Source organism: Musa acuminata, chromosome BXJ1-6 (genome assembly GCF_036884655.1).
Source record: "Musa acuminata AAA Group cultivar baxijiao chromosome BXJ1-6, Cavendish_Baxijiao_AAA, whole genome shotgun sequence".
NCBI classification, from domain to species: Eukaryota; Viridiplantae; Streptophyta; class Magnoliopsida; order Zingiberales; family Musaceae; genus Musa; species Musa acuminata.
Genome location: NC_088332.1, coordinates 21,767,577 through 21,839,665, shown reverse-complemented (window position 1 = coordinate 21,839,665; position 72,089 = coordinate 21,767,577).

Here is a 72,089-nt window from a genome sequence, read left to right as displayed (position 1 = left end):
CAAAATCATTTTTAGAGATGAATTCCTTAATATATCAATCTTAAATGGAAGCCAAGATGATCTATGAAGTGTATAAGAAATTTTATTCAAAAAAGATTGCAAATAGATGGGTTAAGGCAATAATATGCCGCTGAAATTTTCTGCAGCACAGATTTTTAAGTATAACAGATTGGACGTAAAAGATCAGTGGTTTATATTGAGAATTTTTCAATAAAACCAAAGGGAAATATACTATTAGGAAGTGTCAAAGCTATCATAAAAATTTCGTAGAGATTTGGGTAGAAACAATATAGTATCAAGATCAAACAAATAGTGCTATGCGGCTGAAATTTTACAGCGCAGATTTTCAAGTATAGCAGATTAGACGTAAAAGATCAATAGTTTATATTGAGAATTTTTTAAAAAAACCAAAGGAAAATCTGCTGTTAGGAAGTGTCAAAGATGTCATAAAAATTTCATAGAAATTTGGATAGAAAAAGCACAGTAGCAAGATCAAATAGATGGTGCTATGTGGCTGGAATTCTGCAATGTATCTTTCGTCATAGGGATGAAAACTTTGTGACGAAAGGTTTATGCAGCAATATAGGAACAATTTTTTTTTTTTTTTTGATTTTCGAATAAGGATAACTAAATTACAACAGCAGTAAGGTAGGAAACCAGAACCTGTTGCAATTCACGGGGAGATCAAAGGATGATCCGCGGTGGTAGAGATGATGGCGGAATTTGGTGACGATCTTTTAAACAATTGTGGGAATTGCTTTGGATGGTTGTCGAGGGTTGATGGATGGCTGTGGAAGGGCAGCGAGACGCCAAGAACGCTGCTCTAATACCAGGTGTTAGAACCCTTGCAGATTCTAAACTTGGGGTTGATCTCCTTAGGGGATCGGCCTCCTTGGAACTCTATAGGGGTTCCTCCCTCCAAGTTGCTGCTCAAAGGCTGCAGAAAAGATTCATCTATTGCTTGTGAAAAGAGAAGGAATACATGGCTATTTATAGGGCTTCTAAACCCTAACTCCTAATAGGACTCCTACTTAAGACTCTTACTTCTAACCAACTCCTAATAGGACTCCTACTCAAGACTCCTATTCCCTTACAACTCCTAATTCTTCTATAAGAAAAAACCTCCTACATGAATGCCCCTCTCAATTAGGACTCTCCTAGTCCTAACAGAATGTCCCTCTCAATTAGGACTCTCCTAGCTAGAGTCCTAACAGTTTTACATGAATGTCCCTCTCAATTAGGACTCTTCAAGCTAGAGTCCTAACAGTAGCAGCCATGGAGATGATGTTGAGTCCTCGAGGCTATAGCTACAAAGATTTCGGATGATGATACACCTCCTTACTTGAAAGAGTCGGAAGATTTTGGGCAAGGCATGAAGTTCAAGATGAGTGGAAAAACAAATACAACCTAAGACTACTACGATCGTAAAAGCACTAAGAGAGGGGAGGGATTTATTAGTGTTTTCAAAAAATTACGATTTGAAAACTTTCATTTGATGAAACCCATATTGGAGATACGTTTAAATTAGAATGTGAGTAAAAAGTAGTAAGCAACTAAATCAATTAGTAACAAGTGTTAGGATCGAGTCAGCACTAAGAGGGGGGGTGAATTAGTGTAGCGGAAAAAAAACATCGGTTTAAAAATCTTCGTACATTAAAATACTGATCTCGGAAGATAGCTTGAAAGCATGTTTGTTCGTAAGGGTAGTGAAAGCCAAGTAACGAGGAAGTGAAGCAATTACAAAGTAAGTAAATGACAATAATAGAAATGTAAATAAGAATTTATAGTGGTTCGATCGTTGTGACTTATATCCACTTCTGATTTCTCCTCCATCGAGGTCACTGACGTCCATTAATGGTCTTCCTTCAATAGGCAAATATCAACCACCTCTTTACAGCACTTTCTCCTTTTCACAGGTTTAGGAGATAATTTTTATAAGCCTCACATCTCTCTTGAATAATCACAACACTAGAAAGGGAGAAGGAGGACTCTTTGCACTTTTACAATACTTTTAACACCCTAAGATTTCAAGATATTATTCACACTTTCGTTTCCTTTCATGTAGAAAAGGGTGGGGTATTTATAGGCCCCAATGGCTTCAAAATTAAAGCTAAAAAATGTCACATCCCCGGATTTTGGGGTACTAGTGGTACTACCGTCATTATTGGGTGGCACTACCGCCTACAGATTGACACTAGGTGGTACCACCGCTCAGTTTGGGTGGTACCACTGCTTGATAGAGCTTTAGAGATCAAGCTCTAGCGGTAACACTACCTAACAGGTTGGTACCACTGCCTAGAGCACCTAGGAGACTGAGTCCTAGGCGGTGCCACTACTGGCCATGACTTTAGGTGCTGAATGTGCCGTTCAACCGGCCCAATTCAACCATGTTAAGGGCCCAGTTGACCCTTAATTGAGTTAGTGGGATTACCTCCCAATCCTAACTCGACTTAAGGTTTAACTACAATAATTTAAGATATTAACTAAGTAATCTTGGTATGGTATGTCAATTGTTCTTTCGGCGATCTTCCGGCAATCTTCTAGCGAACTTCCGACGATCTTTCGGCAATGTTCCAGCGAACTCCCGGTAAGCTCCCGGACTTTACGATGATCTTTTTGGCGAGTTCCGATAAGCTTCTTTGGCAAGCTCCTGGATCAATTCCAACAGAACTTCCAACGAACTGTCACGGACAAACTTCTAAACAGGATGTTTGATGTAATGCTTATGTATGTCCGTGTCTTTTGGCATGTTCATGCCTTGTACAGCATATAGAGGGGCGGCCGAAGGCTTAATAGTCCCATTTTAGTTGGGTTGATGGCCTCTTTAGGCTTGTAAATAAAGGTTGTGTCATGTGGACACGTGTGAGAGATTTTCGATCTATAATAGATCATTTTACCTTTTGTTGTGCAACTGTTCAGAGCTTGTAAAGCCTATTTGTAATTTGCATTGTCTATGAAGTGTTTTTCGGAGATGTTTGCTTGTGGATCCCGATTGAGGCGTTCTCTCTAACCCGTTCTCTCTTTTGTTGGTCCTAAGGGATAATGAGAGGCTTCGGGGAGGCTGACCTTTGCGGACGGACACGCAAGGGTGCCGCACGACTTAGGCAAAACTAGCTAAGTTCGTGACAGATGGTATCAGAGCGGGACAAGCACTCATAGAAACACTTAGCATGCAAACGTGGGGGACCTAGCGGGGCTGTGTTGAGGGCAGTCAGCACACGCGCGATCATTGGGGGGGAAACGGGCATGGAGATGTAGGGAAAAGGAGTCGCTCGGAGGAGCGAGCATCTGACATTGACATTCAGAGGAATGGCCAACCCTTCGCGCAAGAGGCACCACGAGAACAGGCAAGCTTGGAAGAATGCGGAGCGCACAAATGTTGGAATGGTTGAGTTTGAGCTACGGTTCAACGTTGACAACTATACTTGATGGTGCTCAAGGCAAGCGAGGCGCTTGGTAAAGGATGAGACCATGTAAGGTGGAATGAGTTGCTCAACGACTAAAAGAGTTATGCAAAGCTCATAGAGGTGAGGGGAATTGCTAACTCGAAGAATTTGGTACTCATGCATGGGCTTGTATGCGGACGATGGAATGTTTATGGCCATCCCAAGACGACCGAAACTCGGCGCCATGGAGCATTGAAACTTTCTCTTCGGCATGTGAAGGATACGTCCGTAGGAGGCTGAAGTATGCAACGAGTTCAGCATGTTGCTAGGCCTTAAGTGGTGTAGCGGAGGATATATTGACGTGGAGTCGCAATCTAGCAAGTGCGTTTGCAGGAGGTAGAACAATGCACAATTTGTTCAACAGATCGGAGTAGTCCAAGGGGATGGTTGTTGAATCTCGGATTTTGATGATGAAGTCAATTGTCATTTGTTATCTAATCTATATGTTGAGATAAGTGTGTAGGATTAACTACGATGAAAATAAGATATGCAGCAGGAGTTACGTCGGAGTCAAGACAATGATCACGTTGGGAGTTCGAGAGTTTGACGGAAGTTTGGACAGTCGTCGGAGGTTCTGCGGGAACAAATCCGAGAAGTCCATGAGCTTGCCAAAGAAGCTTGTCGGAACTCGCCAAGTGGATCGTCGCAAGTCCAAGAGTTTGCCGGAAGTCCGTAGGAGCATCACCGAGGGTTCATCGGATGATCGACGGAAGTTCGCCGGAAGCTCGCCGGAAGAAGCGATTGACACACCGGAGCAAGTTGCAGTAAATGTCTTAGGAAATATCGTAGTTAGCACAATGATTAAGTTGGAAATGGGAGGTGATCCCATTAACTTAATCTTGGGGCAATTGGGCCCTTGAAAAACCCAAATTGGGCCGAATGGATCAACCCATTCGGACCCTGATTTCTGCTAGGCGGTTGAACCGCCCAAGCCAGGTGGTGGCACCGCCTGGGCTCAGTCTCCGAGTGAGACTGGGCGGTGCAACCGCCCTTGACAGGAGGTGGCACCGCTTGGGCTCGGTCTCCGAGCTCTGGTTGAGCGGTGCAACCGCCTCAGTCAAGCGGTGGCACCGCCTGATCTCGGTCTTCGAGCTCTGGCAGGAGGTGCAACCGCCCCTGACAGGAGGTGGCATCGCCTAGAGGCTCAGTCTTCAAGCTCTGCCAGGCGGTGCAACCGCCAGATCCTGGAATTCCGGGAATTGACAGTTTTGAGCTCCGAATTCAAATTGGGTTGGAGCCTATAAATACCCCACCCTTTCAGCACTGAAAGGGCACCCAAAAGCTACCGAAATTCTGATTTTACTTTATGATTTTTAGAGCTCAAAAGTGTTGTATGAGTTGAAAGTTCTTCTTTCTCTTTTCTTCCAAGTCATAATCTGTTAAGAGAAGAAAGGAAATTCTGTAAAGGTTGTCTCCTAAGCCCGTCAAAAGGAGTGAAACTGTAAAAGGGTGGTTGGCCTACGCCTATTGAAGGAAGGCCTTTAGTTGACATCGGTGACCTCGTCGGTGGAGGAAGCCAAAAGTGGAGTAGGTCAAGATTGACCGAACCACTCTAAATCTCGGTTTGCATTTACTTTGAGCATCTTATCTTTACTGCAAACCTCCTCAAAAGCTTACTGCTTTCTGCACATATACGATTGGGTTTCAAGCTTTGCACTTTCCGAATCGGCGTTTAGACGTAAATCAGTTTTATCGTACGATCATCATATTTCAGTTTGCGTTTACATTTTGATTTCTATCATAACTGCAAACTACCTTTATATCCTTGCTTTAACTGCATCTCGCTTAATCAAGTGATTTACGAATAAGCATTTAGACGTAAATCAGTTTTTCCGTACGAATATCATATTTCAGTTTGCGCCTATTATCTGATTTGAACCATTACTGCAAACCGCATTTATACTTTTGCTGCATCTCGCTTAATCAAAAGTTAAAGTGATTTACGAATTGGCTTTTTACTGAAATCACTTTTATCGAACGAACGCAGTTTATTTTAATCGTAGAAAGTTTTCCGCTGCACTAATTCAACCCCCCCCCCCCCCCCCTCTTAGTGCTCTTGATCCTAACAATGGTGGTCTCCGACACGAAGAGAGATGTTGCTCCAACGGGACAGTTATCCAGGAGGGATAAGTCCTGACTCTCCAGAGGGAGAATCATGTGAAACGGATCTCACATGTTGAGGAGGAGTACCTCAACAAATAACAACTCCACGAAGCTCAATGGACTGAGCAGGCGGTGAGGAGTCGTTGCATGATCTCGCTCGAGAGAATGCATTGGTGGATGCATTGCGAGATCAAGTGGGGGAGCGACCCAAAACAACTTAAATGAAGGCACACTTGGAGTCGATGTGGAGATCGGACTCAAGGGAGGGCTGACTCGTGGAATGGTGGGCGCAAGGGCCACCATCGACTCAATACAAAAATGAGGAGCAAAGCAACTTGGGTGTAACTTGGCGAAGTACCCAAGCCGCATGAAGGGAGCCAGCATAGATGTTGGAACATGGAGCAGGGGCACAGTGCTTTCCTTAGACAGAGGTCAAGGACATGAACTCTTGCAGAGGCAAGAGTAGGATCATGTTGTTCCATGGGTCCTTCATTCTGACGGAGCGGACTCATCTTGCATGGTGCCGAAGACGAAGGGAGCCTCTGGGCACATGCACCTTATCTCGGAAAAGCATTTGATGGAGGAACTAAGGCGACTCAATTTGCGGAGACGAAGTTGGGTTCAGAAAGCCTTAGCAAGGGGCAAGAGGATGCAAAGGTGGGTACTCTTGAAGAATATGCCATAGTGTTGTCATTCAAGTTGCTATAAAGGAAGTGGTGCGCAATGGAGATTGTGCTGGTAGGGGCAGAGGCCCAGGATCCAGACAATAGTGCATAAATTACAGTGAAGTCGGTGGACTTCGGGGGCTACTAGGCGACGGACTATCCTAGAGCGGTGCTTCATCTAGGTGTGACCCAAGAGTGGGTGGATGAAGGTCGATTGCCAAAGGAGCGAACAAAATCGAAGGTGGAAGAGACCCTACGATGTATTAGTAGAGGCCACACATGGAGGGTTCACAATTCGAGTTTATTCTATAAGGATCAGAATGCAATGGAGATGTCACCAGGAGGCGACATGGTGCAGCGGATTGTGGTGGAACAGTTCGTGGCAATGCGATACACACGACATAGTCCCGTGAGGGATTAGATCATATATGGAGGTATGAACGGGAGCTACTAGAAGCTCCACTTCGGTGAACAACACGACGACAAGAAGGGCTATGGATTCAAGGAGTGAAGGCCATAGTACCGCAAAGGCGGGTCTTCCGTGTGTACATCAAATTTTGCATCGGATGAAAACCTTGGTCATCAGCATATGGGGGCTGGGTTCCACTAAGGGAAAAGTTCGAATGCAAGTACCAGTGAGTTCCATGGGAGGGACTTGATCATGCAGAGGTATGATCAAAGCGGTTGGAGAGTTGGACTGCTCCAGAGCTCATATTCACTTAGGGGAGCCCGGTAAGTCAGAGGACAAGGTCGAGTAAGCGAATGTTGCTACCAAGGAAGCTAAGGAGAACAGAATCGATGCAAACCCTACAACGCGATGGCAGAGGCCATGCATGGGAGTTGCAGTCTGTCTTTCCATCGACCAAACAGACTGCTTGGAGAACACAGAGGTGTTGAATCAGGGGGTCGAAAGGGGCGAGGAAGTAATGACGAGTCCAGAGGGACTTAGCTACCCAAAATCAAGCATCAGTTAGAATGTAGGTGGACTCGGAGGAGTGCCACAGAGGCATATCTACTGATTGCGAAGAAAAGGGATGCAGATACGAGGCGACGGATAGTAGTGCCAAGGGCATGGCAGCGCCATGGTACCGCAGAGGTGGGACTTCCGTGAAAGTCATTGATCCCTTGCTCTCATGGAGGGAGAGCGCTTGGTCGTGAAAGGGGCCGAGGAGGTGGAGCATGCAGAGGCAATCTCCAAGTACCGAGACAAGGCTGAAAGGGCAAAGGCCGAGGAACTTCGTAAGACCGATGTCAATGAGCTTCTCATCAAGATAGCCGAAAGTGAAGGACTTCGGGTCATGCAAGAGTGCATAACCAAGGAACGAAGCAGGCAATACATGGTGCTGTACCTTTGCTACTCAGTGGAGTAGGCGACAGGGTTGATGGAGAAGACGGTACAATCCCAGAGGTGACCAAACCTATGAGAGAACAACTCAAAGTTGGGGTGAAAACTTCCTGCATTCCAGAAGTTCGATGGCACTGAGAAGGTGAATCATAGTTGTTAGGATCAAGAGCACTAAGGGGGGGGGGGGTGAATTAGTCTAGCGGAAAACCTTCTACAAAAAAAAAAATCTGCGTTCGTTCGTTAAAAGTGATTTTGGTAAGAAAGCCGATTCATAAATCACTTTAACTTTTGTTTAAGTGAGATACAGCAGAGATATAAATGCAGTTTGCAGTTATGATTCTAATCAGATAGTAGGTGCAAACTAAAGTATGATATTTGTACGAAAAAACTGCTTTACGTCTAAATGCTAATTCATAAATTACTTGATTAAGCGATATGCAGTTTAAGCAAGGATATAAAGGCAGTTTGCAGTTGTGATAGAAATCAAAATGTAAACGCAAATAGAAATATGATGATCGTACGATGAAACTGTTTTACGTCTAAACGCCGATTCAGAAAATGCAAAGCTTGAAACCTGATCGTATATGTGCAGAAAGCAGTAAGCTTTAGAGGAGGTTTGCAGTAAAGATAATATGCTCAAAGTAAATGCAAACCGAGATTTAGAGTGGTTCGGTCAATCTTGACCTACTCCACTTTTGGCTTCCTCCACCGACGAGGTCACCGACGTCAACTAGAGGCCTTCCTTCAATAGGCGAAGGCCAACCACCCTTTTACAGTTTCATTCCTTTTGACGGGCTTAGCAGACAACCCTTATAGAATTTTCTCTCCTCTCTTTAAAGCTCAGAACTTGGAAGAAAAGAGGGAGAAGAACTTTTGGCCTTTACAACAATTTTGAACTTTAAAAATCACAGAACAAGATCAGGATTTCAGTGTATATTTTGTGCCCTTTCAGTGCTGAATGGGTGAGGTATTTATGGGCCCCAACCTAGTTTGAATTTGGAGCTCAAAACTGTCAATTCCCGAAATTTCGGGATCTAGCGGTAGCACCTCCTGACTGGAGCGGTTGCACCGCCTGGCAGAGCTCGAAGACTGAGCCTCTGGGCGGTGCCACCTCCTCTCAGGGGCGGTTGCACCTCCTGCCAGAGCTCGAAGACCAAGCTTAGGCGGTGCCACCTCCTGATTGAGGTGGTTGCATCGCTCAGCCAGGGCTCGGAGACCGAGCCCAAGCGGTGCCACCTCTGTTAGGGGAGGTTGCACCGCCCAGTCTCACTCGGAGACTGAGCCCAGGCGTTGTCACCTCCTGGCTGGGGTGGTTGCACCACCCAATCTCGCTCGGAGACTTAGCCCAGGCGGTGCCACCTCCTGGCTTGGGCGGTTCAACCGCTTGGCAGAAATCAGGGTCCGAATGGTTGATCCATTTGGCCCAATTTGGGTTTTTCAAGGGCCCAATTTTCCCAAGATTAAGTTAATGGGGTCACCTCCCATTTCCAACTTAATCATTGTGCTAACTATGATTTTTCCTAAGATATTTACTGCAACTTGCTCCGTTGCGTCAATCGCTTCTTTCGACGAGCTTCCGGCGAACTTCCGTCGATCATCCGATGAACCCTCGGTGATGCTCCTGCGAACTTCCGGAAAACTCCTGGACTTGCGACGATCCACTTGGTGAGTTCCGACGAGCTTCTTTGGCAAGCTCATGGACTTCTCGGATTTGTTCCCGCAGAACCTCCGACGATTGTCCGAACTTCCGTCGAACTCTCGAACTCCCAACGTGATCATTGTCTTGACTCCGGCGCAACTCCTGCTGCATATCTTACTTTCATCATAGTTAATCCGGCACACTTATCTTAACATATAGATTAGATAACAAATGACAATTGACTTCATCATCAAAATCCGTGATTCAACAATCTCCCCCTTTTTGATGATGACAATCAATTGATAATGGAGTTAACCTTAACTCCCCCTGTCTATATGCCATACTTGAGATAAGTCATTCTTGAATTCAAAACCTTTGAATTCAAGAGACATATTGATAAGTTAAAATCAGTTAAACTTATCAATACTCCCATCATGATTCCCACCATGATTCCCATCATGATGTTTCTCTCTGAAGATGATGTCAAGGCTTGACATTCATTTTCAAATTTTACATAACAGGTTTGAATGATGGTAATAGTAGCAATTCATCAGATTGTAAGATATCAACATGTAAAACTCCGAAGTAAGATTTTGATATCATTAAATGATACAAACAAGGCATAATGCAAATTATAGCAATCATAGCATCAATTCATATATCTCTTGATGATGCAAGCATGGCATTAATACTCATATATTTCTCGGTGATGCAAGCATGGCATTAATACTCATATATTTCTCTCCCTTTGTCATCAACAAAAAGCATGGTAATTGTGATAGCAGGAGAACAATAAGCGAATTTTGAGCATAAGCATGATAGTTGTTCATGCCTTTACATGTTATTTTCCAAGCATATAAAGGAAAGCATGATACATAGATTGCTTTAAATACTTCTTCCTTTTTATTTGTTATAATCTTTTTGCATGAAGGAGGAAGGCTATTTGTGATACCAACTATTTGTGAGTTTACTTTGAGTGAAGTTAAAATCGATGAGAGATTAAATCATGCTTCATTTTTACAATGATCAAGATATGTATGTGAAACAAGTCTTTGCAAGTAAAAACACTATCATCCATATTTCAAGATGGAAATTATAAGCAGAAATCATTTCATCAAATCCATTTCAGAAAAATATTTTTCATATAATAAGTGTATGAGAAAATCTAATTTTTAGGATACCAATTGTTAAGCGAATTCGAAAATGAAATTAACACTTTTATGCATTCAGATAAGACTATGCTATTGATCATGAAGACAAAACATGCACATAATTTCCAATATGTTATTTAGGCATGTAATGGCAATCAAGTGATTTGATCATTCAATAAAGTCCGAAAGATCATTTTAACTAGTTTATGTATTCGGACACATCAATATTCCCAATTCTCTTCTTATGAAATCAAATTGTTCTTCATTTAGAGGTTTTGTAAAAATATCAGCTAGTTGATGTTTAGTATCAATGAACTCTATGATTATATTATGATTAGTAACATGATCTCGTATAAAGTGATATCTAATATCAATATGTTTTGTTCTTGAGTGTTGTATAGGATTCTTCGTTAAGCATATTGCACTTGTGTTATCACATTTAATGGGAATATTTTTAAGATGAATTTTATAATCTTCTAAGGTGTTTTTCATCCATACAACTTGTGCACAACATGCACTTGCTGCAATATATTCAGCTTCGGTTGTTGATAGTGCAACCGAGTTTTGTTTTTTAGATGACCAGGAAATAAGGGCATGTCCTAAAAATTGACATGTTCCTGATGTGCTTTTTCTATCTAGTTTACAGCCAGCAAAGTCCGCATCAGCATAAGCAATTAACTCAAGATTCTTTGATTTTGGGTACCATAATCCTAGATTTGTGGTACTATTAAGATATCTAAGTATTCTTTTAACTGCTTTGAGATGAGATATCTTAGGGTTTGATTGAAATCTAGCACAAAGTCCTACACTGAACATGATATCTGGTCTAGTTGCAGTGAGGTAAATTAAACTTCCTATCATGCCCCTATAAGTTTTTTGATCGAAGCTTTCTCCACTTTCATCGATTTCTAACTTAGTGGAGGTGCTCATAGGAGTGTTAATAGCTTTTGAGTTATTCATATTAAACTTTTTTAGTAAATTAATAGCATATTTAGTTTGACTAATAAAGATGTCATTGCTTAGTTGTTTGATTTGTAAGCCTAAGAAGAATGTTAATTCTCCCATTAAACTCATTTCGAATTCAAGACTCATATATTTAGCAAAAGATTCACAAAGAGATTCATTCGTAGAACCAAAGATAATATCATCAACATAAATCTGAACAATGAGAAAATCATTTTCAAAATTCTTGATAAACAATGTAGTATCAACCTTGCCTTTTGTGAAATTATTTTCGATAAGAAAAGAACTAAGTCTCTCATACCAAGCCCTCGGAGCTTGTTTTAAACCATAGAGAGCTTTAGTTAATCTAAACACATGATTAGGGAGGTTATTATTTTCAAATCCAGGAGGTTGTTCAACATAGACTTCTTCGGAAATAAAGCCATTAAGAAAGGCGCTTTTAACATCCATTTGAAACAACTTAAAATTATTACTACTAGCATAGACAAGGAGCATCCTTATGGCTTCTAATCGAGCCACAGGAGCGAAGGTTTCTTCGTAATCGATACCTTCTTCTTGGTTGAAACCTTTGACTACTAATCTGGCCTTATTTCTAACCACGATACCATATTCATCTTGCTTGTTTCTAAAAACCTATTTAGTACCAATAACTAAATGGTCATTTGGCCTAGGAACAAGCTTCCACACCTCATTTCTCTCAAATTGATTTAATTCATCTTGCATTGCGATAATCCATGAATCATCTTTCATGGCTTTGTCAACACATTTGGGTTCAATTTGGGAGAGAAAAGCGGCATTGGAACAAAAATTTTTAAGAGAAGAACGTGTTTGAACCCCCTTTGATGTGTCTCCTAAGATTAGATCCTTAGGATGAGCATCTACATATTTCCAATCCTTGGGTAAGGATGTTTCGGAAGTGGATACATCCAAGTTGCTAGTTGGAGACGGGGTTTCATTTAAATTCAAGGAATCAAAATTAACATCATTATCAAAATCGTTTTTCCTGATTTCGGAAATCTCATTGAAAACAACATGAATGGATTCTTCAATAATTAAAGTTCTTTTATTGAAGATACGAAAGACTTTAGAAACCGAAGAATAACCAAGAAAGATTCCTTCATCGGATTTAGCATCAAATTTTCCTAAGTTATCCTTTTCATTCAAGATAAAACACTTACACCCAAAGACTTTAAAATATGAAACATTGGGTTTTATGTTGTTCCATAACTCATAGGGAGTTTTTGTGAGTAAGGGTTTTAAGTTATGTTTTTTATGCAATTCCTTGTATTCATGAAATGTTTATCTCATCGCATAATAATTCTTCTTGATATTCCTTATGTGATGAGAAGAATACATGAAATATTCATTAATTTGTTTTGATGTATACAAATAAGAAGTTTCGATTATGTATGGTAGGATGTAATTTGACAAATTTGGTACCATCATGTTGCAAAATAAATGATGATTAGGAATCATGCATTAATGATGATTGTATATTTTATGATTTGGCAAGATGCATGCAATGATGAAATATTCATGAATTTGAAATGATGCATGCAATACTTATGACAATGATGTACATGATGTATTGCATATGATATGTATCATGAATGCTTTAAATGATGAATGTTTGGTATCATGATCAACATGTTGATAAATGCTTAAAAATTTTAATGTTTGAGTATCATGTATGATATACCCATTAATGATAATTGATTTATTTTTCGGTATCGTGCATGAAAAATAAGGCTTTTGAAATTGTGTATGTTTTAATTTGAATATATAATGATGCACAAATAAAATTGATACTTACCTTTGTCATAATCTGAAAATTGAAAAAAGGGTCTTCCCTTCTTTTTGACAATGACAAAGGGGGAGCAAGAATTTCTAGTGTGGACATCATGAAAAGAGGCAAACTAGCTAGCTTACACAATTCAAGATGAAAGCAAAAATTACACTCCTCTAAAGAGAAGATGCAAATGTAACACTTGCCAAATTGTTTGCTTGCCTCATGTAAAACATTATCTCTTGCTAGTTTGGCATTTTGCTAGCTTGCACTTTGCAAAGAAAGCAAAAATGACACTTCTCAAAAGAGAAGAAAGAGCTTGTTATCTTGAACATCACAAGCTTGCCAAATAAAAATTGTAAAAGTACTATCTTGCCTATCTCAAGAAGCAAAACTTGCATATCGTAAAAATTTGCTAGCTTGCAACTTGCATATTTCAAGAAGCAAGTGTTGCCATCTTGAACATCTCTAAATTGCTAGCTTGCAAGTTCTAAAATGTTGTACGAAAATCTTTTAGCGGGGTGAATTAGTGCAGCGAAAATCTTTCATTGGTTAAAAAGACTTTTGTACGAAAATCATTTTGGAAAGAACTTTAACTTGAGAGCAAACATAAGTATAGATAATGTAAAGCATCGGAGGTAGTTTGCAGTTAAGATAAAGAGCATAATGTAAATGCAAACCAAGATTTAGAGTGGTTCGGTCAATCTTGACATATATCCACTTTTGGCTTCCTCCTCCGACGAGGTTACCGACGTCCACTAGAGGCCTTCCTTTAATAGGCGAAGACCAACCACCCTTTTACAACTTTACTATTTTTGACGAGCTTAGGAGACAACCCTTACAGATTTTCACTCCTCTCTTGAATGATCAAAACTTAGAAGGAAAGAGGGAGAAGAACTTCTAGCCTTTTACAACACTTTTAAGCTCTCAAATTCTCAGAATAAATGCAAGCTTTCGGTGCTCTTTCATTCAGGAAAGGGTGGGGTTTATATAGGCCCCAACTGGTTTGAATTTGGAGCTCAAAAGTGTCATCTACCGGATTTCCGGGGTCCTGGCAGTACCACCGCCATAACTGGGCGGTACTACCGCCTAACACTGCTCGGAGACCGAGCTAAGGTGTACCACCGCTTGACAGGGGCGGTACCACTACCTGACTTCACTCAAAGACCAAGCTCAAGTGGTACCACCACTTGACAGGGGCGGTACCATCGCCTGACTTCGCTTAGAGACTGAGCTTCTAGGCGGTGCCATCGCCGGCCAGGAAATCTGGGTCCGAATAGGCTGATCCATTCGGCCCAATTTGAGTATGTCAATGGCCCAATTGGTACCAGATTAAGTTAATGAGATCACCTCCCATTATGTTCATAATTTAATCTTCATGCTAACTACGACATTTAAGATATTAATACTGCAACTCGTGTTCCGGTGCGTCAATCGCTTCTTCCGGCGAGCTTTTGGCGAACTTCCAGCGAACATCCGACGAACCCTCAGTGATACTCTGGCGGACTTCCAGCAAACTCTTGGACTTGCGACGATCCTCTTGGTGAGTTCTGATGAGCTTCTTTGGCAAGCTCATGGACTTCTCGGATTTGTTCCCGTAGAACCTCCAACGACCGTCCGGACTTCCGTCGAACTCTTAAACTCCCAATGTGATCTTGATCTTGACTCTGGCACAACACCTATTGCATGTCTTACTGCCATCATATTTAATCCTGCACATGTAAAACAAACTTTAATTTAGACAATTAATACTAAGCATTAATCAAGTTGTCCGTCATGTCATTGGTCCCTTGACGTTTCGTCCGATTCTTCGACGCATCGTCCTCTCCTGTGGCCTATTGCCCAATCGGCTAGTTGACTCCACAACTCTGATATCCTTGGCACAATACTTGCTCTTCTTGTTCTGATGCCGGAATCCATGGCCCGAAGTCTTCTATCGATATGTCGACCGATCTACCAGCCCGACGTTCAATCTTCCGACATGTTCCTCCGACCCAACATGATTTTTCCTGCTTTAATTGTCTCATCTTGATCGAAGCATCCTACATCACTTAAAATTTAGATTAAAATATAAACATAATTATCAATTAGTTTCATCATCAAAATATGAGATTCACTACAAATTCTTTCCGAAACGGATTGAATCGAAACCATTCTCGTCGGAATCGATTTTAATCGAAATAAGTTTTTTGAAATAATGAAAGTTTTCCACTGCACTAATTCACCCTCCCTCTTAGTGCTGCTCTTGATACAAACAATTGGTATCAGAGCAAGGTTCACTCTCGCTTAGTTTAAAACTCAAGAGAGATGGCATTTATAGGCAATCTAGAGGGCCATTCAATTATACGTTCGCCCATATTCAATGGGACAGATTATACATATTGGAAGACTAGAATAAGAATTTTCCTAATTTCAATGGATTTTGAACTTTGGAACATTATCAAAAATGGCTTTCAAAAGTCTTCTCTTCCAATAAACGATTGGAATGAGTTGGAGAAGAAGACTTTTACTTTAAATGCCAAGGCTATGAATGTCTGGTTTTGTGCATTAGATAAAAATAAGTTTAATCGAGTATCGATTTGTGAAATGACTTTTGACATTTGGCATGCACTCAAAGTGACTCATGAAAGCACTAGTCGAGTGAAGGAGTCAAAAATTAATCTTTTAATGTATTCTTATGAGTTGTTTCGAATGAAACTGAGTGAAACTGTTGGAAACATATATATCCGATTTACAGATGTTATCAATGGTCTAAAAGGACTTGGTAACGGTTTCTTGGATTTTGAATTCGTTAATAAAGTTTTAAGATCCCTTCCAAAGAGTTGGGACCCTAAAGTCATGACCATTCAAGAGGCCAAAGATTTAAATAACTTTCCTCTTGAAGAACTAATTGGGTCACTAGTGACCTACGAAATGACATGCAAAGCTTATGAAGAGCTTGAGGACACCCATCCAAAGAACAGGAAGGATATAGCACTGAGAACACAAGAAGACAACTTGAAAGAAAACTTAAGTGATGAGGACTTTGATGAAGACTTGGCACTCTTAACAAGAAAGTTCAAAAAATTCATAAGAAGGAATAAATTTAAAAATGACACTAAAAATAAATTTGAACCTAAGAAAGATCAAGCAATATGCAATGAATACAAGAAGCCAGGACACTATAAGAGCGAATATCCCCAAGCCAAGAAGAGGACACCAAAGAAGGCTCTCAAAACAACATGGGATGACTCAAGTGAATCCGAAGAAGAGGAGCCAACCAACACCGAGCAAGTTGCTCACTATTCACTAATGGCCATTGGAGATGAGGTAACAAGTTCAATTGATGCAAATTTATCATTTGATGAACTATTAAATGCTTTTCATGATTTATTTGATAAATACAAATCAATTAGTAAAAAATATAAATTATTAAAATAGGAGTATGATTCTCTTGTTAGTGATTACAATAGATTAAAAGTTGAGCATAATGATAGTTTAGCTCCATGTATGAAATGCCATGAAGTAAAAACACTTAGAAAGGAAAACTTGCTACTCAAATAAACCATAGAGAAATTTGAGGTTGGTAGCAAGTCCTTGAACTGTTAGGATCAAGAGCACTAAGAGGGGGGGGGGGTGAATTAGTACAACGGAAAACCTTCTGCAATTAAAATCGAGAACTGCTTTCGTTCGATAGAAGTGATTTTGGTAAGATAGCCGAATCGTAAATCACTTCAACTTTTGACTAGGAGAAATGCAGCAAAGATATGAACACAATTTGCAGTTTATGGAAATCAGAATATAAGCGCAAACTGAAATACGACGTTCGTACGATAAAAGCGATTTCGGTATAAAAGCTGATTCGTAAACCACTTTAACTTGAGATAAGGCGAGATGCAGTTAAAGCAAAGATATAAAGGTACTTTGCAGTTATAATGGAAATCAGAACAGAAGCGCAAACTGAAATACGACGTTCGTACGATAAAACTGATTTGCGTTTTTAAATCCCGATTCGGAAAGCACTGAACTCTAAAACACGTTCGTAAAAACACAGAAGAGAGTAAGCTATTGAGGAGGTTTGCAGTAAAGATAAGATGCTTAAAGTAAATGCAAACCGAGATTTAGAGTGGTTCGGTCAATCTTAACCTACTCCACTTTTGGCTTCCTCCACCGACGAGGTCACCGACGTCAACTAGAGGCCTTCCTTCAATAGGCGAAGGCCAACCACCCTTTTACAGTTTCACTCCTTTTGACGGGCTTAGGAGACAACCCTTACAGAATTTTCTCTCCTCTCTTTACAACTCAGAACTTGGAAGAACAGAGGGAGAAGAACTTTTGGCCTTTACAACAATTTTGAGCTCTAAGAATCACAGAAAAGGATCAAGATTTCAGTGTAAGTTCATACCCTTTCAGTGCTGAATGGGTGGGGTATTTATAGGCCCCAACCCAGTTCAAATTTGGAGCTCAAAACTGTCAATTCCCGAAATTTCGGGATCAGGCGGTTGCACCTCCTGACTGGAGCGGTTGCACCGCTTGGCAGAGCTCGAAGACTGAACCTCTGGGCGGTGCTACCTCCTGTCAGGAGCGGTTGCACCTCCTGACAGAGCTCGAAGACCAAGCTCAGGCGGTTGCACCTCTTGACTGAGGCGGTTGCACCGCTTGGCAAAGCTCGAAGACTGAGCTCAGGCGGTGCCACCTCTTGTCTGGGGAGGTTGCACCGCCTAGTCTCGCTCGGAGACTGAGCCCCAGGCAGTGCCACCGCCTGGTTGGAGCGGTTGTACCTCCCAGTCTCGCTCAGAGACTGAGCCCAAGCGGTGCAACCTACTGCCTTGGGCGGTTCAACCGCCTGGCAGAAATCAGGGTCCGAATGGGTTCATCCATTCGGCCTAATTTAGGTTTTTCAGGGGTCTAATTGCCCCAAGATTAAGTTAATGGGATCACCTCCCATTTCCAACTTAATCAATGTGCTAACTACGATTTTTCCTAAGACATTTACTGCAACTTGCTCCGGTGCGTCAATCGCTTCTTTCGGCGAGCTTCCGGCGAACTTCCGTCGATCATCCGATGAACCCTCGGTGATGCTCCTACGGACTTCCGACAAACTCCTGGACTTGTGATGATTCACTTGACGAGTTCCGACGAGCTTCTTTGGCAAGCTTATGGACTTCTCGGATTTGTTCCCGTAGAACCTCCGACGATTGTCTGAACTTCCGTCGAACTCTCGAACTCCCAACGTGATCATTGTCTTGACTCCGGCGTAACTCCTGCTGCATGTCTCACTTTCATCGTAGTTAATCCTGCACACTTATCTGAACATATAGATTAGATAACAAATGACAATTGACTTCATCATCAAAATCCGAGATTCAACAATCTGCCCCTTTTTGATGATGACAATCAATTGATAATGGAGTTAACCTTAACTCCCCCTGTCTATATGCCATACTTGAGATAAGTCATTCTTGAATTCAAGACCTAAGTTAAAATCATTTGAACTTATCAATACTCCCATCATGATTCCCATCATGATGTATCTCTCTGAAGATGATGTCAAGGCTTGACATTCATTTTCAAATATAACAAGTTTGAATGATGGTAATAGTAGCAATTCATCATATCAACATGTAAAGCTGTGAAGTAAGATTTTGATATCATTACATGATGTACACATTTTAAATATTTTAGCAAGTATTGCATTTCTTCACGTGGTAAGATATCAACTCAAGGCATAATGCAAATTAATGCATGGCATCCGTTCATATATCTCTTGGTGATGCAAGCATGGCATAATCATAGCATAGTATTTATAGCATCAATTCATATATTTCTCCCCCTTTGTCATCAATAAAAAGCATGGTAGTTGGGATACCAGCAAATTATCAAGCATATAAAGGAAGGCATGATACGTAGATTGCGTTGAATACTTCTTCCTCTTTTTTTTGTTATAATCCTTTTTGCATTAAGGAGGAAAGCCATTTGTGATACCAGCTATTTGTGAGTTTACTTTGAGTCAAGATATGCGTGTGAAATAGTTTTTCGCAAGTAAAAATACTATCATCCATATTTCAAGATGGAATTCATAAGCAGGAATCATTTCCTCAAATCCATTTCAGAAAATTCAATTTTTAGCATTCCAATTATTAAGCGAATCCGAAAAATGAAATGAACTCTTTCATGCATTCGGACAAGACTATGCTACAGATTTTCAAATACAATCATGAAGACAAAACATTTTTGTATTCAACACATAATTTCCAACATGTTATTTAGGCATGTAATGGCAATCAAGTGATTTGAGCATTTAATAAAGTTCGAAAAATAATTTTAACTAGTTTATGTATTCGGACACATCAACATTCCTAATTCTCTTCTTATGAAATCAAATTGCTCTTCACTCAGAGGTTTTGTAAAAATATCAGCTAGTTGATGTTTAGTATCAATGAACTCTATGGTTACGTCATGATTAGTAACATGATCTCGTATAAAGTGATGTCTAATATCAATATGTTTTGTTCTTGAGTGTTGTATAGGATTCTTGGTTAAGCATATAGCACTTGTGTTATCACATTTAATGGGAATATTTTTAAGATGAACTTTGTAATCTTCTAAGGTGTTTTTCATCCATACAACTTGTGCACAGCATGCACTTGCTGCAATATATTCAGCTTCGGTTGTTGATAGTGCAACCGAGTTTTGTTTCTTAGATGACCAGGAAACAAGGGCATGTCCTAAAAATTGACATGATCCTGATGTGCTTTTTCTATCTAGTCTACAGCCAGAAAAGTCCGCATCAGCATAAGCAATTAACTCAAGATTCTCTGATTTTGGGTACCATAATCCTAGATTTGTGGTACCATTAAGATATCTAAATATTCTTTTAACTGCTTTGAGATGAGATATCTTAGGGTTTGATTGAAATCTAGCACAAAGTCCTACACTGAACATGATGTCTGGTCTGGTTGTAGTGAGGTAAAGTAAACTTCCTATCATACCCCTATAAGTTTTTTGATCGAAGCTTTCTCCACTTTCATCAATTTCTAACTTAGTGGAGGTACTCATAGGAGTGTCAATAGCCTTTTAGTTATTCATATTAAACTTTTTTAATAAATTCATAGCATATTTAGTTTGACTAATAAAGATGTCATTGCTTAGTTGTTTGATTTCTAAGCCTAAGAAGAATGTTAATTCTCCCATTAAACTCATTTCGAATTCAAGACTCATAGTTTTAGCAAACGATTCACAAAGAGATTCATTCGTGAAACCAAAGATAATATCATCAACATAAATCTGAACAATAAGAAAATTATTTTCAAAATTCTTGATGAATAATGTAGTATCAACCTTGCCTTTTGTGAAATTATTTTCAATAAAAAAAGAACTAAGTCTCTCATACCAAGCCCTTGGGGCTTGTTTTAAACCATAGAGAGCTTTAGTTAATCTAAACACATGATTAGGGAGGCTATTATTTTCAAATCCAGGAGGTTGTTCAACATAAACTTCTTCGGAAATAAAGCCATTAAGAAAAGTGCTTTTAACATCCATTTAAAACAACTTAAAATTATTACTACTAGCGTAGGCAAGGAGCATCCTTATGGCTTCCAATCGAGCCACAGGAGCGAAGGTTTCTTCGTAATCGATACCTTCTTCTTGGTTGAAACCTTTGGCCACTAATCTAGCCTTGTTTCTAACCACGATACCATTTTCATCTTGCTTGTTTCTAAAGACCCATTTAGTACCAATAACTAAATGGTCATTTGGCCTAGGAACAAGCTTCCACACCTCATTTCTCTCAAATTGATTCAATTCATCTTGCATTGTGATAGTCCATGAATTATCTTTCATGGCTTCGTCAACACATTTGGGTTCAATTTGGGAGAGAAAAGCGGCGTTCGCACAAAAATTTTTAAGAGAAGATCGTGTTTGAACCCCCTTTGATGTGTCTCCAAAGATTAGCTCCTTAGGATGAGCATCTACATACTTCCAATCCTTGGGTAAGGATGTTTCGGAAGTGGATGCATCCAAGTTGCTAGTTGGAGATGGGGTTTCATTTAAATTTAAGGAATCAAAATTAACATCATCATCAAAATCGTTTTTCCTGATTTCGGAAATCTCATTGAAAACAACATGAATGGATTCTTCAATAATTAAGGTTCTTTTATTGAAGATACGAAAAGCTTTAGAAACCGAAGAATAACCAAGAAAGATTCCTTCATCGGATTTAGCATCAAATTTTCCTAAGTTATCCTTTTCATTCAAGATAAAACACTTACACCCAAAGACTTTGAAATATGAAACATTGGGTTTTTTGTTGTTCCATAACTCATAAGGAGTTTTGGTGAGTAAGGGTCTTACCAGAACTCTATTCAAAATATAGCATGCGGTGTTTACGGCTTCGGCACAAAAATATTTGGGTAGGCTATGTTCATTTAACATGGTTCTTGCCATTTCTTGTAAATTTCGATTTTTTCTTTCTACTACTCCATTTTGTTGAGGATTTCTAGGAGTAGAGAAATTATGGTTGTATCCATTGAGTTCACAAAATTCTTGGAAATCATGTTTTTGAAATTCACCACCGTGATCACTTCTAATTGACGAAATCATAGAACCCTTCTCATTCTGAACAAGTTTACAAAACTTAGTAAAATATCTAAAGCATTCACTTTTCTGTTTTAAGAAGTAAGTCCATGTGTATCTGCTATAGTCATCCACAATGACGAAGGCGTATTTGCTACCTCCTAGGCTTGATGTAGAGATTGGTCCGAACAAGTCCATATGGATCAATTGTAAGGGCCTAGAGGTGCTTATTTGATTCTTAGATTTGAAACTGCCCTTAATATGTTTACCTAATTGGCAAGCATCACATACATTATCTTTGATGAACTTGATATGAGGAATTGCTCTTACAAGTTCTTTAGATGATATTTGAGTGATTAGTTTCATGCTAGCATGACCTAATCTTCTATGCCATAGCCAAGCATCCTCATTCAAAACCGAAAAATATATTTCATTACACAAATCATTGAAATCAATAGTGTATACGTTATTTTGTTTTAATGCAATCATAGACGTGTTTTTGTGTGGTTTTTCAATGATGCAAGCATTAGATTCGAATATGACAATATATCCTTTATCACATAATTGACTAATGCTCAAGAGGTTATGTTTTAAACCATCAACTAACAAAACATCTTCAATAAAGAAGTTGGATTTGTTACCTATGGTTCCTTTACCAATGATTTTACCCTTGTTGTTGTCTCCGAAGGTGACATAGCCTTCGTCTATGCTAGTGAGCTTAGAGAATTGAGATGGATCTCCAGTCATATGCCTTGTGTTGAATCTCATATTTTGATGATGAAACCAATTGATAATTATGTTTATATTTAACTGCATTTTGAGTGATGCAGGTCTACTCGATCAGGATTAGACAATTAAGGCAGGAGGAATTGACGTTGCGCTGGAGGAGATCACGTTAGGATATTGGATGGCAGAAGGCTTCGGACGTTGGACATCGGGCCAAGAGCGGAATTGCGCCAAGGATATCGGCATTGCGGAGGTCAACCACCGATTGGGCAACAAGCCGCAAGAGAGGACGATGCGCCGAAGAATCGGACGAAGCGCCAACCAATGACGTGCCGAGCAACAGAATGTCAATTCGCTTTATAATAATTGTCTAGATTGGAGTAGAGTTTTTGCTTGTGTGTGCAGGATTAACTACGATAACGACAAAGACATAAAGCAAAACAAAGTGTCGGAGTCAAGCGCGAAGGATTCGTTGGGAGTTCGAGAGTTCGACAGAAGTCCGAAGGTTCGTCGGGAATGTTGCCAGAACTAGCCGAGAATGAGTAGGGAGCTTGCCGAAGGGTTTTTTGGAAGCTCGCTGGAAGGTTCGTTGGAAGTTCGCGGAGCTCACCGAGAAAGATCGGAGCTTGCCGAAGAAGCTCGTTGGAACTCGCCAAGATCAAATCGTGAAGTCTATGAGCTTGCCGGGAGTCCGCAGAATGGTTTTCGAGAGTTTATCGGAAGTTCGCCGGAAGCTCACCGGAAGAAGTCTTGACTTACGGACTTTGTAATAGCTTAGAAAATATCTTTAAATTCGTAGTTAGCATGTTAATTAGGGTTAGGATTAGGTGTTAATCCTATAACCCAAGTAGGGGCCAATTGGGCCTGAGTTCGGACTGGTTTGGGCCAAGTTTGGAGCCCAACCAGTGAGCTGATTTGGCCTAGGCGGTGGCACCGCCCAGCACCCGAGAGCTGGGCGGTGACACCTCCTGGGCTGGGCGGTTGCACCGTCCAGCACCCGAGCGCTGGGCGGTGGCACCGCTTGGCTAGGCGGTGGCGCCGCCAGCATCGGGAACATAAGAGAATTCAAATTTTTGGAGCCCAAATTTGAATCCTCTTGAGGCCTATAAATACCCCTCAAGTCTCAGTTGAGAAAACAACTCTTTGAGCAGCAAGTGATTGAGAGAAAAGTCTTAGAAGAGTCTTTGCCTTTCTTATTTTCAATTTGCTAGAGAGTTCTCCTCCTTCTTTCTTGCTGAAAATTTGTAAGAGGTTGAACTGCTTATAAAAGGTTGTAAGAGGGGTATTTGTCCTTCCATTTCAAGAGATTTGCTAGTGGAAGGTGGGAGCCTCATCGAAGAGGGGCCTCGCAAGTGGATGTAGGTCATTTGACCGAACCACTCTAAAATCGGCGTGATCTCTGGTTTGCATTTCATTATTGCTATTTACATTACTGCAAACCTTCTTACATGCTTTAGTTCCTTATTACCTTTGTTGCGCAACTTTAAGAATACGCTTTCAAGTTAAGCTTTTCAAGTTCCGTTCTTATCGTACGAAAGATTTGTCGAAACCAACGTTTTAATCCGCTGCACTAATTCACCCCCCCCTCTTAGTGCCGCTCCGATCCTAACACCTTGAGCATCCACTATCAAGGTACCATCTCTTGCTCCTAGCTTGCGATGGTATAGGTTTCTACAAGAAAGGATGATCTTTAGGTACCAATTTACTTTTGGGTGCCTCAAAAATAGATCTACATTGTTTATCATGTTTCATAGAATTTATCATGGTTCCTTTAGGAACCCAAATTAATTTGTTTGGACTAATTTTCTTGAATGGACAATAATGCATTTTGTGTCCAAGTTTGCAACAAAAGTTGCATTTGTCTTGGTGTCGAACATATAAGATGGGGCCTTTTATGAAGGTGGTTGGATTTTGGTGAGGACTTCTCACAAATCCGATTCCACTTCTTTTGGGAACGTGACCCTTGTTTGCAAGGATCATGTTCAAGGACTTGCTACCAACCTTGAATTTCTTCAAGGTGTCCTTAAGTAGCAAGTTTTCCTTCTGGAAAGTTTCTAGATCATGGCATTTTATGCATTAACCTAAACTATCATGATATTCAGCTTTTAACCTATCGAAATTACAAGTAAGACTATCATGCTCCTTTTTTAGCAATTTGTATTTTCTACTAATAATCTTGCATTCATCAAATAAATCATGTAAGGCATTTAATAATTCATCAAATGATAAATCTGCATCTATTAAATTCGTTACCTCCTCTCCGATGGCCATTAAGGCGTAATGAGCAACTTGCTCGGTGTTGGACTCCTCTTCTTCGGACGCACTCGAGTCATCCCATGTTGCTTTGAGCGCCTTCTTCTTTGATGTTCTCTTTTTGACTTGGGGACAATCACTCTTGTAGTGTCCTGGCTTTTTGCACTCATAGCAAATAACTTGGTCCTTCTTGGGTTCAAGTTTATTTTTTGTGTCATTCTTAAACTTATTTCTTTTAATGAATTTTTTAAATTTTCTTGTTAGAAGTGCCAAGTCATCGTCACAGTCCTCATCACTTGAGTTTTCTCTCAAGTGGTCTTCTGAAGTTCTAAGTGTCATATCCTTCCTATTCTTTGGAAGGATGTCTTCTTGCTCTTTATGAGCTTTGCAAGTGTCATCTTTCTTTCACGATAAGACTTTAGGGTCTTATCATTTGGTATCAGAGCCTACAATAAGACTTTAGGGTCTTATCAGTTGGCTAAAGTCTTATCGTAGGCTCTAATACCAAATGATAAGACCCTAAAGTCTTATCGTAGAAGAAATGGGAGAAAAGAGAATGATAATGATCACTTCGAGGGAATCGGCCTCCTTGATCGCTTCGAGGGGATCGGCCCTCCTTGATCTCTTCGAGGGGATCGGCCCTCCTTGATCACTTCGAGGGGATCGACCTCCTAGGGTTTGTCCAAAGACAATAGTATTTTTCATAGATTACCGAAAAGAAGTAGTTACATCCCTATTTATAGAGTTCCACCCAAAGTCCATCAAGACTTGAACTCTAATAATAAATAAATATTAAATAAACCTCTACTTGACTCTAATTGAACCAAATCAACTCAATAAACAACTAGACTAACCAGACTCAATAAACATTATTCAAAAGCTTATAAAAAGGGTCCTAATAGTTCCTCCCTCTTCAAATCAGTCTTGTCCTCAAGGCTGAGCAGCATCAATCTCGGGGAGCTTCTCTTTCAGCACTAGCCATAGACTATCTGCAACGCATCACAACCCGTTGATCAAGTAAGTATGATCTCCACTTTTTGACAGTGTAAGTAATAGGTCGATCTTTCAGTGTAGTAATCGTTGTAAGAAATTCCTGGCCTTTGCTATCATAAGTTAAGATCCGTCCATCAGCTTCGAATATATCACAACCTTCAATGTGGTGGGCTAATTGGGCTACAACTTTCCTGTCCATAAAATTATTAGTGCTATCTGTATCAATCAAAATAGTGACAGGTTGATGCTTCAAAGTTCCTCCGATTTTTGTAGTTTGTGGGTTAGCATAGCCAGCCAATGCATGCACTGTATGTGTGATGGCTTCAATATCTTCATCAGTTTCCATACCTTCATAATCGGAGTCCAACTCTTCTGCTTTCGGTTCCTCTCTAATTGGCTCAATCATCAGATGTTGCCCTTGTTTACATTGGTGCTCCATACTCCATTTTTCATCATAGTACAAACCCCTTACTGATCTTTCCTTGCTAATTTTTTTCTCATGTAGATTTGCAAATGAGATCACAGCTATCATAGTACGGGGTTGACGAGCCTTAACTTCACACCGGATCTCTGGAATAAGCCCTTCAATAAATGTATCCAAAAGTTGTCGGTCTGACCAATCTCTAGTTTGATTTGATAATCTTTCAAACCTACTTTAATATTCTAACACTGTAGAAGTCTGACGAATTTTGGCGAGCTGGCAATCAACATTCTCATATTCAGATGGGCCAAAGCGAACAAGAAGCCCTCTTTTGAACTGCTCCCACGAAGGAACTCCGTGGAAAGTTTCATACCAATCGTACCACTGGAGTGCATCTCCCTCGAGTTGGATTGAGGCCACTTCTACCTTGGATTCTTCTGGGGTTCTGTAAAGATGAAAAAACTTTTCTGCCTTAGAGATCTAATTGGTCAGATCTCCATCTTTCCATCTCGGAAATTCCATCTTCATGTGTGAGTAATTTGTGTCATAATCTTGGGGCCCTTTTCCTGTATTTTCAGATCTGTGCAACATAGTACTTGAGCTCCCACCTTGTTGAAATTTACTGAGGCTCCCCAGTAAGTCCTTTTTGAAATCATTAAGTACTTCTTGTAACCGGTTCTCAATTCTAATTTCCAATGCTTCCATTTGTGCTTTCACTGAGTTATCGGTGGCCATTGCGTAAGACTGCAAATCTGTAATCTCAACTCCTGCTTTTGGTGTCGGACAAGGGCATCAACACTGTAGATGCGAAGTTACCGAGGAGGTGGACGCCAAGGGCAGTGCTGCGGTTGCTGTGTTGGAGGAAGAGTAGCTGCCCTGTTTCTATCACTGCGTGGGGTGAGAGCGCCGAGTTGGAAGGCAACTGCGTTGATGTGGCTGCAGCTGGGGTTGAGGCAAGGCAACGTACTTGTTTTTGTGGCACCATCGAAGGAGTTGGCCGGAAGGATCACGTGCGGTTGAGGAGAAGTGAGGAGAAGGCTGCGGTGGCTGGCAGCAGCGGTGGTCGCTGGCCGGAGCGCAGCGTTGGCGGTGGAGAAAAAGGCAGCGAGCGTCGTCACTGGCCGGGAAGTTGCGATGCTGGAGATGGGAAACAGGGTGCTCTGTTTCTATCGCACCACAGCCGGAGCCGCTGGCGATGCTGGCAACGGCGGTGCGGCGGTGATCGTGCGGTAGAGAAGCAGCGGCAGCGGTGGAGAAGGAGGAGTCGGCGGTGTCACGGTTGGGAATAAGGGCAACCGGTGAGTTGCCCTGTTTCTAGCACTAAGGACGCAGAGCAAGGAGGATCGGCTGCTGGGAGGCGTGCGGAGGTCGTCGCACGGTGGCCCGCAGCGGTGATGAGTCGGCTGGGCGGCGACGGCGCTGGAGGGAAAGAGGAGTGCTGGAGGCGGCGCGGCTGGTGGAGGCACGGCTACGATCGACGAGGGGCTGCGGCAACAGAGGAACTCTGTTTCTGCAACCGTTGCAACGAGGGGCTGCGACCCAAGGGGGGGCACGGCTAGGGTTGTGGCTGGGAGGCGGCGGTGGTGGCGCGGGTGGGAGCAGCGTCACCAACGATCGCCGAGGAGGAGAGGTCGAGCGGCTGCGCTGCGACGCAAGGGGAGGCGGGCGGCGGCAGTAGGGCTGGGATGGACGCTGGTAACGTCGTCTCCTGGCCGGGGAACAGCGGCGGCGGTGGTCGCCGGCCGGGAAGCGGGGCGATGGTGGGCGCTGGCCGGAGAACAGCAGCGGCGGGTGGACTGGCCGGAAGCAGGGAACGGGGTGGCTGCGGCTTCTTCTTCCTCTCGTGTTTTTCTTTTCTTCTTTTTTTTTTTTTTTTTTTTTGAACGCGATGACGAACTACAGCGAGAACGCCGAGGATCGTTGCTCTGATACCAAATGATAAGACCCTAAAGTCTTATCGTAGGCTCTGATACCAAATGATAAGATCCTAGGTCTTATCATTTGGTATCAGAGCCTACGATAAGACTTTAGGGTCTTATCATTTGGTATCAGAGCCTACGATAAGACATTAGGGTCTTATCATTTGGTATCAGAGCAGCGATCCTCGGCGTTCTCGCTGTAGTTCGTCATCGCGTTCAAAAAAAAAAAAAAAAGGAAAAGGAAAAGAAGAAACACGAGAGGAAGAAGAAGCCGCAGCCACCCCTGCGTCCCCTGCTTCCGGCCAGCCCACCCGCCACTGCTTCTCTCCGGCCAGCGCCCACCATCGCCCCGCTTCCCGGCCGGCGACCACCGCCGCCGCTGTTCCCCGGCCAGGAGACGACGCTGCCAACGTCCATCCCAGCCCTACTACCGCCGCCCGCCTCCCCTTGCGTCGCAGCGCAGCCGCTCGACCTCTCCTCCTCGGCGATCGTTGGTGACGCTGCTCCCAGCCGCGCCACCACCGCTGCCTCTCAACCGCCGCCTGCCTTCCCTTGGGTCGCAGCCGTAGCGGCCGATTGTCGCCCTCCTCGCGGCGACCGAAACAGGGCAACTCACGGATTGCCCTTGTTCCCAGCCGCATCGCCTCCGCTCGATCACCTGGCCAGCGACCTCTTCTCCTCACGTTCCCATCTCGCTCGAGCGAGAAGGACCGCCGGCACCACAGCCGCAACCGCCGGTTGCCGCAGCCCCTCCTTGCAGCGGTTGCAGAAACAGAGCTTCCTCTGTTGCCGCAGCCCCTCGTCGATCGCAGCCACGCCTCGAGCGCCGTCGCCTTCCAGCCGACCCACCACCACTGCCAGCCACCGTGCGGCGACCGCTGCTCGCCTCCCAGCCGCCGCTCCCCCTGGCTCGGGCGAGAACGATCGCCGCCACTCCCCCTTGCTCTGCCCCCTTGGTGACCGAAACAGGGCAATCCTCTTGCTGCTGCGAACGGTTGCCACCACCGTCGCCGCTGCTGCCCAGCCAGCGACGACGCCGCTCGCCGCCCAGCCTGCCACCGTCGATTCCTATTTTCCCCTGCAGCCTCAACCTCGGCAACACCACCGCAGCCTCCCTCCAACAGCACACGCAGCAAGCTCTGTTTCGGTCGCTTCAACGACACCGTTGTGTCCTCAACCGCACGCGATCCATCGACATCACCAACGCCTTCGTAGTGCAGTGCGGTAGAGACATAGCAACGCTGCCTTCCATCCGCATCGTCGCAACCACCGCAGCGACAGGCCCTTGCAACGCTGCCCTCAGCTGCAGCCACATCAACGCAGTCGCCTTCCAACCTCGGCGCTCTCACCCCACGCCTCGATAGAAACAGGGCAGCTACTCTTCCTCCAACGCAGTGACCGCAGCACTGCCCTTGGCATCCACCTCCTCGGTAACTTTGCATCTACAGTGTTGATGCCCTTGTCCGACACCAAAAACAGGAGTTGAGATTACAAATTTGCAGTCTTACGCAATGGCTACCGATAACTCAATGAAAGCACAAATGGAAGCATTGGAAATCAGAATTGAGAATCGATTGCAAGAAACACTTAATGATTTCAAAAAAAGCCTACTGGAGAGCCTCAGCAAATTTCAACAAAATGAGGGCTCAAGTTCTACGTTGCACAGATCTGAAAATACAGGAAAAGGGCCCGAACATTGTGACACAAGTTACTCATACATGAAGATGGAATTTCCAAGATTGAAAGATGGAGATTCGACCGATTGGATCTCTAAAGCAGAAAATTTTTTCCATTTTCACGGAACCTCAGAAGAATCCAAGGTAGAAGTGGCCTCAATCCAGCTCGAGGGAGATGCACTCCAGTGGTACGATTGGTATGAAACTTTCCACGGAGTTCCTTCATGGGAGCAGTTCAAAAGAGGGCTTCTTGTTCGCTTTGGCCCATCCGAATATGAGAATGTTGATTGCCAACTCGCCAAAATTCATCAAACTTCTACAGTATTAGAATATCAGAGTAGGTTTGAAAGATTATCAAATCAAGCTAGAGATTAGTCAAACCGACAACTTTTGGATACATTTATTGAAGGGCTTATTCTAGAGATCCGGTGTGAAGTTAAGGCTCGTCAACCCCGTACTATGATGGCTGCGATCTCATTTGCAAATCTACATGAGAAAAAAATTAGCAAGGAGAGATCAGCAAGGGGTTTGTATTATGATGAAAAATGGAGTATGGAGCACCGATGTAAAGAAGGGCAACTTCTGATGATTGAACCAATTGCAGAGGAACCGAAAGCTAAGAATGTGGACTCCGATTATGAAGGTATAAATTCTAATGAAGATGTTGGACCTACCATATATACAATGCATGCATTAGCCGACTAATCTAACTCGCAAACTATGGAAGTTGGCGAAACTCTAGAACATCAGCCTGTTATAGTTTTGATTGATACTGGTAGCACTAATAATTTTATGGACAGTGAGACTATTGACCGATTGGCCCACCACATTGAAGACTATGACAGATTCGAAGTAAAAATCGTTGATGGACGGATTTTCACTTGTGATAGCAAAGGTTCAAAGATAAAATTGATTATACAGGGCCAGAAGTTTCATGTAACGATTGCTACATTGAAAGACCGACTTGTTGCTTACACTATCAAAAAGTGGAGATCATACTTACTTGATCAACGGGTTATGATGCGTTGCAGATAATCTATGGCTAAAGTGCTGAAAGAGAAGCTCCCAGAGATTGATGCTGCTCAGCCTTGAGGACAAGGCTGATTTGAAGAGGGAGGAACTGTTAGGAACCTTTTTATGAGCTTTTGAATAATGTTTATTGAGTCTGTTTAGTCCAGTTGTTTATTAGATCGATTTGGTTCAGTTAGAGTCAAGTAGAGGTTTATTTAATATTTATTTATTATTAGAGTTCAAGTCCTGATGGACTCTGGGTGGAACTCTATAAATAGGTATGTAACTCCTCTTTTCAGTAATCTATGAAAAATATTATTATGTCTTTAGACAAACCCTAGGAGGCCGATCCCCTCGAAGTGATCAAGGAGGGTCGATCCCCTCGAAGCGATCAAGGAGGGCCGATCCCCTCGAAGCGATCAAGGAGGCCGATCCCCTCGAAGCGATCATTATCATCCCTTTTCTCATCTTTCTTTCACGATAAGACTTTAGGGTCTTATCATTTGGTATCAGAGCCTACGATAAGACTTTAGGGTCTTATCAGTTGGTATCAGAGCTTACGATAAGACTTTAGGGTCTTATCATTTGCTCATTAATGACCCGATTAGTTCTTCAAGAGGGAAGTTGTGTAGATCTTTCGCCTCTTGAATAGCAGTGACTTTAGGATCCCACTCTTAGGAAGGGATCTTAGAATCTTATTTACGAGCTCAAAATCCAAAAAACTTTTTCCGAGTCCTTTTAGACCGTTGACGACATCCGTGAAACGGGTAAACATATCGCCAATAGTCTCACTCGGTTTCATCCGGAAAAGTTTGTACGAATGTAACAGAAGATTGATTTTTGACTCTTTCACTCTACTTGTGCCTTCGTGAGTCACTTCGAGTGTGTGCCAAATATCAAATGCGGTTTCACAAACCGAAACATGGTTGAACTCGTTTTTATCAAGCGTAGAAAATAAGGCATTCATAGCCTTTGCATTAAGAGCGAAAGCCTTCTTCTCCAATTCATACCAATCGATCATTGGAAGAGAAGACTTTGAAAATCCATTTTCGACAAGATTCCAAAGTTCAAAATCCATAGAAATAAGAAAGATCCTCATTCGGGTCTTCTAATAGGTGTAGTCCAACCCATTGAACATGGGTGTGTTAGGATCGGAGCGGCACTAAGAGGGGGGGGTGAATTAGTGCAGCGGATTAAAACTTCGATTTTAACAAAATCTTTCGTACGTTAAGAACGAAACTTGAGAAATTTAACTTGAAGGCGTATTCTTAAAGTTGCGCAGCAAGAGTAATAAGGAACTAAAGCAGTAAGAAGATTTGCAGTAATGTAAATGACAATAATAAAAAGCAAACCAGAGATTACGCCGATTTTTAGAGTGGTTCGGTCAAATGACCTACTCCACTTGCGAGGCCCCTCTTCGATGAGGCTCCCACCTTCCACTAGCAAGTCTCTTGAAACGGAAGGGTAAACACCCCTCTTACAACCTTTTACATGCAGCTCAACCTCTTACAAATTTTTAATAAGAAAGAAGGAGGAGAACTCTCTAGCAAATTGAAAACAAGACTTGCTAAGACTTTCTAAGACTTTTCTCTCAATCAAAATGCTTCTCAAAAGTTGTAACCTCAGCTGAGATTTGAGGGGTATTTATAGGCCTCAAGAGGATTCAATTTTTGGGCTCCAAAATTTGAATTCTCTTAGGGTTCCCGGTGCTGGAGGTTCCACCGCCCAGCCAGGCGGTGCCACCGCCCAGCGCTCGGGTGCTGGACGGTGCAACCGCCCTGCCAAGGAGGTGTCACCGCCCAGCACTCGGTGAAACCGCCCAGCCAGGCGGTGCCACCGCCTGGCTCTCCAATACATTTGTTTGGCTTAATTTTAGCCCAAACTAATTCTGACTTTGGGCCCAATTGGCCCCTAACCAGGATATAGGATTATCTCTTAATCCTAATCCTAATTACAGGTGAACTACATAACACAAAAAAAAACATCCTAAGCAAGTTTTTTAACCGCGAACGTCGAGTCTTGTTCCGGCGAGCTTTCCGACGAACTTCTTCCGACGGACTCCCTGCTAGCTCCCAATCTTTGTGATGACTTTAACAAGTAGCCGAACCTTCTTGGTGATCTCCGCGAGCCTCCGACGATTTCTTCGGCGAACTTCCGACACGTTCCCGATTTCTTCTCGGATGGTTCCGGCAGCATCTCCGATGATTCTTCGGTCTCTTAAACGTCCATCGAGCTCGACTCTGGTATCCTTGCTTTATGTTTTCTGGTTATCATAGTTAATCCTGCACACTTAACTCAATAATATGGATTAGATCAATTAACCCACCAATTGATTATATCATCAAAATCCGAGATTCAACAATCTCCCCCTTTTTGATGATGACAATCAATTGATGACGGAGTTAAACATAACTCCCCCTATCTATATGCCATATTATGAGAAGATAAAAAACACTTGAATTCCATCCCATTGGATTCAAGCATAACCCGATAAGTTCTAATCGTAGAACTTATCGTTATCCTCATTAAACAATAGTAAGTACGAAACTTCGATGAAAATCATAAGTTAAATGATACGGGACGAATTTTGCTACGACAGAAGATAAAGATTTTCAATATAAATTTCATGATATCAATCTTGTGATATTTTCAAGGATTTGCAAGTCATATAAGACATTCATATCACACAGAAGATAAAGATTTTCAATATAAATTTCATGATATCAATCCTGTGAAATTTTCAAGGATTTGCAAGTCATATAAGACATTCATATCACACAAGTTTTTGTAATTCATATTAGTCATGCTATCGTTCTGGTGTAAGTCATCACTTCTCCCCCTTTGTCATCAACAAAAAGAGACAAGCCAGCTAATTGATGATCATAGAAAAAGGTTTAGCATTTATCAAAGTTCATCATTCAAATTTGCCAGAAATAGTTTATCCAAAAGACATCATCATCTATGCAGATTAAGACAGTAGTTATCTAAAGGAAAGATCAGTTATCGTACAATCGATGACAAACATGAACTTGCTTTTAAAAGCAAACAGAACAGAATAAAAAGATACATCAATTTAATCCTTAGGAGGTAATCCATAGTACTGATACATGATATCTATTTTTTCATTCATCTGTCATAGTGTCTTCAAAATTTCAACTTGTTGATTCTGAATTTGTTCTTGCTGTGATTTAATCAGAGATAGCTCCTCCATAATGATATCTTCAGAGGAGGAAACAGGAGCTGAAGGTGCCGCTCCAAAGGGACTAGGAGGAGGAGATTCATTTCCCATAAGAATTGGTGTTTCGGGTTGTTCTATTAGTGTAGGAATTGGATCCGTCCTTCTAGGCTGCCTAACCCATATGCCATTGCTAAAAGTGCACCTAAGTTTTTTCAGCAGGTTTTTATTTATTATGTTATATCGATCATTTTGAATAGATTCTTCATCGGGTGGAATGCAAATGTCATAGGCATGAAGAATTCTAGTGATTAACCTCCCATATGGCAATATAGTATCTTTAGTCATAATTTCCTGCATGTGTTGGCGAATCAAGTACCCAAAACAATTATGCTGACCGGTCATAATCCAATACATGGTTCCTATCTCTATTTGACTTACTTCGTCAAGATGAAATTGTTTGGGGAATATGATGCTTATGATAATGTGATGAAGAATTTTAGAGTTGAAAGGCATTAAGTGTTCACAGCTCTTGGGTAGGAAGTCAAGGTTTGGATTTGCAAAAATTGTTTTCACGGCTTCGGAATAGGTTGCTCCTATTTTTTTGACGTCCCATTTACCTTTAAAATAGCATCCCCTATCTTTTTCAGTTATGCCAATTAGCTCACAAATGGTGCTATCAAATATTCTAATGGGTGTTCCTAGAATGTAAGTGCTTAGGCTATCATTGTCTTCATATAGGTTGGCATAGAACAATCTAACTAACCGTGGATAGATTGGTTCATCTATTTGTAGTAGAGGTAGAGCTTCTAGGTGTGCAAACCACCTAATGGGTTCTAAGTCCTCTAGTTCATCCAAATCAACGTATTTTCCCTTATGGACACATCGTGTTTCAAATTTTGGAAAGCTAAGGGCTACCTCTTTTGATCTAAAAAGGTCATGGTTATATGAATCTCCTTCAATCCTTATTCCTTTTGATCTCTTAGGAGCCATTTTCTAGACAACATGATGATGAAACTGTGAAAAAATAAGCAAGAGAAAGAGAAAAGAAAAGAGGGATTTCAAGTGTTACCTTGTGGAGATTATGTTGAGAGATGGAAAGCTTGGACCACCAAGAATCCTTCTCCAATGTTTCTAAGAGTTAGAATGAGGGTTAGAGGGAATGGGAGAGGGTTTTTGAGAGGCTTTTCTTCGGGTTGGGGGCGGTGTCACCGCCGGCCCTAACCCCTCGGGTTAAAAGGGTGACTCGGTCGGTGTCACCGCCAAACTGGTCGGTGTCACCGCCTGGCGCCCGAGCGCCAATCGGTGCAACCGCCAGATTTGGCGGTGCCACCGCTGGCATCACGCGGAGGAAAGAAAAAAAATTTTTCTTCCTTCCTTTTGTTTAGCTTCTTCCCTCAAGATCATAATTTATACTTTAATGGATCATTTTGAATTGAAGAAGAAGGAAGAATTCAAATTCATAAACGAAGGGAAAGGAACGAGTCCTTTTTGTGAAGTTCATTTTAGGGACAATTTAGCATGCCTAATTCCCTTCGTATGAATTCAAATTGGTCTTCATTCAAAGCTTTTGTAAATATATCTGCTAATTGATGCTTTGTGTCAATGAATTCTAGAACAACATCATTGTTAAGAACATGATTGCGTATGAAATGATGCCTAACGTCGATGTGCTTAGTTCTAGAGTGCTGAATTGGATTTTTAGTAAGGCATATGGCACTAGTATTATCGCATTTTATGGGAATATTTTCAAGGTGAATTCCATAGTCTTCTAATGTATTTTTCATCCAAATTACTTGTGCACAACATGCACTTGCAGCAATGTATTCGACTTCCGCCGTAGATAGTGCGACTGAATTTTGTTTCTTGGAAGTCCAAGAAACAAGTGCATGTCCTAAAAATTGGCATGTTCCGGATGTACTTTTTCTATCTATCCTGCATCCGCCAAAATCGGCATCTGCATAAGCTATTAGATCGAATTTTTCAGATTTTGGATACCACAATCCTAAATTTGGAGTTCCTTTAAGATACCTAAATATTCTTTTAACACTCTTAAGATGAGATAATTTAGGATTAGATTGAAACCTAGCGCAAAGTCCTACACTAAACATAATATCCGGTCTAGTCGCAGTGAGGTAGAGTAGACTACCTATCATTCCCCTATATGTTTTTTGATCGAAACTTTCACCATTTTTATCCATATCTAACTTAGTCGCAGTACTCATAGGGGTGTTTATTACTTTTGAATTATCCATGTTAAATCGTTTTAACAATTCTAATGTATATTTAGATTGGTTAAGAAATATACCATCACTAAGTTGTTTGATTTGTAATCCCAAAAAGAAAGTTAATTCACCCATTAAACTCATTTCAAATTCAAGACTCATACATTTGGCAAATGATTCACATAGTGATTCATCCGAAGAGCCAAACACAATATCGTCAACATAAATTTGCACAATAAGAAAATTATCTTCAAAATGTTTAATAAACAATGTAGTATCAACCTTGCCTTTGGTAAAATTATTTAAAATAAGAAAGGAACTAAGCCTTTCATACCAAGCTCTAGGAGCTTGTTTTAAGCCATAGAGAGCTTTAGTCAATTTGAATACATGATTAGGAAGAAGAGAATTTTCAAATCCGGGAGGTTGTTCGACAAATACTTCTTCGGAAATAAAACCATTCAAGAAAGCACTTTTAACATCCATTTGAAATAGTTTAAAATTATTACTACTAGCATAGGCAAAGAGCATCCTTATGGCTTCTAATCGAGCCACGGGAGCGAAGGTTTCTTCGTAATCGATACCTTCTTCTTGGTTGAAACCTTTGGCCACTAATCTAGCCTTGTTTCTAACCACGATACCATTTTCGTCTTGCTTGTTTCTAAAGACCCACTTAGTACCTATGACTAAGTGGTCACTTGGTCTAGGAACAAGCTTCCATACCTCATTCCTCTCAAATTGGTTCAATTCTTCTTGCATTGCAATGATCCAAAAATCATCTTTTAAGGCTTCGTCAATGCATTTAGGTTCAATTTGAGAAAGGAAAGCGGCGTTAGCACAGAAATTTTTGAAAGAAGAACGAGTTTGAACCCCTTTTGATGTATCTCCTATAATTTGCTCTTTTGGATGAGCATCTACATACTTCCATTCTTTTGGTAAAGAAATTTCGGAAGAAGATGCATTCAAATGGCTATTTTGAGGAGAGGGTTCATTTAAATTCAAATTATCAAAACCAAGATCATCATCAAAATCATTTTTCTTTAAATCGGAAATTTCATTAAAAACTACATGAATAGACTCTTCAATGACTAAAGTTTTTTTATTAAAAACCCGAAAAGCTTTAGAAACGGAAGAGTAACCAAGAAAGATGCCTTCATCGGATTTAGCATCAAATTTTCCTAAAGCATCCCTTTCATTTAAAATAAAGCATTTACAACCAAAAACTTTAAAATAGGAGATGTTTGGTTTTTTGTTATTCCATAATTCATAGGGAGTTTTGGATAAGGATGGTCTTATTAGGACTCTATTCATGATGTAGCAAGCCGTATTTACGGCTTCGGCCCAAAAGTACTTAGGTAAACTATGTTCATTCAACATAGTTCTTGCCATTTCTTGTAGGTTTCTATTTTTCCTTTCAACTACTCCATTTTGTTGAGGATTTCTTGGAGTTGAGAAGTTGTGATTGTACCCATTACTTTCGCAAAAATTTTGAAAGTCACGGTTTTGGAATTCACCACCGTGATCACTCCGAATTGATGAAATCATGAAGCCTTTTTCGTTTTGAGTGAGTTTACAAAATTTAGAGAAACACTTGAAGCAATCACTTTTGTGAGCTAAGAAATAGGTCCAAGTGTATCTAGAGTAGTCATCCACAATCACAAAAGCATATTTGCTTCCACCTAGACTTGTTGTATCAATTGGTCCAAATAAGTCCAAATGGATCAATTGTAATGGTCTAGTAGTGCTAATTTGATTTTTTGGTTTGAAGCTTGTTTTTATTTGTTTGCCTAGTTGACATGCATCGCATACTTTGTCCTTAATAAACTTTATATTTGGAATTCCTCGTACTAATTCTTGAGATGAGATCTTAGATATTGTTTTCATGCTTGCATGGCCTAATCTCCTATGCCAAAGCCAAACATCATCATTTACGGCGGAGAAGCACATTTCATTACTTAGTTCATCAAGATTGATGGTATAGACATTATTTTGTTTTAAAGCAATCATAGTCATGTTATGATTTGGTTTTTCAATAATGCACATATTTGATTCAAATCTAACGATATAACCTTTATCGCATAGTTGACTAATACTCAAGAGATTATGTTTCAATCCATCAACTAGTAAGACATCATCAATGGAAAAATTAAATTTGTTACCAATAGTTCCCTTGCCAATGATTTTGCCCTTGTTGTTGTCTCCGAAGGTAACGTACCCTTCTTCTTTGCTAGTGAGCATAGAGAAATGAGATGGATCTCCAGTCATATGTCTTGAGCATCCACTATCGAGATACCATCTCTTGCTCCTAGCTTGTGGGTTTGTCTACAAAAGAGGATGATTTTTAGGTACCCATTTGATTTTGGGTGCCTCAAAAATTGACCCACTAACTTTGTTATTTATGATTGAATTCTTTATAGTTCCTTTAGGAACCCATATTAATTTTTGTGAACTAATTTTCCTAAATGGGCATTTGTAGGCAATATGTCCGGATTTGCAACAAAAGTTGCATTTAATATAAGAGGAAACATGTAATGTAGGTCATTTTATGAAAGTGGTAGGATTTTGATGTAATCCTTTTACAAATCCAATTCCATTTCTATTTGCGATGTGACCCTTGTGTGCAAGGATCATATCTAATCCTTTGCTACCAACCTTAAACTTGTTTAAGGTTTCCTTAAGAAGCAAATTTTCATTTTTTATTGCTTCTAAGTGCTCACACTTAGAGCATGGAGGAGTTTGAAGACTATCAAACTTATCTTGTAGCAAAGCATGCTCTTTCTTTAAGATACTTAACTTCTTGCTAACAGTTCTACATTCATCAAATAATTCATGAAAAGCGATAGATAGTTCTTCAAAAGATAAATCTTCATTAAATAAATCACATACCTCTTCTCCTAACGCCATTAGCGCGTAATGAGCAACTTGCTCGGTGTTGGACTCCTCTTCTTCGGATGCGCTTGAATCATCCCACGTTGCCCTGAATGCCTTCTTCTTTGATGTTCTCTTTTTGGCTTGAGGACAATCGTTCTTATAGTGTCCCGGTTTTTTGCATTCATAGCAAATCACTTGGTCCTTCTTTTGTTCAAATTTATTTTTTGTATTATTTTTAAATCTGTTCTTTCTTAAATATTTTTTAAATTTTTGAGTCAAAAGTGCAATGTCATTGTCACTGTCCTCATCACTTGATGTTCCTTTCAAGTGGTCTTCTTGTGATTTGAGTGCCATATCCTTCCTGTTCTTTGGAAGGGGGTTCTCGAGCTCGTCATGAGCTTGACATGTCATTTCGTAGGTCATTAGAGACCCAATGAGTTCTTCAAGAGGGAATGCTTTAAGGTCTTTGGCCTCTTGAATGCCCGTAACTTTTGGATCCCAACTTTTAGGGAGGGATCTTAAGATTTTAGTTACTAGTTCAAAGTTAGTAAAATCTTTACCAAGAGCTTTGAGTCCATTGATGACATCCGTAAACCGGGTGTATATGTCTCCGATGGACTCACTTGGTTTCATTCGGAAAAGTTCGTAAGAGTGCACAAGGATGTTGATTTTGGACTCTTTCACTCGGCTAGTGCCTTCATGAGTGACCTCAAGAGTTCTCCAAATATCAAAAGCCGAATCACACATTGAAACACGATTAAATTTGTTTTTGTCTAGTGCACAAAACAAGTCATTCATAGCCTTTGCATTTAAAGCAAAAACCTTCTTCTCCGATTCATCCCATTCGCTCATCGGAAGAGAAGATTTTTGAAATCCATTCTCGACAATAGACCAAAGCTCAAAGTCCATAGAAATGAGGAAGATTCTCATGCGAGTCTTCCAATATGTGTAATCCGACCCATTAAACAAAGGTGGTCGTGCAATAGAATGACCCTCTTGCATGCCGGAGTAAGCCATCTCTCTTGGGTATTAAACCAAATATGAGAGATAACCTTGCTCTGATACCACTTGTTAGGATCGGAGCGGCACTAAGAGGGGGGGTGAATTAGTGCAGCGGATTAAAACTTCGATTTTAACAAAATATTTCGTACGTTAAGAACGAAACTTGAGAAATTTAACTTGAAGGCGTATTCTTAAAGTTGCACAGCAAGAGTAATAAGGAACTAAAGCAGTAAGAAGATTTGCAGTAATGTAAATGACAATAATAAAAAGCAAACCAGAGATTACGTCGATTTTTAGAGTGGTTCGGTCAAATGACCTACTCCACTTGCGAGGCCCCTCTTCGATGAGGCTCCCACCTTCCACTAGCAAGTTTCTTGAAATGGAAGGGTAAACACCCCTCTTACAACCTTTTACAAGCAGCTCAACCTCTTACAAATTTTCAATAAGAAAGAAGGAGGAGAACTCTCTAGCAAATTGAAAACAAGACTTGCTAAGACTTTCTAAGACTTTTCTCTCAATCAAAATGCTTCTCAAAAGTTGTAACCTCAGTTGAGATTTGAGGGGTATTTATAGGCCTCAAGAGAATTCAATTTTTGGGCTCCAAAATTTGAATTCTCTTAGGGTTCCCGGTGCTGGAGGTTCCACCGCCCAGCCAGGCAGTGCCACCGCCCAGCTCTCGGGTGCTGGACGGTGCAACCGCCCAGCCAAGGAGGTGTCACCGCCTAGCACTCGGGTGCTGGGCGGTTTCACCGCCTAGCTCTCCAATACATTTGTTTGGCTTAATTTTAGCCCAAACTAATTCTGACTTTGGGCCCAATTGGCCCCTAACCAGGATATAGGATTATCTCTTAATCCTAATCCTAATTACAGGTGAACTACATAACACAAAAAAAAACATCCTAAGCAAGTTTTTTAACCGCGAACGTCGAGTCTTGTTCCGGCGAGCTTTCCGACGAACTTCTTCCGACGGACTCCCTGCTAGCTCCCAATCTTTGTGATGACTTTAACGAGTAGCCGAACCTTCTTGGTGATCTCCGCGAGCCTCCGACGATTTCTTCGGTGAACTTCCGACACGTTCCCGATTTCTTCTCGTATGGTTCCGGCAGCATCTCCGATGATTCTTCGGTCTCTTAAACGTCCATCGAGCTCGACTCCGGTATCCTTGCTTTATGTTTTCTGGTTATCGTAGTTAATCCTGCACACTTAACTCAATAATATGGATTAGATCAATTAACCCACCAATTGATTATATCATCAAAATCCGAGATTCAACAGGGTGGACGTGTAATAGAATAGCCCTCTTGGTTTCCGGCGTATGCCATCTCTCTTGGGTTTTAATCCGTTTGAGAGTTAACTCCGCTCTAATACCAATTGTTAGGATCAAGAGCACTAAGAGGGAGGGGGGGGGGGGGGGGGAGGGGTGAATTAGTGTAGCGGAAAACCTTCTACGAAAAATATTCGTTCGTTAAAAGTGATTTTGGTAAGAAAACCGAATCGTAAATCACTTTAACGTTTGTTTAAGCGAGACGCAGCAGAGATATAAATGCAGTTTGTAGTTATGATTCTAATCAGATAGTAGGTGTAAACTAAAGTATGATATTTGTATGAAAAAACTGCTTTACGTCTAAATGCTGATTCGTAAATTACTTGATTAAGCGAGATGCAGTTTAAGCAAGGATATAAAGGCAGTTTGCAGTTGTGATAGAAATCAAAATGTAAACGCAAACAGAAATATGATGATCGTACGATGAAACTGTTTTATGTCTAAACGCCGATTCAGAAAGTGCAAAGCTTGAAACCCGATCGTATATGTGCAGAAAGCAGTAAGCTTTAGAGGAGGTTTGCAGTAAAGATAATATGCTCAAAGTAAATGCAAACCGAGATTTAGAGTGGTTCGGTCAATCTTGACCTACTCCACTTTTGGCTTCCTCCACCGACGAGGTCACCGACATCAACTAGAGGCCTTCCTTCAATAGGCGAAGGCCAACCACCCGTTTACAGTTTCACTCCTTTTGACGGGCTTAGGAGACAACCCTTACAAAATTTTCTCTCCTCTCTTTAAAGCTCGGAACTTGGAAGAAAAGAGGGAGAAGAACTTTTGGCCTTTACAATAATTTTGAACTCTAAAAATCACAGAACAAGATCAGGATTTCGGTGTATATTCTATGCCCTTTCAGTGTTGAATGGGTGGGGTATTTATAGGCCCCAACCCAGTTTGAATTTGGAGCTCAAAACTGTCAATTCCCAGAATTCCAGGATCTGATGGTTGCACCTCCTGACTGGAGCGGTTGCACCGCCTAGTAGAGCTCAAAGACTGAGCCTCTAGGCGGTGCTACCTCCTGTTAGGGGCGGTTGCACCTCCTACCAGAGCTCGAAGACCGAGCTCAGGCGGTGCCACCTCCTAATTGAGGCGGTTGCACCGCTCAGCTAGAGCTCGGAGACTGAGCCCAGGCGGTGCCACCTCTGTCAGGGGAGGTTGCACTGCCTAGTCTCGCTCGGAGATTGAGCCCAGGCGGTGCCACATCCTGGCTGAGGCGGTTGCACCGTCCAGTCTCGCTCAGAGACTTAGCCCAGGCGGTGCCACCTCCTGGCTTGGGCGGTTCAACCGCCTGGCAGAAATCAGGGTCCGAATGGGTTGATCCATTCGGCCCATTTTGGGTTTTTTAGGGGCCCAATTGCCCCAAGATTAAGTTAATGGGATCACCCCCCATTTACAACTTAATCATTGTGCTAACTACGATTTTTCCTAAGATATTTACTACAACTTGCTCCGGTGCGTCAATCGCTTCTTCCGGCGAGCTTCCGGCAAACTTCCGTCGATCATCCGATGAACCCTCGGTGATGCTCCTGCGGACTTTCGGAAAACTCCTGGACTTGCGATGATCCACTTGGCGAGTTCCGACGAGCTTCTTTGGCAAGCTCATGGACTTCTCGGATTTGTTCCCGCAGAACCTCCGACGACTGTCAGAACTTCCGTCGAACTCTCAAACTCCCAACGTGATCATTGTCTTGACTCCGGCGCAACTCTTGCTGCATATCTTACTTTCATCGTAGTTAATCCTGCACACTTATCTCAACATATAGATTAGATAACAAATGACAATTGACTTCATCATCAAAATCCGATATTCAACAACAGTAACTAACTCAACGCAAGGAGTGCAAACACTTCAAGTGCTTCAGAAGTGTGAGCAAAGAGCAGGCGAAGGCCAGTAACTAGCTCGATGCATGGAGTACAACCTCGGGGAGGCGGGCGAAGTCAAGTAACCTTTGCCTTCTCAACTCTTAAGAGAATGGGCGAAACCGAGTACCCCAATTCTCTTATCTATCCAACAGAGGAGCTCTGCACAAGTTCAAAGACACTTCGAAGATAATGGAAGACAATAGTTCTCAAATCCTCACCAACGGTGATCAGTGCTATTGAGAGTAGATTGTCCGCTTCATTTCCCAACGAAATGCCAATCGAAAGCGGAAGTGATGCGAACCTAGTTGGATGTGACAACTAAGTGAATGAAGAGTCAATGAACAAATTTTGTGGAGGAATGACCCAAAACTTCAGAAGTTTGCGAGACGATGCTAGTTAAAGCTCCAATAAGCATCCACCCAATTCAAGCAGCATGAGGAATTTAAGAGACTAGCGTAGTAAGGATGGTCTTTTCCTTTATCTGGGAGATCCGTAGGAATCAACAAAGATCAACACAACTCAGCCAACCCCACACCAGGGTCAGAGTCATTGGTGAGTTGAAGCGGCATGGCAGATCAAAGGTTCGACTACTCAAAAATAGCAGCGGAGAGCAGCTAGGAGCCAAGAGGCGCATTGTAGCTGGAGCACAAGATTGAAGACTTAGTAAAGGCGAGGAGTTGTAGTGTCGACAAAGGCTTCAACGAGGACGTCGAAGGAATAAGTGGGGGAGAATGTCACGGACAAACTTCTAAACAAGATGTTTGATGTAATGCTTATGTATGTCCGTGTCTTTTGGCATGTTCATGCTATGTACAGTATGTAGAGGGGCGGCTGAAGGCTTAATAGTCCCATTTTAGTTGGGTTGGTGGCCTCTTTAGGCTTGTAAATAAAGGTTGTGTCATGTGGACACGTGTGAGAGATTTTCGATCTGTAATAGACCATTTTACCCTTTGTTGTGCAACTGTTCAGAGCTTGTAAAGCCTATTTGTAATTTGCATTGTCTATGAAGTGTTTTTCGGAGATGTTTTCTTGTGGATCCCGAGTGAGGCGTTCTCTCTAACCCGTTCTCTCTTTTGTTGGTCCTAAGGGACAATGGGAGGCTTAAGGGCTTTCTGGTTCTTCTTGAAAGAATTTACTTAAGGGCTTTTTGGTTCTTCTTGAAAGAATTTGAACCAAATTTATGAAAGGATTTGAACCAAGTCAAATTCAAAACAATAAATGAGTTTTTGTTAAAAAATACTTTAATTTTAACAAAGAGAAGAGATTCATGAAAAGGATCAAGATATCCATACGAAATCAAATCCCGATTCTTGCAAGTGATTATCATATACCAAAATTTCATAAAAATTCTTTTTTCACGAGAAGAGTAAGGAAAAATTCATGGGAAGGGAGCAGCATCATATGAAAAAGAAATCCATGAATAAAACTTCATAACTCAAATCCTTTTCTCATTAAAAATTTACAAGAGTGAAATCTGTAAAAGATGCATTTGTCAATGAATTCCATGAGTGAAGTGATTAAGTGTATCAAAAAATCATCAAGTGATGGAGCAAGGTTATGAAGCAAATTTGATACCAAGTTAAGAGGAAGATAAAAACAAAATAAATTCATGAAAGCTCCATTCATGAGATGAATTAAGAGGAAGATAGTCCAGAAAAGAAATACAACAAACTCATGTATTCGGACAATTTAATATCCCTAAATCCCTTTTAATAAAATTAAATTATTCTTCACTTAAAGGTTTTGTAAAGATATCGGCTAATTGATGTTTTGTATTAATAAACTCTAAAGATATGTCATGATTATTAACATGATCCCTTATGAAATGATGCATAATATCAATATGTTTATTTCTAAAGTGTTGAATAGGATTTTTTTTAAAGATATTGCACTTATGTTATCACATTTTATAAGAATATTCCTAAGATAAATTCTATAATCTTCCAATGTATTTTTCGTCCATACAACTTGTGCACAACATGCACTAGCTGCTATGTATTCGGCTTCAATTGTAGATAGTGCAACTGAGTTTTGTTTCTTGGAAGACCAAGAGATAAGTGCATGACCTAAGAATTGACATGTTCCAGATGTACTTTTTTTTTATCTATTCTACATCCAGCAAAATCCGCATCAGCATAAGCAATTAATTCAAAGTTTTCAGATTTTAGATACCATAATCATAGATTAGTGGTTCCTTTAAGATATCTAAGAATTTTTTTAACTGCTTTAAGATGAGATAGCTTAGGATTAGATTAAAACCTAGCACAAAGTCATACGCTAAACATTATATCTAGTCTAGTTACGGTGAGGTATAGTAAACTACCTATCATACCCCTATAAGCTTTTTGATCAAAGCTTTCTCCACTTTCGTCAATGTCTAACTTAGTGGAGGTACTCATAGGAGTATTAATAGCCTTTAAACTATCTATATTAAACCGTTTTAGCAAGTCTAATGCATATTTTATTTGACTAAGAAAAATACCATCACTAAGTTGTTTGATTTGTAAGCCTAAAAAGAAAGTTAGTTTGCCCATTAAATTCATTTCAAACTCTTAACTCATACTCTTATCAAACGATTCACATAAGGATTCATTTTTAGAATAAAAAATAATATCATAAACATAAATTTGAACAACAAGAAAATTATTTTCAAATTTTTTTATAAACAATGTAGTATCGACTTTGCGTTTAGAGAAATTATTTTGGATATGAAAAGAGCTAAGTCTCTCATACCAAGCCCTTGGGGCTTATTTTAATCCATAGAGAGCTTTAGTCAATTTAAACACATGATTCAGTAAATTATCATTCTGAAATCCGGAAGGTTGTTCAACATAAACTTCTTCGAAAATAAAGCCATTAAGAAAAGCACTTTTAACATCCATTTGAAATAACTTAAAATTATTATTTCTAGCATAGGCAAGGAGCATCCTTGTGCCACAGGAGTGAATGTTTCTTCATAATTGATATATTCTTCTTGGTTGAAACCCTTGACCACTAATCTAGTCTTGTTTCTAACCACAATACCAAATTCATCTTATTTGTTTCTAATGACCCATTTAGTACTAATAACTAAATGGTCATTTGGTCTCGGAACAAGCTTTCACACCTCATTTCTCTCAAATTGGTTCAACTCTTCTTGCATTGCGATAACCCATGAATCATCTTTCAAGGCCTTGTCAATGCATTTAGGTTCAATTTGAGAAAGAAAAGCTGCGTTTGCACAAAAATTTTTAAGAGAAGAGCGAGTTTAAACCCCTTTTGATGTGTCTCTTATGATTATGATTAGCTCCTTAGGATAAGTATCTACATACTTCCATTCCTTGGGTAAGGATGTTTCGGAAAAAGATGCATCCAAGTTACTGATAGTTATAGGTGTCCAGCAAGCCAATCACGTGAGTGATGACACGTGTGACTTGATAAAGAATCTTTTTACTTATTATATTTTGACATATATCACTTTATAACTATTGCATATATGCATATATATTGTGATGTCCTTAGATTTGTGCAATGGGAATCAGATCGTGATGAGATCACGATAATGAGATCGATTCACCTTTAAACATAGATCCTAAATAATCCCGATCACAGGTTACTCGAGATGGACATCGTGATAACCGAACAGAGTGGTGTGCTGTATACCCATCCATATGATGGATGCAGCTGGTCTTATAGCTGCTCGTGTATGGACACTAGGGATACAGTATAGGTGCTCATTGGAGAATGAGTTCACTGATTGATCCGCTTACGGAATACTGGATGGTTGATGATGCGTTATTGTTAGACAGCGATTCCATAGTCCTAGTGGTGTATCTAGTCCTTAGACTTGAGACACTAAGGATGTCCTGTATGAGTGCTCCACTCTTTAATACCAGACTTATAGATTTGGCTATCCTAGATCTAGTATAGCTGGTCACTAGGAGTGATAGTCGACCTTACGAGGGCTATTGAGTGTCGATAGAGGATCATCCACTCTCGGCGTCATGAGAGAAATATCCCATGTGTTCTTGCTTAGACAAATCCCTGGCCAGGGTCATTCGGGTTGAGAGAGAAAGAGTTCTTCGGGAGAATCCGATTAGAGCGAGACTCGAGTAGAAACCGTATGGGTCTGACAGCACCATGCTCGATATACGGTCTCTGGGATATTAGATGGATGAGGGACTATAGGTACACGGTAATTGAGGACAGATAGGTCCAATGGATTGGATTCCCCTATATCGTTTGGGGACTACGGCGTAGTAGCCTAGTACGTCCGTAGTTGATGAGTCGAGTGAATTATTACGGAGATAATAATTCACTGAGTTAGAAGGAGTTCTGATAGGTATAACTCATGACCAGCTCGATATTGGGCCTAGAGGGTCACACACATATGGTAGGCATTGCGATGAGTAGAGGTTCGGATATAAGATATCCGACGGAGCCCTTGTCTTATTGGATATCCAATAAGCCCCTGAATTATTGAATCCCATGGACGAGATCCAATAAGAGCCCAAGAGAGATTATTGGATAGAGATCCACTAATCTAAAAAGGCTTGGGTTATTGGATGCAGATCCAATACCCACTAGGGGAGGATCCATTAGGGTTTGATAGGGGACCTATATAAATAGGAGTGATTCAGAGCCTCATAGGCTAGAGCCTTTGCTTGCCTCTCCTAATCTCCTTCCCTTCTCCACCTCAAAGCAGGCTTGGAGTTTTGAGGAGCGTCGTCGCAGCCCTGCTGTGTTGATCATCGCTAGAGAGGAGGACGCTTGACCTCTTTCACCTCTCCTAATGATCTGCAAGGAAACAGGGATATACGATCTCCCTAGGTAACACAATCTACTCTATATGCAGTTTTTCAGTTTCGCGGATTTTGCGCACCAATCTTCGCACGATTACGAACATCTCTTTTGGAATCGGAGATTTTGTTTTTCTTGTTATTTCATTGTGCATGTGATGTCGCCCCCAAGATTTCTCAATAGTTACTAGTTGGAGGAGAGGGTTCATTTAAATTCAAAGCATCAAAATTAAGAACATCATCAAACTTATTTTTCTTAAATTTGAAAACTTCATTAAAGACAACATGAGTAGACTCTTCTATAACTAAAGTTCTTTTTATTAAAGATGCTAAAGACTTTAGAAATAGAAGAATAGCCAAGAAAAATCCCTTCATCGGATTTTGGATCAAACTTTCCTAAGGCATCTTTTTTATTCAAGATAAAACATTTACAACCAAAAACTTTAAAGTACGAAACATTGAGTTTTTTGTCTTTCCACAATTTATAAGGAGTTTTGGAAGGTAATGGTCTTACTAGAATCCTATTCATGACATAGCATGTCATATTAAGGGCTTCGGCCCAAAAATATTTGGTTAGGCTATTTAGATTTCTATTTTTTCTTTCTACTACTTTATTTTGTTGAGGATTTCTTAGAGTAGAAAAATTATGGTTGTATCCACTAGATTCGTAAAAAAATTAGAAATCATCCACAATAACAAAGGCGTATTTGCTACCTCCTAAGCTTGATATATCAATTGGTCCAAAGAAATCCATATGGATCAATTGCAATGGTCTAGAGGTGCTTATTTGATTCTTTGGTTTGAAACTACCTTTTATTTGTTTTCCTAATTGACATGTATCACACATATTATCTTTAACAAACTTAATGTTAGGAATACCTCTTACAAGTTTTTTAGATGAGATTTAAGAGATTAGTTTTATGCTAGCATGACCTAATCTCTTATACCAAAGCCAAGCATCGTCATTCAAAATCGAAAAACATATTTCATTACAAAGATCATCAATGTTGATAGTGTATATATTATTTTGTTTTAGGGCAATCATAGATGTGTTTTTGTGTGGTTTTTCAATAATGCAAGCATTGGATTCAAATCTAATGATGTATACTTTATCACACAATTGACTAATGCTCAAAAGATTATACTTTAAGCCATCAACCAACAACATATCTTCAATCAAAAAGTTGGACTTGTTACCTATGGTTTCTTTGCCAATGATTTTATCCTTATTGTTATCTCCGTAGGTGACATACCCTTCGTCTAGGCTAGTGAGCTTAGAGAATTGATATGGATCTCTAGTTATTTGCCTTGAGCATCCACTATCAAGGTACCATCTCTTGCTCCTAGCTTGTGATGGTAAACATTTATACAAAAAAGGATAATTTTTAGGTACCTATTTGACCTTGGGTGCCTAAAAAATCGATCGACTTAACTTATCATTTTGCATGGAGTTCTTTACAGTTCCTTTAGGAACCCAAATCAATTTATGTGGACTATATCTCTTAAACGGACATTGATAAGCAACATATCCAAATTTGTAACAAAAGTTGTATTTGTTTCGGGGTGAAACATGCAAAGTTGGGCCTTTGACAAAGATAGTTGGATTTTTATAAGTGTTACTCACAAAACCGATTCCATCTTTTCTATGAACATGATTCTTACTTGCAAGAATCATATTTAAGGATTTGCTACCTATTTCAATTTTTTCTAAAGTTTCATGTAGTTGTAAATTCTCCTTTTTATGTGTTTCTAATTCATCGCATTTTGTGCAAGGAGCTAAACTATCATAATGCTCAATTTTTAATCTATCAAAATCACTAACAAGAGAAGCATACTCTTTTTTCAACAATTTATATTTTTTACTAACTAATTTACATTCATCAAATAAATCATGAAAAGCACTTAATAATTCATCAAAAGATAAATTTGTATGTAATGAACTGCTTACCTCATCTCCGATAGCCATTAGTGCGTAGTGAGCAACTTGCTCTTTGTTGGTTGGCTCCTTTTCTTCGGATGCACTTGAGTCATCCCAAGTTGTTTTAAGTGCATTTTTCTTCTTTGGTTGCTTCTTCTTTGCTTAGGGACATTCGCTTTTGAAATGTCCCAACTTCTTGCATTCGTAGCATATAACTTGTTCTTATTTGAGTTCAATTTTACTTTTAGTGTTATTTTTAAATTTTCCTTTTTATGAATTTTTTAAACTTTCTTGTCAAGAGTGCTAAGTCATCATCATAGTCCTCATCACTTGAAGTTTCTTTCAAGTGGTCTTCATGAGTTCTTAGTGTCATATCCTTCCTATACTTTGGAAGTTTGTTCTCAAGCTCTTCATGATCGTTATAAGTTATCTCATAGGTTATTAGTGACCCGATAAGTTTTTCGAAAGGAAAGTTATTTAAATTCTTGGCCTCTTGAATGACTATTACTTTAGGTCCCAATTCTTTAGAAGGGATCTCAAGATTTTATTAACAAGTTCAAAGTTTGAAAAACATTTGCCAAGAGCTTTTAAACTATTGACAACATCCGTAAAATGGGTATACATGTTAATGTTAGAACCCTTGCAGATTCTAAACTTGGGGTTTATCTCTTTAAGGGATCGGCCTCATTGGAACTCTATAGGGGTTCCTCCCTCCAAGTTGCTGCTAAAAGGCTGCAGAAAATATTCATCTATTTCTTATGAAAAGAAGAGGAATACATGACTATTTATAGAACTTCTAAACCTTAACTCCTAATAGGACCCCTACTCAAGACTCCTACTTCTAACAAAATGCTAATAGGACTCCTACTCAAGACTCATATTTCTTTACAACTCCTAATTCTTCTCTAAGAAACAACCTCATAATCCTAGCCGACCTCTTCACCTCTTTAATAGGAGTCAGCTTAGGTAGGTTTTACATGAATGTCTCTCTCAATTAGGACTCTCAATTAAGACCCGCCCTCTTCAAATCAGCCTTGTCCTCGAGACTAACGATTCATGAATTCTGAGAATTTGATCTTCAAGTCGTCATAGTTCTCCCAAGTGACATCTTCTGTTGGTAGGTTCGCCCACTATATTAGCACTTTAGTAGTGGGTCATCGTCATCGAGTCACGATCCGTCGATCAATAATGGCACGTGGCTGGATCTGGAGTTCTCCTTAGGTAGTCATATTTGGTGGGTAGCTTTGGGCTGTCTCCAAGCACCTATTTAAAACTTCCGTCTGGCCGTTGGGTTGTGGGTGATATGCTGTACTCATTTTCAATTTAGTACCTTTCATATGGAATAACTTTGTCCAAAATCTGCTCATGAAGATGCAAGTAGAATTTGTCACAAGCACAATGCATCCCTTATAGCATAATTCTTTTGAATCCCAATTGTAATGAGCCACGGAGCTTGGTGCTTCCTCCAATTTTTTTATGATCTTACTGGTCTTCAGAGTTTCCTGCCATTCCCTCTTAATATCCTTAAGAAAGTCACTAGTCAAAAGTGAAATGGCCAAAAATTCAGCTTGCTTAGGTAGCCGTGAAAGCGCATCTGCAATAACATTCTCTTTCCCCATTTTGTAAGTTATTTCATAATCATATCCAAGAAGCTTTGTTACCCATTTTTGCTGCTCGGGGGAAGATATCTTCTGCTCCAAGAAATATTTTAGGCTTTTATGGTCGGTCTTAATTTAAAAGCATCGCCCGATCAAGTACGATCTCCACCTCATTGCTGTGTGCACAATGGCAAGCATCTCCTTATCATACGTTGACATATTTTGATGGAAGGGAGACAATGTCTTGCTAGTGTATGTGAGTGGTCGACTATTTTGCATTAGAATGTCTCCAATTCTGACTCCAGATGCATCGGCCTCAATGATGAAGGGTTGGCTGAAATATGGTAACGCTAGCACCGGCATCGTCATCATAGCTGTCTTAAGTTTATCGAAGGCAACGGAGGCTTTGTTCGACTATTGGAAGGTATCATTTTTTAGTAGAGAAGTGAGTGGTGCACTGATCTTTCCATAGTTTTTCATGAACTTGCGATTGTAGCCTATTAAACCGAGAAAGCCACATAGCAATTTTATGTTCCTCGGGGTTGGCCAGTTCTGCATTGCTTCTATTTTGGAGGGGTCTACCATTACACATTCCTCTGATATGATATGCCCAAGATATTCCACCTTTCATTGAAGAAAGCAAAAATTCATAGTGGTCGTTGTGTTCGAAAGGCGGTTTTCGGTATGTCTTCTTGGCACACTCGTATTTGATGATACCCGGATCAAAGGTCCAGCTTTGTGAAGATTTATGCTCCCTTTCATCTAGAAATTCATCTACTACTGGAATAAGATATTTATCCTTGATGGTTATGCTATTGAGAGCTCGGTAATCAACGCATATTCGCCATGTTCTGTCCTTCTTGCGTACAAGTAGCACCGGTGAAGAGTAGAGGCTGCAACTTGGCCAAATAACTCCTATTTTGAGCATATCTTTTACAATCCTTTCTATTTCATCCTTCTGAAGATGTAGATACTGATATGGCTGAGTATTCGCTAGAGTTTTGCCTGGAAGAATCATTATATAATGATCATGCCGATAGGTAAGAGGTAGGTTGTGCGGTTCGTCAAATATATATGAAAATTCAGCAAGCAAAGGAAGTAGGTTTTGATCTTCAAATTCTATTGGCTCTCCCTTAGTTTGCTGCTCAAGTTAGACCAAAAATCTGCTGTATGCTTTATGTAAAACCTTCTCTATTTGTTGTGTTCAAATCATCGTTACGTCGCCCCCACGTTTCCCTTGCAGTATCACCTGTTTCCCCTTACTGTAAAATTTCATAATTAGTTTCATAAAATTCTAGGAAACATTACATAATGTTGTCAACCATTCAATTCTAAGCATGGCCTCATGATCATCAAGAGGGAGGAGGAAGAAATATGCAATTATCTCTTGGTCCTATAGCAATAGTTTCACTCGCGGGTGCCTACAATCATACTTCAAAATCCATCCGTCGGTGACCTTAATGTCAAAACTACTGTAATTCTTGATAAGTAAGGCTATCTGGACAGCAAACTTACTATTTAGGAAGTTATTAGTGCTGCTTGTGTTGATGAGAACAGTGATCAGTTATTGTTTGAGAAAGCCTCTAACTTTCATCGTTTGCGGGTTTGAGTAGCTAGCTAGTGCGTGTACCGTAACGTCGGTAGATTATGGCTCTTCTTTTGCATCTTCTTCTTTATATTCAAAGCTCTCTTTTGGATGTTCAATGACCTCTTCTTCTACTGGTTTAATCATAAGAAGTCTCCGTTTACTACAATAATGCTCACGGCTCATTGTAGTGCCAACATAACCCCTTCGCAAACTGCTCCCGAAGTACTTCTCTTATCAAACTTTTTGGTACAGGGACTTAGATGATAGTAGGGGGAGCTGAGGGCTTTAGTATTGCTAGTTGGGGAGCAACCCTAGTCCTCCGGTCTTCATGGTTCAATCGCTCCTCTTGAAATCGTGCGAAAGAGATGGCTGCCATAAGCGTGTACAGTTGTCGCGCTTTAACTTCTCCCCGGATCTCCAGCTTCAAGCCCTCAATGAAGGTCCCCAATAGCTATTTTTGAGACCAATCACAAGTTTGATTAGATAACCTTTCAAACCTGGTTTGGTACTCTTGAATGGTGGATGTTTGTCGGATCTTTGCTAGCTGTCCGTCAATGTTCTTATAATCGGTTGGTCCGAAGCAGATCAGCAGTCCTTCTTTGAATTGTTGCCATGAGAGGACTCCATGAGTGTATTCAAACTAGTCAAACAACTATATGACATCTCCTTTAAGATGTATAGCTGCAATTTTCACCATAGATGCGTTCGCGGTTTTGTGGTACCAAAAGTATCGCTCCGCGCATGAGATCCAACCAATCGGGTCTCCTTCTTCCCATCTAGAGAAGTCCACCCTCATGCATGGATAGTTGGAGTTGGTCATAGAGCCTCCTCTCTCTTGAAAGTCATCTCTTCGGGCTTGGTGCGATTGGTTAGAGCTCTCTCCTTGTTGTGATTTCTTTGGGCTTGGTGGTCGGCCCAAACTGAGTTTAGTAAAGAGAGTCTGAATCTTATCCTCCATTCGCATCTCGAAGGTTTCAAATTTAGCATTGATTACCTCCTTATATGTCATAGTATATGCCTCCAAATTTGTGATGTTAAGATCTTTCTTTTGTTATCGGGTTAAAGACATGTATAGGTTGAGAGAAGTGATGGTCGAAAGGGTTGGTGGATTGGTGGATGTAGGCTGCGGTTTAGGCTTGTTTTGTGGATATTTTAGGTGCAGTTTAAGGGTGTGGTTTGGTAGAGTTTTAAGGCTATAGATGAAAGTTTTAGATCTGTGGTAGATGGCAGCAAAGGTTTGATAGAAATCAATGGAAGTTGCTGCAAATATATGCTGTCTTGTAAGAGCAGAATTATCGTCAAAGAAACAATGGTTTCTCGATAAAATTTCCACTAAAAACTTGAGAGATTTGAGGAGAAAATTGACAGCAAAATCTCAGTTTATATGATAGAAAGGATGTCCTTAATCATGAAAATTTTGGCAGTATTACAGCAAGGAAATTGGTGCAAGTTGCGATAGTAGAATTCTCGTCAAAAAATTCAATGGTTTGCGACAAAAATTTACAGCAACACAAAATCGTTTTTAGAGATGAATTTTTCAATAGATCAATATTAGATGGAACCCAAGATGATCTATGAAGGGTATAATAAATTTTGTTCAAAAATGATTGCAAATAGATCGGTTAAGGCAACAATATGTGGCTGAAATTTTCTACAGATTTTTAAGTATAACAGATTGGACATAAAAGATCAGTAGTTTATATTATATATTTTTTGATGAAATGAAAGGAAAATCTACTATTAGGAAGTGTCAAAGCTATCATAAAAATTTTGTAGAGATTTGGACAGAAAAAACGTAGTAGCAAGATCAAATAAACTGTGCTATACGGTTGTAATTTTACAATACAGATTTTCAAGTATAGCAGTTAGACGTAAACGATCAATGGTTTATATTGAAAATTTTTTGACAAAACCAAAGGAAAATCGACTGTTAGGAAGTATCAAAGCTATCATAAAAATTTCGTAGAGATTTGAATATAAAAAATATAGTAGAAGGATCAAACAGACTGTGCTATGCGATTGGAATTCTGCAATGTATCTTTCGTCGTAGAGATGAAAACTTTGTGATGAAAAGTTTATGCAGAAATTTTGGAATATTTTTTTTTTAAGATTTTTGAATAAGGATAACTAAATTACAGCAATAGTAAAGTAGGAAACTAGAACCTGTTACAATTCACGGGGAGATCAAAGGATGATCTGCGGTGGTGGAGATGATGGCGGAATTTGGTGACGATCTTTTAAGCAATTGTGGGAATTGTTTTGGCCGGTTGTGGAGGACTGATGGATGGCTGTGGAAGGGCAATGAGATGACAAGAATGCTGCTCTGATACCAAGTATTATAACCCTTGTAGATTCTAAACTTGGGATTGATTTCTTTAGGGGATCGGCCTCCTTGGAACTCTATAAGGGTTCCTCCCTCTAAGTTACTGCTCAAAGGCTGCAGAAAAGATTCATCTATTGCTTATGAAAAGATGAGAAATATATGGCTATTTATAAGGCTTCTAAACCCTAACTCCTAATAGGACTCCTACTCAAGACTCCTACTTCTAACCAACTCCTAATATGACTCCTACTCAAGATTCCTATTCCTTTACAACTTCTAATTCTTCTCTAAGAAACAACCTCTTAACCCTAGCTAGCCTCTTTACCTCTTTAATAGGGGTTGGCTTAAGTAGGTTTTACATGAATGTCCCTCTCAATTAGGACTCTCCTAGCTAGAGTCCTAACAGTCAACAATAGTTTCGTTTGGCTGCATCTGAAATAATTCATAAGTATGAAATTAAAGATTTATCTTTGACTCCTTTACTCTACTAGTGCCTTCGTAAGTGATTTCAAGTATGTACCAAATATCAAAAGTCGTTTCACAAATAAACACTCGATTGAACTCGTTTTTATCTAAAGCGCAAAACAAGGCATTGCCTTGGTATTTAAAGCGAAAATCTTCTTTTCCAACTTATTCTAATCATTAATTGGAAGAGAAGACTTTTGAAAGCCATTTTTCAAAATGTTCCAAAACTCAAAATCCATAGAAATTAGAAAAATCCTCATTCTAGTCTTCCAATATGTGTAATTCGTCCCATTGAACATGGGTGGACGTATAATTGAATGACCCTCTTAGTTGCCAATAAATGCCATCTCTCTTATGTTTCAAATCAAACGAGAGTGACCAGGCTCTGATACCAATTGTTAGAATTGAGTCACCACTAAGAGATGGGAGTGAATTAGTGAAGCAGAAAAAAAACGTCGGTTTAAAAATCTTTGTACGTTAAAAAACCGATCTCGAAATATAGCTTGAAAGCATGTTTGTTCGTAAGGGTAGTGAAAGCCAAGGAGGAAGTGAAGCAATTGCAAAGTAAGTAAATGATAATAATAGAAATACAAACTAGAATTTATAGTGGTTCGGTCATTGTGACCTACAACCACTTCCGATTCCTCCTCTATCGAGGTCACTGGCGTCTACTAATGGTCTTCCTTCAATAGGCGAAGACCAACCACCTCTTTACAACACTTTCTCCTTTTCACGGGTTTAGGAGATAACCCTTACAAGCCTCACACCTCTCTTGAATGATCACAACACTTGAAAGAGAGGAGGAGGACTCTTTGCACTTTTACAACACTTTTAACACCCTAAGATTTCAAGATATTGTTCATACTTTTGTTCCCTTTCATGCAGAAAAGGGTGGGGTATTTATAGGCCCTAATGGCTTCAGAATTAGAGTCAAAAAGTATCATATCCTTGGATTTCGGGGTACTAGTGGTACTATTGCCATTATTGGGTGGTACTACCACCTATAGACTAACACTGGGTGGTACTACTGCTTGACAAAGCTTCGGAGACCGAGCTCTAGTGGTACCACCACTTGACAAGTCGGTACCACCGCTTGACAGCATTAACTATCGACAGTACCATCACCCAATCTGGGCATTACCATTGCCTAGAGCACCTGGGAGATTGAGTCCCAGGCGGTGCCACCGCCGGTAGTGGACTTCAGGTGCTGAATGGGTTGTTCAACCGACTCAATTCAACCCTGTTAAGGACCCAGTTGGCCCCTAATTGAGTTAGTGGGATTACCTCCGAATCCTAACTCGACTTATGGTCTAACTGCTATAATTTAAGACATTAACTAAGCAATCTTGGTCCAATATGTCAATTATTCTTCCGACGAGCTTCTGGCCCCTAACTGAGTTAGTGAGTTCCGATGAGCTTCTTTGGTAAGCTCTTGGACTTCTTGGTCAATTTCGACAGAACTTCCAATAAACGTCTGAACTTCCTATATACTTTTCTCAACATATAGATTAGATCAAACAATTTACCAATTTATTTTATCATCAAAATTTGAGATTCAACAACAAGAATGAAAAGACATAAACAAAAATGCAAACTAGAATTATAGTAGTTCGGTTATCCCGACCTACGTTCACTCCCATTCTTCTTCACTCGAGACCATCGACTTTTAATGCTGATCTTCTTTTCAATGGACGAAGATCAACTACCCTTGTTGCAACCCTTTCTCCTTTTCATAAGCTCAGGAGAAAACATTTACACTCTCTTTTAGAATAAGATCTCACTCCTACCTTAGAAAGACTACTAAACAATAGGAGGAAGAGACTCAACACTTTAAGAGAGTTTACATACTTAGAATCATAAGTTTTTTCATGCTTTTACAAGCAAGCATGAGAGAGGTATTTATAGGCCTCAAATAGCTTTAGAAATAGAGCCAAAATTCAAATCCCTAAGTTTTGGGGTACTAGTGTAGGAAAATTTAGGGGCGACATCATATGTGCAGCAGAAGAACAGAAAACAAAAACCCCAAATTTCCCAAAAAGATGTTCGTCATCGTGTGAAGATTAGTGTGTAAGTAAACTACATGTGAGATAGTTATGTTACCTATGGAGATCATATATCTCTGAATCATTGTAGATCTCTAGGAGAGGCTGAAGGAGCTCAAGTGTCCTCCTCTCTAGCGGTGATCTACATAGTAGGGTTACGACGATGCTCCTCAAATCGCTGCCCAAATCTCCACACTTGCTATTTGAGGAGGAGAAGGAGAGAGGAGAATAGGAGGTGGCAACCAAGAAACTTGTAGCCTATGGGTGTTTGATTCCTTTCTATTTATAGAGGCCCCCTATCAACTTAACTCTAATAGATCCTACCCTATTGGGTATTGGATCTCCATCCAACTTCTCGAGCATCTTAGATTAGTGGATCTCTATCCAATAATCTCTCATTAGCTCTTATTAGATATCATCCAAAGTATCCAATAATTCAAAGACTTATTGGATATCCAATAAGATAGGGGCTCCGATGGGTATCTCATATCCGAACCTTTACTCGTCGTAATGCCTACCATATATGTGTGACTCTCTAGACCCAATATCGAGCTGGCCATGAGTCGTACCTATCAAAACTCTTTCTGGCTCAATGAATTATTATCTCCATAATAATTCACTCGACTCATTGATTGCGGACGTACTAGGCCACTACGTCGTAGTCCCTAGACGATACAAGGAATTCAATCCTTTGAACCTATCTATCCTCAATTATCGTATATCTATTGTCCCTCGTCTATTTAATATCCCAGAGATAGTATACCAGGCATGGTGCTGTCAGACACATACAGTTTCTACTAAGGTCTTGCTCTCGGATTCTCCCGGAGAACTCTTTCTCTCGTAATCCGAATGACCCTAACTAGAGATTTGTTTGAGTAAGAATACATGGGATATTCTTCTCATGACACCGTGAGTGGATAATCCTCTATCGACACTCAATAGTTCTTGTAAGGTTGGCCGCCACTCCCGATGACCAACTATGCTAGATATGGAAATTCTAGGCCTATAAGTTTGGTATCAAAGAGTGGAGTACTCATATAGGATATCCTTGATGTCTGAAGTCTAAGGACCAGGTACACCATAATAGAATCACTGTCTGATAATGAGGTATCATTAACTATCCAGTATTCTATGATCGGATCAATCAATAAACTCATTCTCCAATGAGCACTTGCACTGTAGCCCTAGTTTTCCCACACGAGCTGCTATGAGACCAGTTGCCTCCATCACATGGATGGGTATATAGCACACAAGTTTGTTTGATTATCTCGATATCCCTTTTGAGTAACCTATGACTATGATTATTTAGGGTTTGTGTTTAAAGGTGAATCGGTCTCATTATCGTGATCTCATCACGATCTGATTCCCATTGCACAGATCCATTGACATCATACTATATATGCATGTATGTAACAAACAATATAAAGTGATAAAATATCAAAATATAATAACAAAAAAATACGTATTATGTCACATGTGCTATCACTCACATGATTGGCTTGTAGGGCACCTATAACTAGCAACTGGTAGTACCATTGCTTGCCACCTTGAGAAATGGTGGTACGATCGCTAGTCTGAGTGGTACAATTGCTTGACACAATTTGGGAGACTGTGTCTTGGTGGTACCATTACTTGACACTAGATTGTACCATCGCGTGACACTAGGTAGTACCACTATTAACCCTAGGGATACCATCGTCAGATTTTTCAAAAAGTATATTTCGTACTTTCGAGCTCACATGAGGTTCCACTACTTGGCCTCGCGGTGCCACCGCTTAGCCCAACTTCATGTCACTGAATTGGCCTTATAAATACATGATTTTGAACTTTTTTGAATAAAGCCGAGCGAAACCATTGTTGACATGTACACCCATTTTACGGATGTCGTCAATGGTTTAAAAGCTCTTGGTAAAAGTTTTTCGAATCTTGAACTTGTGAATAAAGTTTTATGCTCACTCTCTAAAACTTTGGATTCGAAAATAACTACTATACAAGAATAAAAAAATTTGAATACTTTTTTGATCGAAGAACTTATCGGGTCACTAATGACCTATGAAATGACGTGCAATGCACGTGAAGAACTCAAGAACAACCTTCCAAAGAACAGGAAGGATTTGACACTTAGAACACATGAAGACCACTCGAGCATAAGCTCAAGTGATGGTGAACTTGAACTACTCATGAAATTTATAAAGTTAATGAAACAAAAATTAAAGAACAAAAATAACGCAACTACTTGCTATGAACGCAAGAAGAGGAAAAAACTTTAGGATGAATCAAGCTCCTCCGAAGACGAGGAGTAAATCAACAAAAGCGAGATGGCAAACTATGCCTTAACAGCTTTCTACAACGAGGTAAACAACTCAAATGAAACTCCTTTAATTTATTTTAAAATTACATGATGCTTTTAATGAGTTATTTTTAATTTAGTTTAATTATTTTTCTTGAAATTTGCATGTTTAATGATGTAATGAAAAATGCAAAAATAAAATAGGATCATGCTTATCATGCTAGTAATTTTAAAAATGATAATGAAAATTACATGTTTTATGTTAAAGGAATAAAATGTTAGATTTAAATCTAATGATAATCCTATATATGTTTTTCAAGAAGAAATAATGTATATATTCATGATTTTTGTATTGATTTTTGATTTTGTTTAAAAATGCTTTATGCTCAATGAAACCATGATTAATTAATATGCTTTATGTTTTCTTTGGCTTGTATGCCTTATCATGATGAATGTTTTGAAAATAAATATTTACATCATGTTTGATGATTTTTATGCATGAGGACTTGAAATAATGATTTGAAATCATATGTTTTGGAATTATATGTTACACTTTTTGATATTGATGATTTTTTATCTTTCTGTTTTAAACGTTGATGTATGGTTTTCATACGAAAAACTTGAGTATGCTTATATGAAATCAATCACTTAAAATGAAACACATAAAAAGGCAAATATATTATCATTGGAATTATTATGATAAATCAAATCTCTTGTTTAAAAAAGTCTTATGTTTAATATGTTATACTATTTTGGTCTTGATGGTTTTTATGACGAAATTTACTTTTCGATCCTAAACGTTGATGCATGTTTTTATTTGGAAAAAATAAAAAAGGCATGCATCTATGAAATCAATCATATTAATTGAATCACTAAAAAGAAGAAAGCTTTCTCCTCAAAAAATTTCTCTACTTTATTATTTTTTAAAAAGGAGAGACTAATGAACCTATCTTTATTCTTAGAATCTCTTGAAAATGATTTTGATTTGATGATTTGAATTTGAATGAGCTTTATCTTTATTTTTTGAGATTTATAACTTGAGATTTCTTATGCATGAATCAAGATATTGTATCATTTGATCTCCTATGTTTCTTTTTGCTATTTATAAAAAGAAGAGATTTGATAAAATAAATCATGTCTTGTGGCATTCATGATTTGATATTATTATCTTCCATGACATGATGTGTAAGATCTAATATGTGTTTGTATTCTTCCACTCTACTTCTTTCTTGTCAAAAATAACAAAGGGGAGAAAGAAAATTGCTAGCTTAAATGAGAAACTTAGACATGTTAGATCTTCCAAATGCATAAATTCTTCTTATACATTTTTCGGATTATAATCTTGATCTCTTGAATTTAGACTTGATCTTTCATTTTTAATGATTAAAATAATGATTGAAACATTGATGATACGAATGCATGAAATACTCATGATATTGTTTTAATGCTTTAAAATGATATAAATTTGCTAGCTTATGGGTATCATGTATGATATGATGATTGATTTATTTTTAGGATCATGCATAGAGTAAGGATGATATGTAAAGTTTTAAAATTGTGCATGTTGTAAATTGAAACTATAATGATGCACAAACATATTGAAATAATGATTGAAACATTAATGCAATTATGAATGATGATTTGATATTATGCATGCAACACTTCAACTTATGAAAATGATGCATGCAATGATAAAATATTCATGATGAAAAATTGCTTTGACATTCATAACTTGATTTTTTGATTACTCATCCTTTGTCATGATTTGAAAATTATTGTAAAGGGAAAAAGAGATACAAAACTGTATTCTTCCCTTCTTTTTGACAATGACAAGGGGGGAGAAAAATTGCTAGCTCAAGATGCAAAATTCGAAAACTTGCACATTGCAAAAGAAGCAAACTTGCTAGCTTGCTCATCTCAAAAGAGAAATAAGAAGTACTATCTTGCAAATCTCAAGACGCACAAATGCAAACTTGCAAAATTTATAATTTTGTGCATCATTAAAATTTATGATGATTTGGTGATTATGCATGTTCTAAATGTTGTAAGATTCACTAGCTTGTATGATATAGAACATGCTATCTTATTATCTTGCATATCTATAACTTGATAGCTTGAATGTTCTAAATATGATGTAACACTTCCTAAATTTTCTAGCTTACAAATTGCATGATGATAAAACTTGATATTATATTTTTTATACAATGATTTGAATTTGTATGTCTAAACATTTGATAAGTGGACTTCTCCTTTTTGTTGATGACAAAGGGGGAGAAGTATGATGATGTTATGCATAAGTTTATGATAACATGTTGCTTGGATTTTTGAATCCAAGAGTTCTATCAATATGACATATTGATAGGGGGAGTTTGGTTAAACTCCGAGAGTTAAGGTTAACTCCGTCATCAATTGATTCTCATCATAAAAAAGGGGGAGATTGTTAAATCTCGAATTTTGATGATGAAATCAATTGATAGTATTTATGATTTAATCTGTGTTTTAAGTAAAGTAGGGTGCTTTGATCAGGGAGAGACAACTAAAGCAAGAAGAATCATGTTGGGTCAGAGAAACATGTCAGAAGATTGGACGTCGGGCCGAAGGATCGGTCGACGTATCGACAGAAGGCTTCGAGCCATGGATTTAAGCATCGGGCCAAGAAGAGTTGGTATTGCGCCAATGATATCGGAGTTGCGGAGGTCAACTAGCTGATTGGGCAATAGGCCGCAAGAGAGGAAGATGCACCGAAGAATTGAACGAAGCATCGATGGACCAATGATATGCCGGACGACATGATTCATGCTTAGTAATAATTGTCTAGATCAAAGTATATTTTTATGTGTGCAGGATTAACTACGATAGCAAGGCATAAAGCAAAATGAAGTCTCGGAGTTAAGAACGCGATTTCGTTGGGAGTTCGAGAGTTCGTCGGAAGTCCGGACGTTCGTCAGAAGTTCTACCGGAATTGACCGAGAAGTCCTGGAGCTTGCTAAAGAAGCTCATCGAAACTTGCCAAGAAGATCGTTGTGAAGTCCAGGAGCTTGCCGAGAGTCTGCTGGAACATTGCCGAGAGATCGTCGAAAGTTCACAGGAAGAAACCAAACTTATCTTGCTTAGATTATGTCTTAGGAATCGTAGTTAGCACATAATTAGAGTTGTGATTGGGAGGTAATCCCATCAACTCTGTTAGGAGCCAATTGGGCCCAAAGGTGGGTTGGTTTGGGCTGGATTCAAGGCCCAACCAGGGTGCTGAAACCTTGGCCGATGGTGGCACCGCTTGGGGAACATCACCCCAGGAAATTTGGGCGGTGGTACCGCCCATGCTAGGTGGTGGTACCGTCAGCAATAATGCTGCCAACGGTGGTGCCACCCCTGTTCGGCGGTGGTACCACCTAGTAGCAGATCTTCCGACGGTAGTACTGCCCAGGAATAGCAGTGGTACCGCCAGTACCTAGGAAACCTAGGATGAGACCTTTTTAGGCTCCAAGTTTGAATCAACTTGAAGCCTATAAATACCCCTCTCATCTTTGGTTAACAAACATAAGCACAAAGAGTTTTAAAGTGAGAAAATGCTGTAGAAATCACTTGAGAAATCCCTCCTCTATATCTAAATTTAGAATTCTGTTTAGATTAAAGGAAGATTGATAGTGGATGCCGGTGGCCTCGATGGAAGAGGAATCGGTAAAGTAGATGTAGGTCACGACAACCGAACCACTATAAAAATCCGATTTGCCTTTACTCCTTACAATTTACTTTTATAAGCAAACTGCCTCTCCTTCTTACTGTGCTTTTACTACGCCTACACTCCGTGTACTTTCAAAGTTATTACCTTTATGAAACGGTTTTTGTAGAAATAAGATTTTATCGTATAAAGGTTTTTTGAACCGACGTAATTTTTACCGCTACACTAATTCACCCCCCTCTCTTAGTGCTGACCTGTTCCTAACAATGTCTTCATCAAGGTCCTCATCACTTAAGTTTTCTTTCAAGTGGTCTTCTTAGGTTCTTAGTGCCATATCCTTCCTGTTCTTTGGAAGGGTGTCCTCAAGCTCTTTATGAGCTTTACAAGTCATCTCATAGGTCATTTGTGACCCAATTAGTTCTTCGAGAGGAAAATTATTTAAATCTTTGGCCTCTTGAATGACCGTGACTTTAGGGTCCCAACTCTTTGGAAGGGATCTTAAAACTTTATTAACGAGTTCAAAATATGAGAAACCTTTACCAAGTCCTTTTAGACCATTGACGATATCCGTAAATTGGGTGTACATGTCTCCAATGGTCTCACTTGATTTCATCCGAAATAACTCATAAGTGTGCACTAAAAGATTAATTTTAGACTCCTTCACTCTACTAGTGCCTTCATGAGTCACTTCGAGTGTGTGCCAAAAGTCGTTTCACAAATCGACACTCGATTAAACTCGTTTTTATCTAATGCACAAAACATGGCATTCATAGCCTTGACATTTAAAGTGAAAGTCTTCTTCTCCAACTCATTCCAATCGTTCATTGGAAGAGAAGACTTTTGAAAAATGTTTTCGACAATGTTTCAAAGCTCAAAATCCGTTAAAATTAGGAAGATCTTCATTCTAGTCTTCCAATATGTATAATTCATCCCATTGAACATGGGCAGACGTGTCTTCCAATATTTGTAATCCGTCCCATTGAACATGCGCGGACATGTAATTGAATGACCCTCTTGGTTGCTGACAAATGCCATCTCTCTTGGGTTTTAAACCACGAGAGTGAACCTAGCTATGATACCAATTGTTAGGATCAAGAGCAGTACTAAGAGGGGGGGGGGTGAATTAGTCTAGTAAAAAATTCTTCGATTTTCATATAAAATATTTTGTACGTTTGATAAAAACCAAATCAGAAGATAGCAACATGAAACGTTTGAGAGAGTAAGCAAGATGAGGAGGAGAAGCAGTTTGCTATGAAATGATTTACAATTAAAGTAAATTGCACTTATGAAAAGCAAACCAGAATTTATAGTGGTTCGGTCAACGTGACCTACATCCAATTTCGGATTCCTCCTTCGACGAGGTCTCTGTTGAATCTCGTATTTTGATGATGAAACCACTTGATATATGTTTATGATTTAATCTGTGTTTTGAGTGATGCAGGATGCTTCGATCAGGATGAGATAATCAAAGCAGAAAAAATCATGTTGTGCTGGAGGAACATGTTAGAAGATTGGACGTCGGGCTGGTGGATCGGTCGACGTATCGATAGAAGGCTTCGGGTCATGGACTCAAGCATCAGGCCAAGAAGAGCGGGTATTGTGCCAAGGATATCGGAGTTGCGGAGTCAACTGGCCGATTGGGCAATAGGCCGTAAGAGAGGACGATACGCCGAATAATCGGACGAAGCGTCGAGGGACCAACGATATGCCAGACAACTTGGTTAATTGCTTAGGATTAATTATCTTGATCGAAGTTTTATTTTACATGTGCAGGATTAACTACGATGGAAGAAAGACATGCAGTAGGAGTTGCGCCGGAGTCAAGACCATGATCACGTTGGGGGTTCGAGAGTTCGACGGAAGTTCGGACGGTCGTTGGAGGTTCTGCGGGAACAAATCCGAGAAGTCCAGGAGCTTGCCAAAGAAGCTCATCGGAACTCGCCAAGTGGATCATCTCAAGTCCAGGAGTTTGCCGGAAGTCCGCCGGAGCATCGCCGGTTTGTCGGATGTTTGCCGAAAGTTCACCGAAAGAAGCGATTGATGTACCAGAGCAAGTTGTAGTAAATGTCTTAAGAAATATCGTAGTTAGCATGTAGATTTAGTTAGGAATGGGAGGTGATCCCATTAACTTAATCTGGGGGCAATTGGGCCCTTGATAGAACCAACTTGGGCCGAATGGATCAACCCATTCGGACCAGAATTCCTGTCAGGCAATGGCACCGCCCAGGAGATGGTCTCCCAAGAAAGCTGGGCGGTGCAACCGCCCAGGTCAGGCGGTGGCACCACCTGGGCTCAGTCTCCGAGCGAGACTAGGCGGTGCAACAACCCTTATTAGGCGGTGGAACCGCCAGAGCTCGGTCTCCGAGCTCTGTCAAGCGGTTGTACCACCCAGTCTGGCGGTAATACCGCCAGGACCCCGGAAATCCGAGAGGTGACATTTTTGAGCTCCAAATTCAAACCAGTTTGGGGCCTATATATACCCCACCCTTTCCAGCATGAAAGGACACTGAAAGCTTGATCTTACTTTATGATTTTAGAGCTAAAAAATGTTGTAAAGACTAAAAGTTCACCTCCCTCTTTTCTTCCAAGTTTTGATATTTCAAGAGAGGAGAGAAATTCTGTAAAGGTTGTCTCCTAAGCCCGTCAAAAGGAGTGAAATTGTAAAAGGATGGTTGGCCTTCGCCTATTGAAGGAAGGCCTCTAGTGGACGTCGGTGACCTTATCGGAGGAGGAAGCCAAAAGTGGATGTAGGTTAAGATTGACCGAACCACTCTAAATCTCGGTTTGCATTTACTTTATGTTCTCTATTTTAACTGCAAACTGCCTCCATAGCTTTACTTTAACTGCACTTCACTTAATCTAAGTTAAAGCAACTTCTGAATCGGCTTTCATACCGAAATTGCTTTTATTATACGAACGTCGTATTTCGGTTTGTAATTACATTCTATTCTCTATCTTAACTGCAAACTATCTCTATATCTTTACTTTAACTGCATCTCGCTTGATCACAAGTTAAAGTGATTTCTGAACCGGCTTTCTTACCGAAATCGTTTTTATCGTACGAACGTCATTTTAAATCGTCGAATGTTTTCCGCTGTACTAATTCACCCCCCCCTCTTTGTGCTCTTGATCCTAACAATTGGTATCAGAGCCCGGTATTTCTCATTTCAGATTTATACCCGAGAGAAATGGCTCTTCATGGCTTTCAAGAGGGCTTATCGGTTGTTCGTCCACCATTGTTTAACAGATTGGACTACACTTATTGGAAAACTCGAATGAGAGTTTTCTTGATTTCTATGAATTTAGATTTATGGAATATTGTTGAGAACGGTTTTCAACTTTCCTCTAAACCGATAAACGAATGGTTGGATTTGGAGAAGAAATAATTTTCTTTAAACGCAAAGGCTATGAATGCCTTATTTTGCGCTTTGGACAAAAATAAGTTCAATCGGATTTCTACGTATGAAACGACTTTTGATATTTGGCGAACACTTGAAATCACCCACGAGGGAACTAGTAGAGTCAAAGACTCGAAAGTTAATATTTTATTGCATGATTTTGAGCTTTTTCGAATGCAACCAAGCGAGACTATAGGCGACATGTACACCCCTTTCACGGATGTCGTCAATAATCTAAGAGTTCTTAGTAAATCTTTTTCTAATTTTGATCTCGTAAGCAAGATCTTAAGATCCCTTCCAAAAAGGTGGGATCCTAAAATAACCGCAATACAAGAGATAAAAAATTTAAATGATTTTTCATTAGAAGAATTAATCGGGTCATTAATGACCTATGAAATGACACTTTTGGAACATTTTGAACCCTATGAGCACTTGAACCACCTTCCAAAGAATAGGAAGGATTTGGAACTCTGTACAAATGAATACCACTTGAGCGATGACTCAAGTGATGAGGACAATGATGAACTTAAACTTCGAACACTAAATCTTAATAAGTTTATTAAACAAAAATCTAAAATAAACAATGAACTTGAACGGAGGAAGAGGCCAAAGAAGAGGAAGGCAACCAAGGATGAATCAAGAACTTCCAAAGGTGAAATGGTGAATTGGGCTTTGAAGGGCTTCGACTACAAGGTAAGTAACTCAACTCTCTTGAATTATTTTGAAATTACTTAAAGTTTTTCATGAGTGCTTAATTTAGATAGTAGGAATAGGAAATAAAAAATTATTTTTTAAAATTTATATCATGTTTTTCTTTTTAGCATCTTTGAAAAATTAAAAATTTGATCATGAAAAGTATATTGCTAAGGTTTCATGCATGAAATGTTGAATGATGTATGCAACATTAGGGATGATAATTATATGATATGTGATAATGCTTAGGATTAATCCATGCATGTGTATCTTGATGATTTTATGTCATGCATGAGTTTTTGAAGTAAATGTTGATTTGACACTCTCATTTTAGATTAACATGTTTTTGGTCTAATCATTTTTATGACGAATTAAGATGATATTCTCATGACATATTAAGATGACATAGTGCATGTACATCTATGTATGAATTTCTTGATAGTCTTTTGATGATAGATGTGATATCATGATGTGCTTGGTCTTGACGGTTTCATGACAAAACTTATGTTTTGATTTTAAATGATGATACATATTTTTACAAAAGACTTGAATACCCTCACATGAAATCAATTGTATGAAATGGAAATGAATTTTCTATCCTATTGAGATTAATGAATTTATTTTACCAATCTTGTGAATCTCATGAAAATAAACATGATGAATATTTTGAAAATAAATGAGTGTATCATGCATTTGGTCTTAATGATTTCTCTTGAACATACTTTTTGAAATCATACTTAATGATGAATATCAAGATATTAAAAGGATGTTATCATGGAATCATACTTGATTATTTATTTTATGAAATTTACCTTTCCGTCTTAAATGTTGACACTTGTTTTATTAAAGGTAAAGGCATGCTTATAAGAAGCAAATCACATGAATAGAAATTTATAAAAATGAAATGCGATCTTATCACGTATGCTTGTCGACTTTTCAATAAATCTATGCTTGTCATGTATGAATTTGTTGAATGTGGCTTTGAGGATGATTTCGGATTTCACAAATGCTTGATTCATACTTATGACATGAGACACATTTTAAATATGAATCATGTTCAATGCTTCAATCATGTTATATCTCCCTTAATTCATTTAGTTCTCCTAGATTTATTTACCAAAGAGGAGAATCTTCCGAATGAATGAAATGATACAAATGAATCACTTATCGATATATCTTTTTGAAATATCTTTTTAATGTGATATTGATAATTTGAGATGCCTATTGAAATTCATGACATGAGATAATTGAATCATTAACTTACTCTTTATATGGCTTGAAAATAGATATTTAAAACCTTACTTGATGAGTTGTTTTATAAGATTTTGCCTTTACGTCTTGAATTTTCATGCTTATCTTGATTTGGTATATAAAAACTAAGGCATGCTTAGATGAAAAAGAATCACTTAAAAAATACTTTTCCCATCTGATCGAGATTAATGATTTCATGATATTTTATGAATCTCGAAATTGATTTTGATGACTTGATTATGAGTTTCAAGTTAAGGATTTGATTTGAATGAGTTTTATCTAAATCATAATCTTGATCTTGCAAAATTAGAATCATAAATAATATCTTTTGGTATTCATGAATTGATACTCACAATATGAAATTATTGGTATTCATGACTTGAATTTGATTGAAACATTGCATGCTTAAATTAGTCATTCTCCTATGTTTCAAAAATTCTTTAAATGCCTTATGTGATGATTGAAAATTAATTTTCTTTATGATGAATCACGAATCATGACTTGATCTATAATATTGATATATTTTAATCATGATCCTTGATTGTGTAATTCTTTTGCTCTATTAAAAAGATTTGTCGAATGAATCATGTCCTTCTTGAATTTTCTTGATATCATGACATGATTTTGTAATATGGCTTGTATAATGATTAAAATTTTTTAGCCATTGATTTCTCCCTTCTTTTCGATAATGATAAAGGGGAAGTTAGTTTACTAGCCTGCATATTTCAAAGGAAGGAAAATTTGCTAGCTCGATCATTTCATTGAAAAAACTTGCTATCATGAATACAACCAATGAATTACAAATCTTGCAATTTAAAGAGAAGCAAAGAATTGCTATCTCGAAAGAAGCAAGAAATGCTATCTTATAATCTCAAGCAAATGTGCTATCTTGTCTATTTCAAGAAACAAAACTTGCAACTTGCACATTGCAATATGAAGCAAGAATCATGAGTTTACACAAGAAAGCTATCTTGCACTTGCTTTCAAAATTGTTGCTAGCTTGTATGTAGCAAAACTTCCATATCATAAAAATTGCTAGCTTGTAGTCTAAAGAGAAGCAAACAGTTGCTATCTCACGATGCTAAACATGCTAAACTTGTACTTTGCAATGGAAGCAAAATTGCGAGCTCAAACATTGTAAAGGAAGCAAAATTTGATAGCTTGCAACTTGCATATTACAAGAAGCAATAGTTGCTTTTTGAATATCTTAAAACTGCTAGCTTGCATGTTCTAAAATGTTGTAAAATATTATGAAGTAAGACATGTTATTTTACTATCTTGCCTATCTCAAGAAGCAAAAAGTTAACTTGAACATCTAGTAAAACTTATATTTCAAGAAGCAAGAGTTGCTTTCTTGAACATCTCAAAATTGCTAGCTTGCGTGTCTTAAAACATTGAAAAAGTTTTACTAGCTTGTATATTGTAAACTTGCTATCATACTACCATGTATATCTTTGATGATAACAAACTTGCATGATGGTAAAAATGGATATTATGTTTTTCATGCAATGAGTTGAACTTATATAACAAACACTTGATTGTGGTACTTCTCCTTTTTGTTGATGACAAAGGGGGAGAAGTATGTTGATGACATGACATGTTATGCATAAGTTTATGATGACATGTTGCTTGAAATTTTGAATCCAAGAGTTTCTATTAATATGGCATATTGATAGGGGGAGTTTGTTTAAACTCCGGGAGTTAAGGTTAACTCCGTCATCAAGTGGTTGTCATCATCAAAAAGGGGGAGATTGTTGAATCTTGTATTTTGATGATGAAACCACTTGATATATATATGTATATGATTTAATCTATGTTTTGAGTGACACAGGATGCTTCGATCAGGATGAGACAATTAAAGCAGGAAAATCATGTTGTGTTGGAGGAACATGTCAGAAGATTGGACGTCGGGCCGGTGGATCGATCAACGTATTGATAGAAGGCTTCGGGCCGTGGACTCGGGCATTGGGCCAAGAAGAGCAGGTATTGTGCCAAGGATATCAGAGTTGCGGAGTCAACTGGCCGATTGAGCAATAGGCCGCAGGAGAGGACGATGCGCCGAATAATCGGACGAAGCGTCGAGGGACCAATGACATGCCAGACAACTTGGTAAATTACATAGGATTAATTGTCTCGATCAAAGTTTTATTTTACATGTGCAGGATTAACTACGATGGAAGAAAGACATGCAGTAGGCGTTACGCCGGAGTCAAGACCATGATCACGTTAGGGGTTCGAGAGTTCGACGGAAGTCCGGACGGTTGTCGGAGGTTCTACGAGAACAAATCCGAGAAGTCCAGGAGCTTGCCAAAGAAGCTCATCGGAACTCACCAAGTGGATCATTGCAAGTCTAGGAGTTTGCTGGAAGTCCGCTGGAGCATCGTCGAAGGTTCATCAGATGTTCGCCGGAAGTTCGCCGGAAGAAGCGATTGACACACCGGAGCAAGTTGTAGTATATATCTTAAGAAATATCATAGTTAGCATGTAGATTAAGTTAGGAATGAGAGGTGATCCCATTAACTTAATATGGAGGCAATTGGGCCCTTGATAGACCCAAATTGGGTCGAATGGATCAACCCATTTGGACCAGAATTCCTGCCAGGCGGTGGCACCGCCTAAGAGATGGTATCCCAAGAAAGCTGGGCGGTGGCACCGCCTAGGCTCAGTCTCTGAGCGAGACTGGGTGGTGCAACCGCCCAGTCAAGTAGTGGCACCGATTGGGCTCGGTCTCCGAGCGAGACTAGGCGGTGCAATTGCCCTTGTCAAGCGGTGGCACCGCTAGAGCTCGGTCTCCGAGCTCTGTCAGGCGGTCGTACCGCCCAGTCTAGCAATAGTATCACTAGGACCCCGAAAATCCGGGAGGTGACATTTTTTAGCTCCAAATTCAAACCAGTTTGGCGCCTATATATACCCCACCCTTTCCTGCATGAAAGGGCATTGAAAGCTTGATCTTACTATGTGA